General features: G+C 42.5%; 2 protein-coding genes across 2 annotated transcripts; both read right to left on the bottom strand.

Annotated features, from left to right (window-relative positions):
* Window positions 1-35414: 35414 nt before the first annotated feature.
* LOC118358738 (relaxin-3 receptor 1-like) lies at window positions 35415-40707 on the bottom strand. The gene has a single exon (XM_035736669.2). It carries the CDS (start codon window positions 40496-40498, stop codon window positions 39293-39295), a length of 1206 nt encoding a protein of 401 aa, XP_035592562.1. The 5' UTR covers window positions 40499-40707; the 3' UTR covers window positions 35415-39292.
* Window positions 40708-47983: 7276 nt separating this feature from the next.
* LOC118359240 (cyclic AMP-responsive element-binding protein 3-like protein 3-B) lies at window positions 47984-67735 on the bottom strand. The gene is made up of 10 exons (XM_035737647.1): window positions 67585-67735; window positions 66933-67046; window positions 66525-66765; window positions 66082-66215; window positions 65669-65779; window positions 65451-65557; window positions 50972-51040; window positions 50791-50875; window positions 50199-50289; window positions 47984-49610 (listed from the first exon to the last, which is right to left on the bottom strand). The coding sequence occupies exons 1-10, from the start codon at window positions 67603-67605 to the stop codon at window positions 49291-49293; spliced, it is 1293 nt and encodes a 430-aa protein (XP_035593540.1). The 5' UTR covers window positions 67606-67735; the 3' UTR covers window positions 47984-49290.
* Between the last annotated feature and the right edge of the window lie 4354 nt (window positions 67736-72089).

Below are 72089 nucleotides of genomic sequence, written 5' to 3'. Positions count from 1 at the left end.
ATTTCTGCCTAAATAGACATACCAAAAAAGTTATCATTTTTCATGAGATGGCCATAAACAATAACTGGTAATGCTGCATAGTTTGAGAAAGGTCTGGAATATTTTTTATAAATTGCTGACTTGTTCTCACTATTGAGGACACAAGCTCAAGTACATAGTACAAATATTATGAAAATATGTTCTATTCAACAAAAGTGGGGCAATAGGTCTTGAAATTTCAGACATGGTTTCTAAATATACGTAGTAACAATCTAATTATAAATGACTTATTATAAGATTTCACCTTTCTTATGAATGTAAAATAAATATAGTATGATCATACTTAGCGAGAGTACAATATAAGTACCATATAACTGACTGCAGAGACATTTCTGCCAACCTTCCTCTGACTTAGAGACACTATTCAAATGTGTGCAGACTTGTTACAACAAGCTTTAAGCACAATATGATTTTGTCCGTCTGTTACCAAGAGAACGTGGTCTCTGTTTTCAACTCTACTAAATGATTTAGTATTTTTTCTTGTTGAGAGCTATCAGTCCATCACAGCAAGATAAAACTTATATTGTTACATCCGCTCGGCTCTCCTGTTTCGTATGTGCTATTGCAAGCACAGCTACAAGGTCACAGGCACAATAAATTGTTTTGTCTGGATAGGCCAAAACATGTCACTCCCTGTACAAATGGACAATTTCCTGTCTCTGTGAATCTGCGCTTGCAATAGCGTATATGAATTGGTACAACCATCGCTTTTAGGGAGTGTAAAGGACCTTTCACAGAGTGCGCTGTACACAGAAAAAAGATCTGGAACCGGTCCAGAACAGGTCAAAGTCCCCTAAATAGGGGACTTGACGGTTAAGATGATTTATGGCAATAGTAACCCTGCCTCCATAATAAGGCAATTAATTCAATCTTCTATCAATTGGATCAAATGAATAGTTCATCTTCATTCCCTGTAGGAGCCACCATAATTTAAGTTTTAAATGTCGGATCTCCATGGTAAAATGCATCATTCACCTGAGTTTAGTCACAATGGGGCAAGTGGTGTCTGTCTAACGCAGAAACGAACGCACAAGAGCACGGCCTCTTTGTCTTCATCAGATCCATAGTACGGAGACAGATTTCATTGTGGGGGACATTACATGTGATTATTCCTAAAAAATATATAAAAATAAAAACATTGCCAAAAAGATTAATTGTCAACTGAATCTGTATAGAATTACATTGTGTATAGATAGTCTACACACCCTTTCAACATTTTTGTAAATGGGCGGATCTTATAGATCCTTATAGGAAACTTGTTTCTCATGAGGAGATGCATGTATAAAATGTCATGACTGTAGCGCAAATTGTGCAAGATATATGCTTGCTCAAAGTTAGGCATTTCAGTTACTATAGTGCCCCTCTTGGGCCAATCAATGTGAATGCCCTATTCTTCAACCAAGTTTCGTAAACATCGGTCTAGTGGTGTCTGATATATCATGTGTTACAAACATACATACTAACCTACGTACGAACAGAGGGAGACAGATCCATAGTCCACCCCCATAATGATAATTCCCAGTACTTATAGTGAGTGTTTCTTGCTTTCACAGATGTAACACTCTGACTCATCCTCCCACTGTTGTGGGAGGAAATAACAAGCATGTCTGCCACTGTGACTCTGCTTTAGGGAGACGTGTGGACATATTTTACAAAACAAGACACAGTGTAGGCGACTTGAATACAGAATCAGTCTGGTTGCCAGGCTAGAGAATATGTACTTAAGGTGAATGTATTAGTCATTCACAGAAAACAAGAACCGATGGAAAGGAAGGAAATCTGAGGCTAGAGCAAGTGGCTTGTTTAAAAATAGATTCATGTTGCATAAACAGTTGAATTACTGTGTTGTCCTGACACAACATGTCTTCATGCAATCATGTAAAAGAGACCCATATAACGCTAACACTAGACACAGTTGTCAAGTGTGTGTTGTCCTTGAAGTAAGTATAACTGTAGATTGACTGCATATAGCAAGCATGAACACAGACTCCCTGTGTCTGTCTGCATTGATCCCTGCACAACACATTTCTCTTGTCATCCTTTCATTTACCCTCAACCTGCTTTCTCTCATCATCCTTTCATTTACCCTCAACCTGCTTTCTCTCATCATCCTTTCGTTTACCCTCAACCTTCTTTCTCTCATCATCCTTTCATTTACCCTCAACCTGCTTTCTCTCATCATCCTTTCATTTACCCTCAAGCTGCTTTCTCTCATCATCCTTTCATTTACCCTCAACCAGCTTTCTCTCATCACCCTTTCATTTACCCTCAACCTGCTTTCTCTCATCATCCTTTCATTTACCCTCAACCTGCTTTCTCTCATCATCCTTTCATTTACCCTCAACCTGCTTTCTCTCATCATCCTTTCATTTACCCTCAACCTGCTTTCTCTCATCATCCTTTCATTTACCCTCAACCTTCTTTCTCTCATCATCCTTTCATTTACCCTCAACCTGCTTTTTCTCATCATCCTTTCGTTTACCCTCAACCTTCTTTCTCTCATCATCCTTTCATTTACCCTCAACCTGCTTTCTCTCATCATCCTTTCATTTACCCTCAACCTGCTTTCTCTCATCATCCTTTCATTTATCCTCAACCTGCTTTCTCTCTTCCATCTCCTTTCTATTCTAAATCTGATGTGTTCTATTTAGCCTCTGTTGCTTTCTTCTTTTTTTTCTTCACCTCTTTCTTCACCTCTTTCCTCTCTGACCACTCTCCCTTATTGCTTGGAATAATCAGTGCCAAAGCTCTCCAAATTGAAACCTGTGCAAACTGAAAAAAACTTTTTTTCCCTGCTCAATCAATTTCCCTTGGTTTAAAATCAGGTTATTTGGCAAGAAAGACACGCTCCCTCTAGTATTATTGATCAAACTTTCAGTGTGGAGGTAAATATATACTGAACAAAAATATGAACTCCACATGCAACAATTTCAAAGATTTTACTGAGTTACAGTTCGTATAAGGAAATCAGTCAATTTAAATAAATTCATTAGGCCTTAACCTATGGATTTCACATGACTGGGTAATGGCGCAGCCTGAGAGGGCATAGGCTCACCCACTTGGGAGCCAGGCCCAGCTATATTACAGACAGAAATACTCCTCAGCGCCCCCTCAGATGATCCCGTAGGTGAAGAAGCCGGATGTGGAGGTCCTGGACTGGCTTGGTTACACTTGGTCTGCATTTGTGAGGCCGGTTGGACATACTGCCAAATTTTGTAAAACGATATTGAAGTCGGCTTATGGTAGAGAAATTAACATTAAATTATCTGGCCACAGCTCTGGTGGACATTCCTGCAGTCAGCATGCCAATTGCACGGCCCCTCAAAAATGTTTTAAAGCTGTCGTAGTTGTGTGAGAAGCTGCAGGTGTTGTGCGACAAAACTGCACATTTTATAGTGTTCTTATCATCCCCAGGACAAGGTGCTCCTGTGTAATGATCATGCTGTTTAGTCAGCTTCGTGATATGCCAAAACTGTCTTGTGGATGGAATATCTTGGCAAAGAAGATATGCTCACTAACAGAGATGTAAACACATTTATGCACAACATTTTAGAGAAATAAGCTTTTTGTGGGATCTTTGATTTCAGCTCACTTTACATTTATTAAAAAATATATTTTTAATTTTATTTAATTATTTAAAAGGCTATGAACAAGTTCTCATTTTTATAGAGCAGAAAAGTAAATAAAATAAAAAGTGTGCAAGCAGAAAAGTAAATAAAATAAAAACAGTATGGGGATGAGGTAGGTAGATTGGGTGGGCTATTTACAGATGGACTATGTACAGCTGCAGCGATCGGTTAGCTGCTCAGATAGTTGATGTTTAAAGTTGGTGAGAGAAATATAAGTCTCCAACTTCAGCGATTTTTGCAATTCGTTCCAGTCACTGGCAGCAGAGAACTGGAAGGAAAGGCTGCCAAATGAGGTGTTGGCTTTGGGGATGATCAGTGAGATATACCTGCTGGAACGTGTACGTGTTGTTATCGTGACCAGTGAACTGAGATAAGTCGGAGCATTACCTAGCATAGACTTATAGATGACCTGGAGCCAATGGGTCTGGCGACGAATATGTAGCCAGGGCCAGCCGACTAGAGCATGCAGGTCGCAGTGGTGGGTGGTATAAGGTGATTTGGTAACAAAACGGATGGCACTGTGATAGACTGCATCCAGTTTGCTGTGTAGAGTATCGGAAGCTATTTTGTAGATAACATCGCCGAAGTTGAGGATCGGTAGGATAGTCAGTTTTACGAGGGTAAGTTTGACGGCTGGTGTGAAGGGGAACTTTGTTGCGAAATGAAAGCCGATTCTAGATTTGACTTTGGATTGGAGATGTTTAATATGAGTCTGGAAGGAGCGTTTGCAGTCTAGCCAGACACCTAGGTATTTATAGTTGTCCACATATTCTAGGTCGGAACCGTCCAGGGTGGTGATGCTAGTCAGGCGGGCGTGTGCGGGCAGCGAACGGTTGAAAAGCATGCATTTGGTTTTACTAGCATTTAAGAGTAGTTGGAGGCCACGGAAGGAGTGTTGTATGGAATTGACGCTCATTTGGAGGTTTGTTAGCACAGTGTCCAAGGAAGGGCCAGAAGTATACAGAACGGTGTCATCTGCATAGAGGTGGATCAGGGAATCGCCCGCAGCAAGAGCGACATCATTGATGTATACAGAGAAAAGAGTTGGCCCGAGATTTGAACCCTGTGGTACCCCCATAGAGACTGCCAGAGGTCTGGACAACATGCCTTTCGATTTGACACACTGAACTCTGTCTGCAAAGTAGTTGGTGAACCAGGCGAGGCGGTCATTAGAAAAACCAAGGCTATTGAGTCTGCCGATAAGAATACGGTGATTGACAGAGTCGAAAGCCTTGGCCAGGTCGATGATGACGGCTGCACAGTACTGTCTTTTATCGATGGCGGTTATGATACCGTTTAGTACCTTGAGCAGGGCTGAGGTGCACCCGTGACCTGCTCGGAAACCGGATTGCACAGTGGAGAAGGTACCGCGGGATTCAAAATGGTCAGTGATCTGTTTATTAACTTGGCTTTCAAAGGCTTTAGATAGGTAGGGCAGGTAACAGTTTGGGTCTAGAGGGGGATGACCGCGGCAGCTTTCCACTCTTTATGGATCTCAAACGATATGAAAGAGAGGTTGAAAAGGATGGTAATAGGGGTTGCAACAATGGCGGTGGATAGATTGTCTAGATTGTCTAGCCCAGCTGATTTCTATGGGTCCAGGTATTGCAGCTCTTTGAGAACATCTGCTGTCAGGATTTGGGTGAAGGAGAAGCTGGGGAGGCTTGGGTGAGTAGGTGTTGGCCGGGGTTGGAGTAGCCAGGAGGAAGGCATGGCCAGCCGTTGAGAAATGCTTATTGAAATGTCCGACTATCATGGATTTATCAGTGGTGACCGTGTTACCTAGCCTCAATGCAGTGGGCAGCGGGGAGGAGGTGTTCTTGTTCTCCATGGACTTTACAGTGTCCCAAAACATTTTGGAGTTAGAGCTACAGGATGCAAATTTCTGCTTGAAAAAGCTAGCCTTTGCTTTCCTGACTGAGTGCTTGTATTGGTTCCTGACTTCCCTGAGCAGTTGCATATCATGCATAAACATGTTGTGTTTAAGTTTATTTTCAGTATATAGTTGGCAGAAATGATGCCATTATTTGCTGTCAAATACAGAAAGTATTCAGACTCCTTGACTTTTTCCACATTTTGTTGTGTTACAACTTGAATTTAAAATCTATTAAATTAGATTTTGTGTCACATGCTTACACACAATATCCCATTATGTCAAAGTGGAATTACCTGAAATGTCTAAGTCAATAAGTATTCAACCTCTTTATTATGGCAAGCCTAAATAAGTTAATGAGTTAAAATGTGCTTAAAATAATAAGTCACATAATACAGTTAAAGTCAGAAGTTTACATACACGTTAGCCAAATACATTTAAACTCAGTTTCACAATTCCTGACATTTAATCCTAGTAAAAATTCCCTGTCTTAGGTCAGTTAGGATCACCACTATATTTTAAGAATGTTATATGTCAGAATAATAGTAGAGAGAATTACTTTTTTCAGCTTTTATTTCTTTATATGCCATTTCTTTCATCACATTCCCAGTGGGTCAGAAGTTTACATACACTCAGTTAGTATTTGGTAGCATTGCCTTTAAATTGTTTAACTTAGGTCAAACATTTCAGGTAGTCTTCCACAAGCTTCCCACAATAAGTTGGGTGAATTTTGTCCGATTCCTCCTGACAGAGCTGGTGTAACTGATCACAATGTGATTTTCTGGATTTTTAAAAATGTTTGTCTGACATAGTTGAAGTGTACCTATGATGAAAATTACAGGCCTCTCATCTTTTTAAGTGGGAGAACATGCACAATTGGTGGCTGACTAAATACTTTTTTGCCCCACTGTATATAGGCTAACCAAATGCCAAAATAATTTGAGCGATAGCAGGATCTAAATTGATTTAATTAGATGGTGCCTTTCTGTCCATTTGGCATTGAGGTATGTCACTCGATCTACACAACAGGTGGCATGGGACATAGGCAAGTCTCTATCAGACCAATCAAGAGGTCTGATCTCCCGGCGGAGGTGATTTTGGAGTGGTCTTTAGTTGTAACTTGAAGTGAACTATGTCTTTACGATAAATCATTCATACAGTATATCTTTGAACAGACTGTATCTGGTACTTTTCTGCAGTCCCGAAGGAATGTTTCAGTTCAGATCCACTGTTCTTAAGACCAAATGGCTTATTATTCACGTGGCTTTGCAAAGACTTTAAAGAGGCTTTGTAGTATAATCCACAGGTAGTACAACCAGATGATCAGAGGGATCGCCCACTCCAAGAAATATAAAATAAATGCACCGGGGAAAGAAACGTATTAGGAGATTAAAGTGAGACTGGGTGTTTTGGTGGACACAAGAACCAATCGCTTTGCTCTCTCAAAGATGTGACTGTGTTTGGTGTGTGTCTTTGTAGATGAGAGTTCAGAGAGTGTGCAGACAGGCCTTGAGACTCCTCCGCTTTATCTTCAGGTATGGAAAATGACGCTTCAACCATGCATGAACTGCCTCACAATACTATGTGATCACTCTGGAGAACCTATGTTCCCCCCCAAAGCACTGAGAAGGGAAAGGTAAAACAAGGTTACAACACAAGTTACTCCAGGCTGAGAAGTAGATGCAGCGATATGGGAATGGTCTGTGATAGATTTTATGTTAATGCAGCAAGCTGTAATGTAGTCTTAAGTTATTGAAGTGTTTTATGAAATACGCTGTATATACAAAAGTATATGGACACCCCTTCAAATTAGAGGATTTGGCTATTTCAGCAACACCCATTGCTGACAGGTGTATAAAATCAAGTACACAGCCAGGCAATCTCCATAGGTATACATTGGTAGTAGAATAGCCTTCTATAAGAGCTCAGTGACTTTAAATGTGGCATTGTCATAGGATGCCATCTTTCCAACAGGTCAGTTAGTGAAATTTCTGCCCTGCTTGAGCTGCCCCGGTCAACTGTATGTGCTGTTATTGTGAAGTGGAAACTTCTAGGAGCAACAACAGCTCAGCCTCAAAGTGTTAGGCCACACAAGCTCACACAACGGGACCGCTGAGTGCTGAAGCGCGTAGTGAGTATAAATCGCTTGTCCTCGGTTGCAACATTCACTACCGAGTTCCAAACAGCTTCTAGAAGCAAGGTTAACACAACAACTGTTTGTCGGGAGCTTCATGAAATGGGTTTCCATGGCCGAACAGCCTAATCACCATGCACAATGTAAAGCTCGCCACCATTGTACTTTGGAGTAGTGGAAACACGTTCTCCGGAGTGATGAATCACGCTTTACCATCTGGCTGTCCGACGGACGAATCTGGGTTTGACCGATGCCAGGATAACACTACCTGCCCCATTGCATAGTGCCAACTGTAAAGTTTGGTGGAGCAGTAATAATGGTCTGGGCTGTTTTTCATGGTTCGGGCTAGGCCCCTTAGTTCAAGTGAAGGGAAATCTTAACGCATAAAATTACATTCTATTTTGTGCTTCAACTTTGTAGAAACAGTTTGGGGAAGGCCCTTTCCTGTTTCAGCATGACAATGCTCCCGTGCACAAAGCGAGGTCAATACAGAAATGGTTTGTCAAGATCAGTGTGGAAGAACTTTACTGGCCTGCACAGAGCCCTGACCTCAACCCCATTGAACAGCTTTGGGATGAATTAGAGTCGAACATCAGTGCCCAACCTTGGCTGAAGCAAGTCCCCACAGCAATCTAGTGGAAAGCATTCCCAGAAGAGTGGAGGCTGTTATAGCAGCAAAGCGGGGTCCAACTCCATATCAATGCCCATTATTTTGGAATAAGATGTTTGACGAGCAGGTGCACAGTACACATATTTTTTGTCATGTGGTGTATCTGGTGTATCTCCTGTTTTCCTACACCCATTTCTGTTGAAAAGAGAATAATTATCAAGGGCTTACTTCACACGACACAGATTGAGTTGTGGCTATTATCTTGAAAGTGGGTCATCGTGAAGGCTGCAGTGATCATCTGCATCAGCTCCTCAGGAATAACAAACAAATGATTCATAATTGTTTCTGCCTTCTGTGGGTGTCAGTTTCAAGAAGAAATAATACATTTCAAACTATTTGAAATTATACTGCATTCACAATTTAATTAACAATAGCACATTTAACCTTTTACTGCAGTGGGTTAAATCAGGGTTGCACAGAGTGTTTCTTGCTAGTCTTAAACCAATCTATTTATAAACAAAAGTATACACCTCACACATAGTTGTGGGCTTTAAAAAAAGAAGGCACCTGTATGTACCATTTCAGATATAGAGTTGAAATGTATTCGACTTTGAGTTTGAATATTACACTTTATATACAACACAGAAGACTGAAATTTAGCAAAACTATTTGACAAAGAAACAACACATTTTAAGATTTTTAAAATGTATATTAATCCTGAAATTATGAAACATATTATTAACATTCCACTCATGAGGCCACTAGAGGGCTCTTTGTTCATTGGACTCCAGGAAAGGGCTACAAGATTTTAAACAAAAAAAGAAGAGGCAAATCCTGTGCTGACCTAGGAAAACGTACATATAAAGGTTTGGTATCAGGTGTAGACAGGTCTGTCAGTCAGATTCCAACAGATCCATGTACCCAATACCTCAAATGTTATACTGCCTACCCACGTTGAAGCTTAATATACCAAAAGCTGGTTTCACAAAGGTAGATTTGCACCATATTCCTGTGAGACATTTACAAATAACACTTTGTACTCAGGACATGAAGTTCATTTTTCTGCCACATTTTTACAAAACAGGATGCAAGTTTTTTCAATATTTTTATTCTGTACAGGCTTCCTTCTTTCACTTGGTCATTTAAGTTAGTATTGTGGATTAATTACAATGCTGTTGATCCATCCTCAGTTCTCCATCATAGCTGTTACACTCTGTAACTGTTTTAAAGTCTCTATTGGTCTCATGGTGAAATCTCTGAATGGTTTCCTTCCTCTCTGGCATCTGAGTTAGGAAGCACACCTAATGTATCTTTGTAGTGACTGGGTGTATAGAGTACTACAGTATGAGTCATAATAGCCATAAAACCTAGAAGTCAAACAGGAAAATGGTTCCAATAGTTTTTCCACTGCTTAAATCGAGGCAACGGTAAGAATCTCTGGATAAACTATGTTAGCTAAATGTATAAATGTATAAGTCATAATAGCCATAAAACCTAGAAGTCAAACAGGAAAATGGTTCCAATAGTTTTTCCACTGCTTAAATCGAGGCAACGGTAAGAATCTCTGGATAAACTATGTTAGCTAAATGTATAAATTAATCAATTGGATACATTTCTTTAAATGGACAGTTCTGTGAACAGTATTGCGCAAGTTTTAAATTGACACAATACCTGTCAGCAAAGTTTGTCAGCTGGAGATGACGTGCAGGAGCTTGGAAGGATTTGTAGTTTTGCACAATGCCTACTTTGATGCTAATTAGCATTTTCAAATCAGAGTAAATAGAGCTGAATGTTTTGATAAAAGTCAGAGAGAGATTTACATGGTCATCAAAATGTCACACCAGGGAAAGCAACACGAAACTCTATTGACACACCATCCAAAGTGTAATTAATATGCTCAAAGGGATACTCATGCTCAAAGGGATACTCAATGTTTGCTTTTTAAATGTTACTCATCTACCAATAGGTGCAAGGCATTGGAAAACCTCTTTGTGGTTGAATCTGTGTTTGAAATGCACTGCTCGACTGAGGGACCTTACATATAATTGTATGTGTGAGGTACAGAAATTAGGTAGTCATTCAAAAATCATGTTAAACACTATTATTGTACACAGAGTGAGTCTATGCAACTTACAGTATATACAGTAGGAGTCAAAAGTTTGGACACAACTACTCATTGTCACGTTCTGACCTTAGTTCCTTTGTTTTTGTCTCTGTTTTCGCATGGTCAGGGCGTGAGTTGGGGTGGGGAGTCTGTTTGTTTTTCTATGTTTGTTTTTGAGTTCGGCCTAGTATGGTTCTCAGAGGCAGCTGTCAATTGTTGTCCCTGATTGAGAATCATGCTTAGATAGCCTGGGTTTCACTTTTGGTTTGTGGGTGTTTGTTTACATGTGAGTGTTTGGGTCACACGGTACTGTTTCGGTTTTGTAAATTCACGTTGTCATTTATTGTTAAGTGTTCTGAGTTTTAATTAAAAATCATCATAAACACTTACCACGCTGCGCTTTGGTCCTCCTCTCTTTCTCCCGACAACAACCCTTACACTCATTCAAGGGTTTTTCTTTATTTTTACTATTTTCTACATGGTGGAATAATGTGAGGACATCAAAACTATGAAATAACACAGATGGAATCATGTTGTAAACCAAAAAAGTGTTAAACAAATCAAAATATATTTTAGATTTTAGATTCTTCAAAGTAGCCTCCCTTTGCCTTGATGACAGCTTTGCACACTCCTGGCATTCTCTCAACCAGCTTTATGAGGAATGCTTTCTGTAACGAGTGAGCTGAGAGTCAGGAAGCAAGTTCAGGGAGTGAGTGTTTTAACAACTAAACACAACATAATACAAAATAAGAAACACGAACAACGCACAGACATGACACAGGAATAGAAACAATAACACCTGGTGAAGAAACGAAGATAGTGACATATATAGGGAAGGTAATCACAGAAGTGAAGGAGTGCAAATGAGTCTGATGACGTGCAGGTGCGCATAATGATGGTGACAGGTGTGCGCCATAACTAGCAGTCTGGTGAGGCCGGAGAGGGACCACACGTGACACTTCCCCAACAGTCTTGAAGGAGTTCCTGTCAAGACCCGGTTACGAACTCAGGTCTCTGGTGTGAGAAACAGTCACTTAGCAAACTGAGCCACTAATAGTCGGCAGAACCCAGAAGATGAGGCAGACACAGCAGTACTTCAGACAGTGTTTAAATAAAGTAAAAAGGAAAGTTCTTCAGGCAAAAATATAAATCCACAACGTCAAAAGTAATTCCAAGAGAGAAAGGTAATCCTCCAAGTCAAAAGGTAAAGGTACAGCAGGAAAAAACCTCAAAAGATAATCCAAAATAAATAAACGAGAACAAAAACAGAGTACCACAAGAGAGTCCAACTGGGGCAACAAATGTTCACAGCTGGGGCTGTGTGCTAACATTCAAACACAGAGCAAAGAACTGAGGAAAACTACGGGTTTAAATACATTCAAGGGAACGGAGGCACAGGTGGAAATAATAACTGGAAACAAGGGAAAACAAAAGGGTCAAAAAGTACAATGGGGGCATCTAGTGGCCAAAGTCTTCCTCCAAGTAAGACAACAGCGTCTGATGAACTTCAAGGCTGAAGGCACTCCGACTTCTGCCTCCTGGTCCAGGAACAATGGAGGGGCATAGCCAAACTGACTCTCGTGCGGGGACATAACAGTGGAGGAGGAGCGCAAAATGTTGTGCGCGTACTCGGCCCAAACAATGAAGGACGACCATGTGGATGGGTTTTTGGAGGCCAGACATCTGAGGGCGGCTTCCAGCTCTTGATTCATCCTCTCGGTTTGGCCGTTGGACTCCGGGTGGTACCCTGAAGATAGACTGGCAGTGGCCCCTATGAGTTGGCAGAAGGCCTTCCAAAACCTTGAGGCGAACTGGGGACCTCTGTCGGAAACCATATCTTGAGGAATGCCGAAGACTCGGAACACATGGTTAATTACCAACTCAGCCGTTTCCTTGGCAGAAGGTAACTTAATCAAGGGGACGAACCTGGCCTACTTAGAAAACCTGTCGATGATATGGGACCAGGGTCGGTGGGGAATAGATAAAGGGTGAAGGAGTCCTTGAAGGCGGAGGTGAGAAGATTTGCCCTGGCAGCACACGGGACAGGCCTTGACGAAAGTGGCAACGTCTTCTTTTATGGTGGGCCACCAGAATTTTCGCTGGATAAACTCCAAGGTGCGACCTACGCCCGGGTGAGGAGTGCCCCCACAGAAGGACCTGGGTCCTCGCTGCCTTGGGGACAAACAACCGATTGGCAGGACCTCCTTTCTGACACGGTTCGATAGCTTGAGCTCGTCTCACGGTATCCACAACTTGCCACGAGATCGGGGCCACGATCTTAGCGTCAGGAAGGACAGGCATGTCAGTATCTTTTCGAATGGCAGGAGCGTAGACTCGGGACAAGGCGCCCGGTTTGAGATTCTTCGACCCGGGGCGATAGGTGAGGATAAACTGGAATCAATTGAAGAAAAGAGACCATCGAGCTTGTCTGGAGTTCAACCGCTTCAACTGCTGTATATACTCCAGATTTTTGTGGTCCGTAAGCACTTGAAACGGTTGAGAAGCCCCCTCGAGCCAGTGTCTCCATTCCTTCAATGCCATCTTAAAACCTGTTGGGGAGTAATTGCGTGCCCATAGTAAACAGAATTCTTTTTTGTCAAAAGTTGCTAATATATGCAAATAAAAAATATTATTGAATAGAAAACACTCTAAAGCTTCTAAAACCGTTTAAATTATGTCTGTATGTAAAGCAGAACTCGCAGGGCAGTCATTCTCCCAAACTCTCTCTTGTCATCAGAAAAGTTGGCCCAACTTTGACGTCATCGCCCCCACCCTTCCCAAGCACTTACAGGTCTGGGAACAATCTCTTTGTCTTCAGCGCGATGTCTGCTTCCAATGGGGCTTCTCATTGTGAGAATCCCACGCTCACGAGAGTTTTGGCGGGCCGAAACCTTTCGGTCACGCGAAAAAACAGGTTACTCTCATGCGCGCTCTGCTCCGGTCCTGTCTTTTTTCCAAGATCGATTAAACAATGCGTGTGTTTCTGTTCGTCCTCACGATTGCTGTACACCTTTATAATATGTTAAAGCTTGATTATGAACATAGTTTGACAAGTTTAGTCGACATATAATATGTAATATCGACGTTTTGGCGCGCATCCACTTGACTTTTGGCTGCATTTCAACCGAAATGTGTCGTGTTTGAGAACCGAAAGACACAGACTGCAAAACTAAACGCTGTTTTTGGTAAGTATAATTCCTTCCAGGTCTTCTGATGGAAGAACAGCAAAGGTAAGGGAATATTTATGTGGTAAATTTGGGTTTCTGTGGACTCCAAGATAGAGGAGCCATAATGCTACTTTTTGAGCGCCGACTCATAGTATAGCCTAGTGAACGAAACCTGTAACGTTAAAAATAAATGTAACACAGCGATGGCATTCAGAAGAAGTGTATCGTCCTATATATATGTAGAACATGCATATTTAGTCAAAGTTTATGATGTGTATTCCTTGTTAGCTGACGTTATCTGCCGGAGCTATCGTCATTTCTCAGGACATTTGAGTAGCATTTTTTGAATGATGCATCATTGTAAACAGAGATTTATGGATATATATAGCATATTATTGAAAAAAACATAAATGTACTGTGTAACATGTTATATTACTGTCATCTGATGAAGATTTCAAAAGGTTAGTGAAATTATTTTTCTTTTAATCCTGCGTTTGTTGATTGCATATTTTTTTCAACTTGGCTATGCAAATTAGCTGTGTCTTCGGTGGTGGTTTGACATAAATATGTGCTATGTTTTCGCCGTAAAACATTTTAGAAATCTGACTTGCTGGGTAGATAAACAAGGTGTTTATCTTTCATTTGAGCCATTGGACTTGTTAATGTGTGGAGGTTAAATATTTTTAGGAATATTTTTGCGTTCCATGCGCCACCTTCCAGCTGAACGTGAGGGGGGGGAGTTCCCAAATGGGAACCATAACCCCCTTCTGGTTAACCTCTAGGAGTTCACAAACCCCCACATCGTAGTTCCTTTCGGCCGGGGTAAGCCGGTGTGAGAAGAAGGCGCAAGGGTGGAGCTTCTTGTCTTCACCCCTCTGAGACAGGACAGCTCCAACACCAACCTCTGATGCGTCTACCTCCACCACAAAAGGTTAATCCGCAGTCGGTAGTGTCAGGATGGGAGCAGAGAGGATGCGCTGCTTGAGTCCTTGGAAGGCCGTCTCAGCTTCTTTTCCCCACAGAAACCTTGCATTGCCACCCTTGGTTAAAGCTGAGAGAGGGGCTGCCACCGAGCTGAAGTTCTTGATGAACTTGCGGTAAAAGTTTGTGAAGCCCAGGAAACGCTGAACTTCCTTAACGGACTTGGGGGTGGGCCAATCCGCTACCGCCCCTACCTTCCTTGAGTCCATTTGGACTCGACCAGGTTCCACTACAAATCCCAGGAATTGTACTCGGGAGGAATGGAATTCACATTTTTCCGGCTTATTAACGTACAAATGGCTGTCTAGGAGGCGTTTGAGTACTTGTCTGACATGCTTTGTGTGTTCTTGAAGGGAGCTCGAAAAGATGAGGATGTCATCCAAGTAAATGAACAAAGATGTTAAGCATATCCCTAAGCACATAGTTTATGAGTGCTTGGAAAACAGTATTCGTAGTGACCAGTAGGCGTGTTGAAAATGGTCTTCCACTCGTCACTGTGTCTGACCCGCACAAGATGGTATGCCTTCCGCAGGTCAAGGTTAGTGAAGCTAAGATCCCACATATGCTGAGCACTTGTTGGCTGCTTCTCCTTCACTCTGCGGACCAACTCATCCCAAACCATCTCAATTGGGTTGAGGTTGGGTGGTTTTGGAGGCCAGGTCATCTGATGCAGTACTCCATCACTCTCCTTCTTGGTCAAATAGCCCTTACACAGCCTGCTGTGCTACTGCTCGAGTTTATTATTATTTGACCCTGCTGGTCATCTATGAACATTTGAAAATCTTGGCCATGTTCTGTTATAATGGGGCGGCAGGGTAGCCTAGTGGTTAGAGCTTTGGACTAGTACCCGGAAGGTTGCAAGTTCAATCCCCCGAGCTGACAAGGTACAAATCTGTCGTTCTGCCCCTGAACAGGAAGTTAACCCACTGTTCCTAGGCTGTCATTGAAAATAAGTTCTTAACTGAGTTGCCTAGTTAAATAAAGATAACATTTTAAAATAATCTCCACCCGGCATAGCCGGAAGAGGACTGGCCACCCATCATAGCCTGGTTCCTCTCTAGGTTTTGGCCTTTCTAGGGAGTTTTTCCTAGCCACTGTGCTTCTACACCTGCATTGCTTGCAATTTGGGGTTTTAGGCTGGGTTTCTGTACAGCACTTTGAGATATCAGCTGATGTAAGAAGGGCTTTATAAATACATTTGATTTGATTTGGAGGTGTGTTTTGGGTCATTGTCCTGTTGAACAACAAATGATAGTCCTACTAATTGCAAACCAGATGGGATGGCGTATCGCTCGAGAATGCTTTGGTAGCCAGGGTGGTTAAATGTGCCTTGAATTCCACATAAATCATTGACAGTGTCACCAGCAAAGCACCCCAACACCATCACACCTCCTCAATGCTTCACGGTGGGAACCACACATGCAGAGGTCATCCATTCACCAACTCTGCGTCTCACAAAGACATGGTGGTTGGAACCAAAAATCTCAATTTTGGACTCATCAGACCAAAGGACAGATTTCCAGGTGTGTTATTCATTAGGATTTCCTAGTTAAAAGAGATGTGTTTTCTGTTGTTCAAGTGTACTGTGATCCTGCGGCTACCGTTTCCTAGTAAAGTATTATATTTGTCATTAACTTCTTGTGTCGAGCCATCCCGGATCCGGTATCGTGACTACAGCCTCAAGCTCATTACCATAACGCAACGTTAACTATTAATGAAAATCGCAAATTAAATGAAATTAATCTATTTGCTCTCAAGCTTAGCCTTTTGTTAACACTGTCATCTCAGATTTCCAAATATGCTTCTCAACCATTGCAAAACAAGCATTTGTGTAACAGTATTGATAGCTAACATAGCATTTGGCGTAGCATTTAGCATTAGCATTCAGCAGGCAACATTTTCACAAAAACCAGAAAAGCATTCAAATAAAATAATTTACCTTTGAAGAACTTCAGATGTTTTCAATGAGGAGACTCTCAGATAGCAAATGTTCAGTTTTTCCTGAAAGATTATTTGTTTAGGACAAATCGCTCCGTTTTCTGCGTCACGTTTAGCTACGAAAAAAAACCTGTATCCAGGATTGTGTAAATCTATCCGCAAGCTCATTAGCATAACACAACGTTAACTATTCATGAAAATCGCAAATGAAATTAAATGAATCTATTTGCTCTCAAGCTTAGCCTGTTAGGCCGCCCCATCCCGGATCCGGGATTGTGACTACAGCCTCAAGCTCATTACCATAACGCAACATTAGCGATTTCTGAAAATTGCAAAATAAATGAAATAAATATGCCTGTCCTCAAGCTTATCCTTTTCTTAACAATCCTGTCGTCTCAGATTTTCAAAATATGCTTTAGAACCAGAGAAAATCAATAATTTGTGTAAGAGTGGTGATAGCTAGCTTAGCATTTAGCGTTAGCATTTAGCACGCAACATTCACAAAAACCAGCAAAGGGATCAAATAAAATAATTTACCTTTGAAGAACTTCAGATGTTTCAATGAGGAGACTCTCAGTTACATAGCAGATGTCCAGTTTTTCCTGAAAGATGCTTGTGTAGGACACAACGTTCCGTTTTGTTACTATGCATTTGGCTACGAAACTAACCGAAAATTCAGTCACCTAAACGTCGAACTTTTTCCGAATTAACTCCATAATATCGACTGAAACATGGAAAACGTTGTTTGAATCAATCCTCAAGGTGTTTTGTCATATATCTCTTCATTGAAATGCCAGTCCTAGAAGCGTGCATTCTTCTCTGATTCGGATGGAAAAATACTGGGACCTGACTTTTGCGCACCAATTTCCACGCAGACACCATGCGGGACACTTGGTAATTGTAGGCTCTTATGGCCAATCTTCCAATGATATGCCTACAAATACGTCACAATGCTGCAGACACCTGGGGGAAACGATAGGAAGTGTCCGTTCATTCCTGTGGCATTCACAGCCATATAAGGAGATCATGGAAAACGTGCCTTCAGAAATCCTGTTTATTTCCTGGTCACTCAAACATCTTGGTTTTGCCTGTAGATATTGTTCTATGGCACTCACAGTGAAAATCTTTGCAGTTCTGGAAACGTCAGAGTGTCTTCTTTCCAAAACTATCAATTCCAAGCATAGTCGAGCATCTTTTCGTGACAAAATATCGCGCTAAAAACGGGCACGTCTTTTTATCCAAAAATGAAATACTGCCCCTATAGGTCTAACAGGTTAACAACACTGTCATCTCAGATTTTCAAAATATGCTTCTCAACCATTGCAAAACAAGCATTTGTGTAACAGTATTGATGGCTAACGTACCATTTAGCGTTAGCATTCAGCATGCAACATTTTCCACAAAAAACATAAAAGCATTCAAATAAAATAATTTACCTTTGAAGAACTTCAGATGTTTTCAATGAGGAGACTGTTAGATAGCAAATGTTCCGTTTTTACAAAAAATATTATTTGTGTCGACTAATCGCTCCGTTTTGTTCATCGCGTTTGGGTAAGGAAAAAATAATAATAAGTCATTAAAACGCAAACTTTTTTCCAAATTAACTCCATAATATCGACAGAAACATGGCAAACCAATGTTTAGAATCAATCCTCAAGGTGTTTTTCACATATCTATCGACGATAAAATCCATCGTGGCATTTTACTTTCTGTTCTGAAGAAATGGAATGCGCATGGACCTACAGATTACGCACACAGGACACCGGGCGGGACACCAGGTAAATGTAGTCTCTTATGGTCAATCTTCCAATGATATGCCTACAAACACGTCACAATGCTGCAGACACCTCGGGGAATAGACAGAAAGCACGGGCTCATTCCTGGCACATTCACAGCCATATAAGGAGACATTGGAACACAGCGCCTTCAGAATCTGGGGCATTTCCTGTATGAAACTTCATCTTGGTTTCGCCTGTTGCATTAGTTCTGGGGCACTCACAGATAATATCTTTGCAGTTTTGGAGACGTCAGAGTTGCGTCTTTCCAAGGCTGTCAATTCAATGCATAGTCGAGCATCTTTTCGTGACAAAATATTGCGCTTAAGACGGGCACGTCTTTTTATCCAATAATGACACAGCGCCCCCATAGGTTCAACAGGTTAACCACTGATTCCTCATCTGGTCTCTTCTCTGCACCTAGGTCCAACCTCATCATGTCACAGTTTCTTGGCCCAAGCAAGTTTCTTCTTATTTGTGACCTTCAGTAGTGGTTTCTTTGCACCAATTCGACCATGAAGGCCTGATTCACGCAGTCTCCTCTGAACAGTTGATGTTGAGATGTTACTTGAACTCTGTGAATCATTTATTTGGGCTGCAATCTGAGGTGCAGTTAACTTTAATGAACCTTTCCTCTGCAGCATAGGTAATTATGTTTTCCTTTCCTCTGGCGGCTCATGAGAGCCAGTTTCATCATATCGCCTGATTTTTTTTGTGACTGCCCTTTTGAAGTTCTTGTGTCTTAAAGTAATGATGGCCTGTTGTTTCTCTTTGCTTATTTGAGCTGTTCTTGCCATACTATGGACTTCTTCTTCTGTATACCTCCCTACCTTGTCACAACACAACTGATAGGCTCAAACACATTAAGAAGGAAAGCAATTCGACAAATTAACTTTTAACAAGGCACACCTGTTCATTGAAATGCATTCCAGGTGACTACCTCTTGAAGCTGTTTGAGAGAATGCCAAGAGTGTGCAAAGCTGTCATCAAGGCAAAGGGTGGCTACTTTGAAGAATCTCAAATATAAGATATATTTGTATTTAAGACTTTTTGGGGTTACTACATGATTCAATGTGTTATTTCATAGTGTTGATGTCCTCACTATTATTCTACAATGTTTAAATTAGTGAAAATAAAGATGAACCCATGAATGAGTAGGTGTGTCCAAACTTTTGACTGGTACAGTATGTTTTACCATTTAAAAATTAAAACACTATATATCTAGTCCTATCCTTTGAAGAAGTCGTAAGTATTTGCACAAATTCACCTTTTAGCAATAAAGTAGTCAAGTTTAGTATTTGGTCACATATTCCTTGCACTCAATGATTACATCAGGATTGTGACTTAAACTCATTGGATGCATTTGCAGTTTTTTTGGTTGTGTTTTGGATTATATTTTGCCCAATATGAACTGAATGGTGAATAACGTACTATTACATTTTGGAGTCATTTTTATTTAAAAAAAAATATTGGTAATGGTTAGCATGGTATGCTGTAGTCTCTAGGACCTTTTTACTCATCATTATTCATGATTTTTCTTAATCATTGTATTATCAGAATTAATTGAATAGTGTTCAAAAACATCTTATCTACTCACATAATTCAGCATTTTAGCTTCACTGTCCAAATGCATATGGAGGGGAGTGTAGCTGGATCTACATATCAGATGGTGTGACATGAACTCATCTAAACAGTACACCCTTTGAGGTCTGCTTACAAACCTTGATTTTGAGGAAAGATGTCTCCTCTTGAATATATTAAAGATGCAGTAAGTCGTGTCAGAAGCAGAATCAATTCAGCTGCCAATTCCAATAAAACAACGTTTTGAAGTTCACTTGCTGAGTCTAATAACACTATCATGAATCTAGCAAATACATTTTGTGGGTCAGAGTGCAGTATTTATTTAGTTTCTTCGCACAAACATTTGTTAGCACATTTCTCACACTGAGGGAGCAGGCCTGCACAAGCAAGTGCAGGAAGATTGCCTAGCAACTCCTGCCTCGGAGGTAGTCAAGGTCTGTATTACACAACAAATTCCCATGATTTGTGACTGTTCAGACAGATAGCTAGCACAACAGCTCAAATTGCTTTGAAAAAATGTGATTTCAGCTAATAGGGAGATGTAGAGTATGTAGCAAAATAACTACATTATGGCATTCACTAATCCTAAACTACTTACATGTCATAAAAATGTCGGTAAATTTGTAGACAAAATTCTTACTTACTCAACCTTAAAATAATTGTGTCTATAAATAAATAACTGAATATAATAAATATAGTTATTCAATACAAGGTTTGAATGCAATGATTTGTGGAGGCTCTGTGGTTACAGTAGTAAATATCTGACCTAAATGATAACAAAGCTCTCAGCCCCATGTTATACCTGGAAAATACACTATATATATATACAAAGGTATGTGGACACCACTTCAAATCAGTAGATTTGGCTATTTCAGCCCCACCCGTTGCTGACAGGTGTATAAAATAGAGCACACAGCCATGCAATCTCCATGGTAATACATTGGCAGAGAATGGGCTTACTGAAGAGCTCAGTAACTTTTAACATGGCACCGTCATAGGATGACACCTTTCCAACAAGTCAGTTTGTCAAATTTCTGCCCTTCTAGAGCTGCCTTGTTCAACTGTAATTGCTGTTGTTGTGAAGTGGAAACATCTAGGAACAACTACGGCTCAGCCACCACATGGTAGGCCACACAAGCTCACAGAACAGGACCACCATGTGCACAAGCCTAAGATCACCAAGCGCAATGCTAAGTGTCGGCTGGAGTGGTGTAAAGCTTGCTGCTATTGGACTCTGGAGAAGTGGAAACACATTCTTTGGCATGATGAATGACGCTTCACCATCTAGCAGTCCGACGGACTAATCTGGGTTTGGCCGATGCCAGGAGAACACTACTTGCCCAAATGCATAATGTCAACGGTAAAGTTTGGTGGAGGAGGAATAATGGTCTGGGGCTGTTTTTCTTAGTTCTGGCTAGGCCCCTTAGTTCCAGTGAAGGGAAATCTTAATGCTACAGCATGCAATGACATTCTAGACGATTCTGTGCTTCCAACTTTGTGGCAACAGTTTGGGGAAGGCCCTTTCCTGTTTCAGCATGACAATGCCCCCGTGTACAAAGCAAGGTCCATACAGAAATGGTTTATCAAGATAGGTGTGGACGAACTTGCATGGCCTGCACATAGCCCTGACTTCAACCCCGTCGAACACCTATGGGATGAACTGGAACAATGACTGCAAGCCAGGCCTAATCGCCCAACATCAGTGCTCAACCTCACTAATGCTCTTGTGGCTGAATGGAAGCAAGTCACAACAGCAATGTTCCAACATCTAGTGGAAAGCCTTCCCAGAGGAGTGGAGGCTGTTATAGCAGCACAGTGGGGACCAACTCCATATTAATGCCCATGATTTTGGAATAAGATGTATTTTCTTGGTAATGGTCAATCAGCAATCTAGTACACACAAAATAATTGAATGAAAGTAGTACACTGCACTGAAAGCTAAGTACTGAAACATTGTCCACTGATAGATGCTAATGTTAAAGGTCCAATGCAGCCGTTTTTATATCAATATCAAATAGTTTCTGGGTTACAATGAAGTACCTTACTGTGATTGTTTAATTAAAATGGTCAAAAATAAACAAAAATAGCTTCTTAACAAAGGGCATTTTCTTAAGCCAGAATTTTGCTGTCTGAGTGGGGAGGGGAAAATTGAAAATGAGCTGTTATTGGCAGAGAGATTTGCAACTCTTTCTTTATTGGTCTATTAACAAATGTATTGCATGGAAGGCCAAAACTCCATCCCACAAAAACAGGCTGAAATGTAATAAAACACCTGAGGATAGGTTGAAAACAGTCATGTTTTTGACTGTACTGGGCCTTTAACTCTAGTGTTCATCTCTTGGACCAATTGAGAGCAGATTCGAACAGTGGCTCGACCACATAATTGGATTGAGAATTGAGTTGACACTGGAACTGCTGCTGGCAAATGTCAATCTACATCAGTTGTACATTCAGTTATTTTTCAATCCACCATAATGAACCATCATTTCCAAACCCTTTTTTATATCATATTGAAATGTTAGGACATTGTCAAGCAGCTAGTTACTGACAAAAAAAACAGCATCATTTACCATGATTTTTTAAAAGTTGGATTTTTTAGCTGTGAAACTGCCATGTTCGTTTGCGATATTACAACAACAAAAGACATTACTTCAAACAACAAACACAGTTTGCTTTTTGTCTGACATTTGGATGCTTTTCAGCGAAAAATAGGATGGTGCTTTTAGGGTTAATGAATTATGCATCTGAAAACGTTGAATGATTTGCATGTCCTAAATTCATAAGAATCTGATCCCACATTAGGAATCTAGGCCACAGCCTGTCACAACATGGTGTGCAAACAGCAAAGGGTTACATGTTTATCTTAACATCAAAAACGGACATCTTTCCAGGAGGCAAACGCTACTTCATATGTATGCCATTCCAGTTTTCTACTTTCCTCAAAAGGCAAAAATGATCTTGAGGTTTCTTTTTGACTTGCACACAATGTCAGTTGTGTGCAAGTCAGTTTGTTTCCACGGTAAAGCAACCTTGAGAGGTGCACATTTAGTTTCCTATTATTTCGCATCAGAGTGAAAAGTATATCGTACCATTCTTGTCACAGACCTCCTGTGTGTGCATGCGTTTGACCGTGCCAGTCATTTCTTTTCTGAATTGAATGGTAAAAAATGTTTTACTACCTTTTAATTTGGCATGAACACATCCAGTCGTGATGTTTTCATCTTATTGTCAAACAAAATACTTCAAAAAGTAGGCTTACCTGCGAATGTTCATCCACTCCAAAATAATGTCAGCATCCAAACAGTGCACTGTGCACTCAAGCCATTTGATGAATGGAAAGAGACATTGGTTACAAAACACACCCAAGTGGAAAAAATACTATAGTATACTATGGTATAAATACTGTAGTATTTACTGTAGTGTTTTTGCGGATATTACTATAGTATTTACTACAGTGTCTTTCTGTGGATAATACTGTAGCATTTACTATAGTATTCTACAGTATACTACAACATTCTATAGTAAGTACTACTCCTGATTGAGGGATACTATAATTAAGCAATAAGGCAAGAGGAGGTGTGGTATATGGCCAATATACCACGGCTAAGAACTGTTCTTATGCACAACGCAACACGGAGTGCCTGGATACAGCCCTTAGCCGTGGTATATTGGCCATATACCACAAACCCCTGAGGTGCCTTTATACTATTATAAACTGGTTAACAATGTAGTTAGAGCAGTAAAAATAAATGCTTTGTCATACCCGTGGTATACGGTCTGATATACCACGACCGTCAGCCAATCAGCATTCAGGGCTCGAACTACCGAGTTTATAAAGTGTTGTATAGTATTCTACATTAAACTCCAGTTAACTATATAATGATATAGGAAGTACTATAGTACTCTATATTAAATTGTGGTATGTAAGTTGTTGACAAAATGACATTTTTTGTAGAAAGAAAAGTTGGGAAACCTGAAAAGGGGCTGAGAGACGGGGCTGTCCCAGAATGACAAGTGCAGCCACATGGGGATACATTTTTTGGACACAGGGGTGGGTGTGTTAGTTTAATTTGGAATACGTTTTCATTTTCATATTGACCGCTGTAGCAGTGCAAATTGCATTTTAAACAAATAGGATAATGGCTCAATTAGCATTATTTAGAGACAGGGGGACTCATGCCCCTGGGCCCCTGTAATTCACACATAGCTTTGCATTACTTTACATTCTTCAGCGATTACCAATGAACTTTACTTGCTTTATTTTTTCTTAGATGTCTTCACAACTATTCAAACTGGCAAGTGTGTCACGACTCCGACCGAAGGACACTCCCCTTCCCTTTCGGGTGGCGCTCGTCGTCTCCGCCTACCAGCTGCCACTGATTATTTCCTCCCCCTCCTTATGTGTTGATTGAATGCACCTGTTTTGAGTTAGATAGTTAGTAGTAGGCTTTATTAGTCAGCCGGCCCGCCTGGTTCCTTGTGCGGGATTAATTATTGTGACCGTCTGTTTGGTGTACACGTCTATGGGTTTTGTGTTTTCCCATTTTGTGGGTTTTCCCTGGACAGTTTAAGTCCCCCTGTTTGGGGCATTTGTTTGTTCTTTACGCCCTGTGTTTTCGTGAGGGTTGGCTTATGTTCGCCGTTTCTCTGTACATTAAAATAGCACTCCCCTGAACTCTCTGCTTCCTGCGCCTGACTCCTCACCCACTACACTCAGATCGTTACATAGTGAATGAGTTTTAATTCAGTTCTGAATTATAATGAATGAAGGTCATTTTTCCACTTGAGAACTTTAACAAAAATACTCTGCAAGAAAAAAGTTAATTCCTGCTCATGGGGACCCATTCACAGATACAGGCTACAGCAATTTTTGAGAAACAGAAAACGCTCTTTTGAAAATAGGACAAATGTTGTCTGTACTGAGCCACAGTGAGAAGCTGGATGACATGCTCATTTTGCTCAGAAGTCAAATCATTTCACAGAGAAGTTATTGCTATAATTTAAACTGAACATCCTGTGAAGCTCCCTGCCCTGGTTTTGAAGGAGGTGTTGTCACAGACGTCGCTCAATCACTGATTCCTAGAAATATCCATGGGTGAACTCACGTCAAAAATAGGTGGATTAATGTGATTCAAATAGAAGTGACTTAAACAGCAGAGAAACCCTGCTGATAATCTTTGTGTGGTTGATTTAATAACAGAGTTGGTCAATGTGACAAATTTAGTTATAGTACTAATGGAATTACATTGGTCAAGTAACAAACAAGCCACCACATGACTCACAAGGCACAGCTAAACCATTGAATCATCCATAATTCAGCATACTAAATGTCATCATCCGGAAATATGACTTGGATGGAATGATACGTATTACTGGTGCTACCTGCCTGCGTACACTCAACAATGATATTCTCAAAGCTTTAAGTAAAGTGTGTTTTTGATTACTCCCCATCCCCTGAGCATCAGGAAAAGCTCAATTTAAACCCCATCAATTAATGAATCAATTATTTTTACTAGATGAGAGGTTTTCTATTAATTTCTAATTACTTTCAACTTTTGGGTAGCCTAGGTGTATACAGTATAAATACCAAACTGTGTACTTTAATGGGATCACTTTCTAACACTTGTCATGTGTAGTTTATAGGTTCAAATATCATAATATATAATAATAAATGCCATTTAGCAGACGCTTTTATCCAAAGCGACTTACAGTCATGTGTGCATACATTCTACGTATGGGTGATCCCGGGGATCGAACCCACTACCCTGGCGTTACAAGCGCCATGCTCTACCAACTGAGCTACAGAAGGACCACATCATCAAGCTATAAAACATGATAAAGGTCAAGTTGACACAATGTCACAAATCAACCTTTATGGGCCTTGACAGCACACCTGGATTGAGCTTGTAAAGTTGTTTTGTCTCCGTTGCTTGTCCTGACGCAGGTGATAATGATGGCAAGGAACAGGCTGAAAGCATCTGCTAAGCCTCCCCTGATGCTGGCTGGTGCAGAGGGAGAAAGAGGTTTATTACGATGTGACAGAGGGATAAGGCTTGAAACACTGACTGGGCTGGTATTTCAGCTGCTCTATTGTCCCCAAGCTGGACACGATCATTATCAGAGCCGGAGCAGCTGGCAAAGGTCACCATCAAACTGCAGCAACAAGGCCATACCCCAAGATCCCAATTATTATCACGCAGTTACGGGATGACTAGCTCTGTCATATTCATTACATACAGTGCCTTCAAAAAGTATTAGAACCCCTTAACTTTTCCATATTTTGCTGTGTTGCAGCCTGAATTTAAAATGGATTACATTTTGATTTTGTCACTGGCTTACACACAAATGTCAAAATGCAATTGTGTTTTCAGAAATGTTTACAAATTAATTAGAAATTAAAAGATGAAAAGTATTGAGTTAAGTATTATTCAACACCTTTGTTATGGCAAGCCTAAATAAGTTCAGGAGTAAAAATGTTCTTAACAAGTCACAAGTTGCATGGACTTACTGTGTTCGATAATAGTATTTAACATGACTTCTGAATGACTACCTCATCTCTGTATCCCACACATTAAATTATCTGTAGGGTCCCTCAGTCGAACATTGAATTTCAAACACAAATTCAACCACAAAGACCAGGGAGATTTTCCAATGCCTCACATTTAAGGGCACCTATTGGTAAAAAAAAGGGCACCTAAAATGTTTAAAAAGCAGACCTTGAATATCCCTTTGAGCAAAGTTGTAGTTACTAATTAAACTTTGTATCAATACACCCAGTCACTACAAAGATACAGGCGTCCTTCCTAACTCAGTTGCTGGAGAGGAAGAAAACCACGAAGGGATTTCACAACTAGGCCAATGGTGTCTTAAAAAACAGTTACGGTGTTTAATTGCTGTGATAGGATGGATAAACAACATCGTCGTTCCTACATAATACTGATCTAATTGACAGAGTGAAAGGAAGGAAGCCTGTACAGAATAAAAATATTCCAAGACATACATCCTGTTTGAAATAACAAGCTAAAGTAAAACTGCAAAAAAAATGGCAAAGAAATTAACTTTAATGTCTTGAATACAAAGCGTTATGTTTGAGGCAAATCCAACACTACACATCACTGAGTACCACTTCATATTTTCAAGCATGGTGGTCGCTGCATCATGTTATGGGTCGCTGCATCATGTTATGGGTATGCTTGTCATCGGCAAAGACTAGTTACATTTTTGGGATAAAAGGAAACGGAATAGAGCTAAGAAGTAAAATTCTAGAGGAAAACCTGGTTCAGTCTGCTTTCCAGACACTGGAAGACAAATGTACCTTTCTGCAGGACAACAACCTTACAGACTTACCCTGAAAGAAGTACAGCTGTAATCGCTGCCAAAAGGTAATTCTAACATTTGACTCAAAGGGTGTAAAGACTTTTGTAAATGAAATATTTCTGTATTTAATTTACTTAAAGTTCTGTTATTGTGTGGACACTATATAAATAATTACATGGAATATGTATTGTACTTACCTGCAGTATAGTATGTTTGCTATTCATGTGTATATGGTTATTGGCATTGGCCATGACCTTTCTCCTTTGAGGATCTGCACAATGCGACTCTACCACCTGCTGTATCGTTTTGCTGTATTTGTACATGGCTGTACACCTTTTATTTCTTAGGTTGAAAGTAAAGGAAAGTCATATTGAAATGTCTGTGGGCATTCCTTGTCAAGTTACTACAAGTTTTCACTTTGTCATTATGGGGTATTGTGTATAGATGGGTGAGAGAAAAACATCTATTTAATAAATGTTTTATTCAGGCTGTAACAACAAAATATGGAATAAGTCAAGGGGGTAGAATACTTTCTGAAATCACTGTAGGTTACATACGAGCCGAACATTTAGCATTTGTGCGATGATTCATGCAATTACAAACGAGTCATCGCATCTCTTAAGCTTTTTCTCATGGGTCCTTGCACTCTGTATGGCTTTAAAGTGGAACTGACAGCATTTTAACTACTTTGCAGAAATGAAACAAACAGACAATCATAACATCTGTGAAAAATATAAAATTCCCAGTTCATGATGACTGGTCTCAGACTACTAGACATAACATAGTAAATGTAAATCCAGGACACTCAAATTAGTATGATATGTTAAGTTTGGTATGGATACATAAGCTAGAAGGTTGCTTAATGCAAAAAAGAAAGGAGGTTGTTTGGTCGGGGTGGATGGGTTGGTGTACAATATGTAACATATTGTAACGATCGTCGTATGAAGGAGTGGACCAACACACAGCGTGGTAAGTGTTCATGATAAATGTAATACTCAAAACACTCAAAATAACAAAGATGGAAAACCGAAACAGTGCTGTCAGGTGTAGACACTAAACAGAAAACTACCCATAAAACCCAAACGAAAAAAGGACAACTATATATGATCCCCAATCAGAGACAACGATAGACAGCTGCCTCTGATTGGGAACCACACCAACATAGAAATAAAGAAACTATAATGCCCACCCTAGTCACACCCTGGCCTAACCAAAAGAGAGAATAAAAACCTCTATGGCCAAAGGTGCGAACTCCAGCCGCAAAACCTGACTAAGGGGAGGGTGCGGGTGAGCATCCCTTCACGGTGTCTCTGGTGCGGGACGTAGACCCCCCCCCCTCCGCCCGCAGATCCCTCCGCTTTGGTGGCGGCCCTGGCGCATGGACCTTCACTGGAGGAACCAGACCACCGATCATCACCGGAGGCCCCGGACTGGGTACCGTCGCTGCAGGCCCCGGATTGGGGACCGGCTCCGGCCTGTGGCACGTCGCCGGAAGCGCTGGACTGGGAACTGTCGTCGGAAGCTCTGGACTGTGGAGGCACACTGGAGACTTGATGCGTGGGCTGATGACACGCACCTCAAGGCTAGTGCCTTGAGAGGTCCAGCGCAGACCACTGGGACAGGACAGCCCCCACTCCGACATCAGAAGCATCTCTCCACCACAAACTGACAGGAAGGGGCCGGATTAACCAAGATGGGAGCTGTGGTGAAGCAATGTTTGAGGTGCCGGAATGCCTGGTCAGCAGTTGGAGACCACGTGAATGGAACCGTGGGCGAGGTGAGTGCAGACAGGGGGAAGCCTGGGTGCTGTGGATAAAGCAGTGATAGAAGTTGGTGAACCCCAGGAAGCGTTGTAGCTGCACCCTGGAAGTAGGCTGGGGCCAACCCACAACCACTCACCTTCCCGGGATCCATTTGCACACTCCATGCACCAATGATAAAACCCAGAAAAGGGATGGTGGAACGATGGAACTCACACTTCTCTGCATTTACAAACAGTTGGTTCTCCAGGAGGCATTGGAGAACCTGTCGGATATGGAGCACACATTCTTGGGTGGAACGGGAGAAGATGAGGATGTCATCTAGGTGTACAAAGACGAACCAGTTCAACATGTCACGGAGAACATCATTGACCAGAGCCTGGAACACAGCAGGGTCATTGCTAAGGCCAAATGGCATGACCAGATACTTGTAGTGCCCACTGGCCGTGATGAAGGCGGTCATTAGAACTTTTTTCTTAATTGAACCCATTAAATTATAGTTTGTTGTCATTAGGTCAAGTACAATACAACATTAATTACATTTCCATTGATCTGAAACAGCAGACCTATATTAATTTCTATATTCACCTATAAGAAAGCCTGTCCCTTTGAGAGTGACTGATGAACTTACAGCTAGCAGAAGCTTGCCGTGTTAATTAACCTAACTCTAGGTCAGCTCACCACCTGTGGCTGTGCAGGGAATCTCTGGTTGTCTAACATTATTCTAAATGTTTTGTCCTTCAATGTGCGTGAATGCAGGAACTGAGTACCGTGTTGTTTCCTGATGAAGTTGTTAATGTTTTAGTAATATTTGTCATTGTACAGTATTTTATGCTAGCTAAGAAACTAACGTTACTGTTAGTCACATTTGCCTGTCAGCTGACTAGCTAGCACCAATTTGTATGTTGTTTTTAAGTCACTGTATTTTTATAGCCGATGATAAATGTTTGTTATTGCTAAATATATGTGCCTTATTATAGGCGAGTCTACCCCCTGTTTTCATGATTTCTGGTAGATCAAAATAAATAAATTACATAATGTTTTTGGAATCATTCAGCAGTTTACCTAATTGAGTACTATTAGAAATGAATGTTGAAACTTCCATTTATATTCCTAAAACATAAGTTGAAAATGATGCTGTCACTGCTTCCCATTCACAATAACTTGATAAATCAAACAGTTTGTGATATAATAATAATAATAAATGCCATTTAGCAGACGCTTTTATCCAAAGCGACTTACATATTGAAAACCTAAACATAAAATGTACTACTTACACATACATGTGCCACAATAGTAATCATATTACTTTATTATTTTTTTAAACAAGCCCCTTGTAAACTGCATATGCACCAAAAACAGTTGTTTTGAAGTTGTAATTAATCACTCATTGATTAGTGGGGAAATCCAGTTGTATGTGCTGTTGAAACTAACACAACTCAAAAACCACATGGAAACTTACATCACTTGTTAGAGGACAACCAGCTGAAGACAACCGGCTACATTTTGGAGTGATGCATTTTGATTTGGTGGTTGCCAAAACAGAAAGAGACATAACACTTATTTGTCAGTCACTCATATTGATATCACATTGAAATAAATAGAATGAAAGAGGGGCCGGGATGCAGGTCCTGTTCAAACTAGCCTTACTAAAAAAAACATACGGAATAATATGTATCTCACTGGTTAGAGGACAACTTGTAGAAGACAACCAGCAACATTTTGGATTGTTGCATTTTGCTTTCAACTGGTCACCAACGCACAAAGGCAAACAACGCATATCAATTTGAAATCAATAGAGCAGGGGCCAACATTTGGGGTGCATGCACTGTTTAAACTAACACTATTCAAAGGACACACTGAATGAGAACAATTTTCAAAACACTGGTTAGAAGAGAATTTGCTGAACGCAGTCGTCTAAATTCTAGAATGTCGGATGGAAGTTTTGGCAGGCTGTCAAAACAGGAAAGGAAACAAATCAGTTGCTTTATTATTTAACTTTAACGAATCACGTCCCGACATAGCATATCAACAGTGACAAGTGTTGGCTGTTACGAATCCCTTTTGGCCCGACAGTCTAGGGGGGGATGGTAATGAGACCTGTAACAACTCATGCAAATTATAATTGTGACAAAGTAAAAGTGAGAACGAAATAACCAGGACAACTGAAATCTACCATCAAACTCAAGGTTTATTTGAAAACACACGGTAATGGGGGGGCAGGAAAAAGGGGCTGAGCTGGACCCAAGGAAAGAAACAATAAGTATTCAAAAACACCCCTAAACTAGACTAGCCTACTTTAACAACAGCTAACTAACCAAAAATACAGTGGGTGGTCCACCCAGTTCTAACTAGTGTATTTAACAAAGTCTACCTACGGGTAGTGTATGCCCATGGGTGACTTGTCTTGTTTCCCCCTTTTCCCACCAGTAAACAAACACATTATCCAAAAACAATACTCACAGGTGATGACAAAGTGCTATGGAGGTACTCAAACAAAAGAGAGGTCAATACACAAAGCGAGAGTGAAACAGCGAGACCTACAGACATGGCATTTACAGAGAGATTTAGCTCTAGAGCAAACTACTGACAGGGTTTTTAAACCAAGGGAAAGGAACTGTGATAGGGTAGGAAACAGGAGGAGGTGTGTCTTATGATTGATGATTGGATTGGTGACTGATTGGGGAGTGATGATTTTCACCTGTGAGGGGAGAAGGAGAGAAAACAACACAGGATACACACACACACAGGATACACACACAGGATACTGGTATCCGTAACAGCTGTTATTTGAATGATAGTTTGACGCTCAAATCCATGTATAGGTGCGTGGCCGGGAACTATTATACAGAGCGCATCACACATTTTCCTTACCATTTGAGTTTGATGATAGTAGAAGTCCTAAGACAGCCAGCGCATATAACTAAATCAACTGTACAAAACCAATGATATTGATCTGTTTCAAGCAATTTTGTGTCATGGTGATTAGCATAAACTTTTATTCTTACATCACTAATCTAAGGTAAAAAAGGATGTGCAATTACACTCAACCGATGTGGTCAAAATGTGATTAACACATATAGTACCAGTCAAAGGTTTGGTCATACCTACTAATAATAATAATATATATAATAATAACTCATTCAAGGGTTTTTCTTAAATTTTTCTACTTTATACATTGTAGAATAATAGTGAAGACATTAAAACTATGAAATAACCAAATATTTTAGATTCTTAAAAGTAGCCACCCTTTGCCTTGATGATAGCTTTGCACACTCTTGGCATTCTCTCAACCAGCTTCATGAGGAATGCTTTTCCAACAGTCTTGAAGGAGTTCCCACATATGCTGAGCACTTGTTGGCTGGTTTTCCTTCACTCTGCGGTCCAACTCCTCCCAAACCATCTCAATTGGGTTGAGGTCGGGTGATTGTGGAGGCCTGGTCATCTGATATTTTATTTATTTAACTAGGCAAGTCAGTTAAGAACAAATTCTTATTTACAATGACAGCCTAGGAGCATTGGGTTAACTGCCTTGTTTGGGGGCAGAACAACAGATTTTTACCTTGTCAGCTCGGGGATTCAATCCAGCAACCTTTTGGTTACTGGCCCAACGCTCTGACCACTAGGCTTCCTGGTGCCACTGATACAGCATTCCATCACTCTCCTTGGTCAAATAGCCCTTACACAGCTTGGATGTGTGTTTTGGGTCATTGTCCTGTCGAAAAACAAATGATAGTCCCACTAAGCGCAAACCAGATGGGATGGCGTATCGCTGAAGAATGCTGTGGTAGCCATGCTGGTTAAGTGTGAATTTAATTCTAAATAAATCACAGACAGTGTCATCAGCAAAGCACCCCCACACTATCACACCTCCTCCTCCATGCTTCACTGTGGGAACCACACATGTGGAGATCACCCATTCACCTACTCTGCGTCTCACAAAGCCACGGCGGTTGGAATAAAAAACAATCTAATGTCCATTGCTAGTGTTTCTTGGCCTAAGCAAGTCTCTTCTTATTATTGGTGTCCTTTGGAAGTGCTTTCTTTGCAGCAATTCAACCATGAAGGCCTGATTCACATAGTCTCCTCTGAACAGTTGATGTTGAGATGTGTATGTTACTTGAACTTGTGAAGCATTTATTTGGGCTGCAATCTGAGGTGCAGTTAACTCTAATGAACTTGTCCTCTGCAGCATAGGTAACTCTGGGTCTTCCTTTCCTGTGGTGGTCCTCATGAGAGCCAGTGTCATCATAGCCCTTGACGGTTTTTGCGACTGCACTTGAAGATACCTTTAAAGTTATTGAAATGTTCTGTATTGACTGACCTTCAAAGTAATAATGGACTGTTGTTTCCTTAGCTTTTTTGAGCTGTTCTAGCCATAATATGGACTTGGTCTTTTACCAAATAGGGCTATCTTCTGTATACCACCCCTACCTTGTCACAACACAACTGATTGTCTCAAACACATTAAGAAGGAAAGAAATTCCACAAATGAACTTTTAACATGGCACACCTGTTAATTGAAATGCATTCCAGGTGACTACCTCATGAAGCTGGTTGAGAGATGCCAAGAGTGTGCAAAGCTGTCATCAAGGTAAAGGGTGGCTACTTTGAAGAATCTCAAATATAAAATATATTTTGATTTGTTTAACACTTTTTTGGTTAATACATTATTCCTTTTGTGTTATTTCATAGTTTTGATGTCTTCACTATTATTCCACAATGTAGAACATAGTACAAATAAAGAAAAACCCTTGAATTAGTAAGTAGGTGCAAACATTTGACTGTTACTGTACTTGTCCACATACAGGAAATTAGCACAATATGAAATAATATAATATGTACAAATAAATTAACATTTCAATGTATGATGATAGTGTACACATATAGTATTTCTCACTAGTTTACCCATTTACATTTACTAAATGCTCTTATGCACAATTTAACCAGGCGCTCTAGAAAGATCTCCCACACTGACAATCACCCTGCCTACATACTGTATTATAACCTGTCAAGCCATAGTACTGATATTATTCTATTCATTGTTATTTCAGACCACATTGTATGAACACTACATTTGAATAAATACAGCTTTATTGGACAATTTCAATGCCAAACTTTAAAAAAATTGTTAAACTGCAATCAAGATTAAAGACTGAGGAACAGCCTCTCTCACACATCTCCTGAGCACATACTTTATCTTTGCCCAGTCACACCAGTGATAATTCCCTGAGCTTCTCAACCTCTTCAACGCACCATTACAATATTAAGAGTGATTCCAGACAAGTTAATTTGCAACATGACCAATAGAAAATTTAAATTAGGTTTTGGAACCAGGATTTTCTTATATGATCCTATAGGATTCCAATACAAGAATCCAATAGAAAGATCCTATCAGATTTTGGAACCAGTCCTATTGTACTTAGCTAAATTCATATAGCCTATTCATATAGCCTAAAATCACCATGGCCTGTTTATTGCCTTACCTCCCTTATCCTACCTCATCTGCACACATTGTATATAGACTTTTTCTACTGTACTATTGACTGTATGTTTTTTTATTCCATTTGTAACTCTGTGTTGTTGTATGTGTCGAACTGCTTTGCTTTATCTTGGACAGGTCACAGTTGTAAATGAGAACTTGTTCTCAACTAGCCTACCTGGTTAAATAAAGGTGAAATTAATAAATAAATAAATAAATAAATAAATATAGGCTAGGTCCCAAAATCTGATAGGATTTTCTAGGTAGGATTTCTGATAGGATTTTTTTGAGTAGGGCTTCCTGTGTTATTCATCAGCCTAAATATGTAATATCATTATTGGAGAGATTCCACACGTCTAGACTATCGTCAGCTAATTTACTTGTCATCTGAGGATTTTGCACTTTCAATCACAACGTGACCAATTCTAGATTTCTTAGATGGTTTGCAAATTCTTTGCTCATCATGAATCTGAAAGTTTAGCTAAGCATTGCTATAAGGCAATGTCAGGCTAAGTAGAAAAAGTGCTAAAAGTCAAGTGGAAGGTGATACCAAATACATGTTCTATGGATATGCAGTGGACCCTGGTTCATCAACGACTAATTAATAAATCACAGTGCCTAGGAAAGGAGCTCCTTAAGCCGATACAGCAGCCCTTGATGGCCAGCTGGTGTCAAAGCATTTTATTTGTTACAGGTTGACAAAAGAAAAAATCCTCATCATTTCTCAGGCTGAAAGTTTGGTATGGTTTGACCGATTTGAACAGCAGAATTTGTATTTCAGTGCAGGAGAAGAATAGCCTGGTGAACCCAGAATGAATGCTACGTGAGAAGGAAGAGGAGAGCCACATTCCTTTCTACATGCTGAGAATGTCACGTATTTAACAGCATAATTAGAGCCACTTCATCACTGTGACCCTCAGCGGCCAGCCAGTCAGATAAACAATAGATAACACATCCCCATCAGCATGCTCTGAATTCTAACACGGCCCAATTAATCAAAAGAGAATGTTCAAGTTGAGTGGTTTATTTATTAGTCTTACATAATGCAGATCATGTATTCACTTGTAATTTTCATAATTACTTAGAAAAACTGTTTATATGACGATATACCTAGGCAACAAAATGACAGAGAATGATGAATCACAGTAGTAATACTGTAGAGCTTTTGCAGTATAATCTTTACAGTATATGATTTCACAGTCTTGTGTTTTTTTTATTCACATCCCATTGAAAGTTTAGACTATTTCAATATTTGAATATATTTCCTTCAAACTGATTTCTGAATACAGACGTATGAATGGGTAGGAGGATGATATCCAATAAGACATGCACTTTGTATCTCTTAAAGCAAGCAGTGACTCAGTCTGGGTGCGTGCCTGTGTGTGTGTGTGCCTGTGTGTGCCTGTGTGTGCCTGTGTGTGTGTGTGTGTGCCTGTGTGTGTGTGTGTGCCTGTGTGCGTGAGAGAGAGAGAGAGAGAGAGAGAGAGAGAGAGAGAGAGAGAGAGAGAGAGAGAGAGAGAGGAGAGAGAGAGAGAGCAGCTCTCTGTCCGTAACAATGAAAGCAAGGTTGCATTTTTGTTGCAATGCAATTTCGCCATTCCTTCAAATATAATTGTTTTCTTACATTCTAGTACACAAACAAAGAGACCCTGACCTTGCATACAACTGTAGTTAACACTTTGGAGAAATGTTTTCCTTTTATGATCAGCTTATGTGGTGCAAGGCAATGAACTACCACTTGCTTTCTGGTATGTTCCTCTGGTACATTCCTTACGTCAATCACATATACTGTATGTTCCCACCACACTAAATGTTTCTATGTCCATTGGAGTAAAACAATACTCCAACTACTAATCTGTTGCTTGCACACACAACAAAGCTTCCTGAAGTGAGACATTTGTCCAGAAAGCTTGAAGAAATGGCTTTATGGGCTTCTATTCAACACCTGACCTGACCCCAAAGCAAAGAGGTAATTTCATGAAGACCTCCTCTTTTTCCCTTCATCAGTGGTTATCTTATGAGTAATAAACAGTGCCATATATATACATACATGTGTATAAGGCTCTGGTAATAACAGTTCACCACATAAATTGAATCAAAACAATATACAATGAGGCCATAATTGAGTTTGTTTTATTTGATGAATTAAAGGATCTACCCACTAAGGACAGTTATAGCACAGGAGGACATGACCAATTTTAATAATAACAAGGTATTGAATTGCATGACAATAACACCCTACACAGACATCATGTTAGTGTGCTATCTGAATGAACTCCTGCATCCTACGAACAGTCTCTCGTCAATTCAACATCTCATGAATAGAATAACCTGCTAAAAGTATTTTCTATAGAGAGTAAGTTCACTGATTCAAATGAGTGAAAACAAATTGATAATTTATTTCCTCCATAATGGAGATCATGGGGGGATTGACGATCTGTATTTATCTCGCAGGTACAAAGTGGAGAGTGAAGCAGTACAGCTCCCTCACATGAGTGCTACGTGTTACATATTTATGATAAATTATGAGAAGGCAGCACAAGTTATTAAAGACGGCCTCCAGTCTCCTTTTCACCTCATTTATCATGTGATTTACTTGAACTTTCGCAGGCGTAAGATCGAAGGGCAGGCATTATGTTGCATAAGTGGACATGTACTATGCTGGCTTATACTAGCTCGGTCAAAAACACACACACATCACCGTTTGAACAATGGGCTACACAGACGTCTCTGACAGCGAGAGCAGCTTTGTGTCTAACTACATCGCAAGGAAGATTTGCTTCCCTATAGGAAGATCTGGAGAGAGAATTCCAACAAATCCAACCATATACACTACATGACCAAAAGTATGTGGACCTGCTCGACGAACAACTCATTCCAAAATCATGGGCATTAATATGGAGTTGGTCCCCCCTTTGCTGCTATAACAGCCTCCACTCATCTGGAAGGCTCTCCGCTAGATGTTGGAACAATGCTGTGGGGACTTGCTTCCATTCAGCCACGAGCAATAATGAGGTCAGCACTGATGTTGGGCGATTAGGTCTGGCTCGCAGTCTGCATTCCAATTAATCCCAAAGGTGTTTGATGGGGTTGAGGTTAGGGCTCTGTGCAGGCCTGTCAAGTTCTTCCACAACGATCTCAACAAACCATTTCTGTACGGACCTCACTTTGTGAACAGGGGAATTGTCATGCTGAAACAGTAAAGTGCCTTCCTCAAAATGTTTGAAGCACACAAATGTCTAGAATGTCATTGTATACTGTAGCGTTAAGATTTCCCTTCACTGAAATTAAGGGGCCTAGCCCAAACCATGAAAAACAGCCCCAGACCATTATTCCTCCTCCACCAAACTTTACAGTTGGCAATATGCATTGGGCAGGTAGCATTCTCCTGGCATCCGCCAAACCCAGATTGGTCCATCGGACTGCCAGATGGTGAAGCATGATTCATCAATCCAGAGAATGTGTTTCTACTTCCCCAGAGTCCAATGGTGGCGAGCTTTACACCCCTCCAGTCGACACTTGGCGTTCAGCATGCTGCTCGGCCATGGAAACCCATTTCATGAAGCTCCCGACAAACAGTTCTTGTGCTGACGTTGCTTCCAGAAATAGTTTGGAAATCGGTAGTGAGTGTTGCAACCGAGGACAGATGATTTTTATGCGCTACGCGCTTCAGCACTAAACGGTTCTGTTCTGTGAGCTTGTGTGGTCTACCACTTTCCGGCTGAGCTGTTGTTGCTCTTAGACTTTTACCCTTCACAATAACAGCACTTACAGTTGTCCGGGGCAGCTTTAGCAGGGCATACATTTGACGAGCTGACTTGTTGGAAAGGTGGCATCCTATGATGGTGCCACATTGAAAATCACTGAGCTCTTCAGTAAGGCCATTCTACTGCCAATGTTTGTCTATGGAGATTGCATGGCTGTGTGCTCGATTTTATACACCTGTCAGCAACGGTTGTGGCTGAAATAGCCAAATCCATTAATTTGACGGGGTGTCCACATACTTTTGTTTAGATAGTGTATGTTCGAGGAGTTGGCTTCTAGTGACAAAGAAGATGTGATTTCGGGAAATAAAGTTCAATGACTACCCTGCGACATATCTGAATGCTATGTAACCTTATGCAGCCGAGCTACCATCATGATAGCTATCTAACGTTAGCTTGCTAAATGTATCTCTAGCTAGCAGAGAAGCAGCAGAAGAGAGAGGAGAAGCACATCTGGCAAAGAGAATCTGAGTAGGGGGAGAAAACTGGGGCACATGTCGTGGTATTTATAACCAAAGGGAGAGACTGTATTCTTCAAAACAACTATTTATAAGATTTGCCAAAATGAAGCAATCAGTAACAACCACTCAACAGTGCATCGTTAGGAAAGCTCAATTAAAAGAGTTGTCTCTCTCCTCTTATAGAAAAAGAACAACCTATTTTGTCGACGTGGCAGTTTGGCAGATCGGTGGAAACAGGGACGGAACATGGTGTGTAAATGCTGATTTAGCTTGTCTGTGCAGATTAAGATAGCTTACGTTGCCACCATTGACCCTTCCTTCCTGCATGTTTCCACACATCTAAGTTCCTGTAGATTGCCACATACTACAGTCACACCCAAATGGCTCTTATCTGTAGGCCCTGACCCATGACTATGTCACACAAGACGAACCTGTATCAGCAAAATACTAACAGAAACAACAGACAATTCTCCAAGTAAAACAGCATAGTATGACTAATTAAACAGTATAGTATGTCATTATTATTTTATTTCCCCCGCACACATCCCAATGGGCTTGCCTTGTGATGCTGCTCCATCAACTACAACAAACAAATTCCATGAAACTGGTATTTTGGAGAGCTGAGTGCATTCCTTGTTGTTGCCCATTGTCTACTAGAGACGCTGAGACGCCCACCTTTAGACATCCATCTGGACCAGCGTCATGACAGGGGGAGCCTCTGCCACCTTGGCCTTGCGGTGTAGCAGGTTGGCCAGGCTCCTGAAGGAGGGTTTGGCGTGCAGCAGCTCTTTGAGGCCTGCACGGTACTCACGGCGGATTATGCAGTAGAGCACAGGGTTGAGGCAGCTGTTGGTGTGAGCCAGACACACAGTCAGCGGGAAGGTGTAGTTCTGGACGTTGTAATATGCGTTGCTGAAGTGCACCAGGTCAAACTTAATCAGCGCGCCCCACAGCGTCAGCGCCTGGTTGGGCAGCCAGCACAAGAAAAAGGACAGAACCACGATGGCCACCGACTTGGTTACTTTGGACCGGCGCTTGTGGCGGCCTTCCGAGCCCTCTGAGCTGGCCGCTCCACTAATGCGTTGGCTCAGCACAAAGCGCAGCAGCAGCAGATAGCACACAGTGATGACCACCAAGGGAATAACAAAGCCCAGCAGTACTTTCTGTAGCTGGTACAGCCCCAGGAGCAGCTGAGGGTCCCAGCTGCCTGACTCAGGGAATCGCACCAAACACAGTTCCTCATCGTATAGCTGGGCACTGGTGGAGTAGATGGCATGAGGCAGGGTGGCTAGCAGCGACACTACCCAGATGCCCAGGCTGATCCACTTGGCGCTGGCTGCCGCCGTCCGCCTGCTGTGCATCTTGAGGGCTGAGGTCACTGCGTAGTATCGAGCCACACTCATGGCAGTCAGGAAGAAGACGCTGGCGTACATGTTCATGATGGTCACAGAGCTGATGATCTTACACATTACCTTGCCAAAGGGCCAGCGGAAGTCCAGAGCCGTGTCAATAGCCCAAAAGGGGAGCGTGAGAACAAACTGCAGGTCGGTGAGAGCCAAGCCCATTACAAAGCAGTTGATTGAGGACTGCGTCTGACTGTGGCGTGAGTGAAGCAGGTAGAGTGCCAGAGAGTTCCCCACTAGCCCCAGTGCACACACGACAGAGTACACCAGAGCTATCATTACACGCACTGTGATGCTGGAACCATCTCCCTGTAGCTCCAGTATAGATTCCTTGCTTAAGAAGTGTAGCCAGCAGCGCAGCGACAGGTTGCCGGTAGAGCCACCATAACCCAGTCCTGCATTATCCTCCAGTACTTGCTCACACACCTCTGGAACCAGGGTCTGTGCACTGTCATTTGGTTGCATGGCTAACTTATTCATTCACAAATCACTCAGCATGGCATGTTGGAGACCTCTTATGCTCAGGAGTAGAACTTGGTAGGAGATGCCACATTCATGATGAGGGGGAAAAAAGCAACCTACACGTTACTTAGAACGTACCTGTCCTATTAATTCTCTCTGTGGAGCTGTCGTTTTGCTGAATCCAAGTTGTTCTCCACTGTATAGGTCTGTCCTCTGTAACATGTATCGTCTCTCATTCACTTCACTGAGCTCGGTGGAAGCACTTCTCATTCTTTTATAGATTCCGCAGGCGCGCGCAAGGTTCAGGCTCGTAATCCCCACCACAGCTTCTCGCCTGTCTTCATTAGAAACAACCCAGATAATGCCATGGTCGTCCTGCAATTCATCATAAATACATCTTAATACGTTCTGACATTTGAATTTAAATTTTGTTTGCTGTGTGTCTTCAATTTGGTTGGTGTGAGTAAATGTGTCATGGGGTGAGCTCCGTGGCGTTATTGAATTAATTTGGGATTAAACAAAACAAACAACACATTAATTCCCTGAACTGGCCTCTCATCCTCAGAATAAACAGAGATATTATCAGCCTTGACTCAAGGTATTTTAACTTCTACTTCTCTTTTTCTCAGCGCTTGAAATGTGTTGGAACAGAGAGTATGGGGAGAGAAAATAGGCGGCACACTGTTAGCCTACTGCTCAAGTTATTACCGCTGGGATCAAATTGGACAAATTGGGAAAATTAACAGATATAACCAATTAAAAAATAATCATTTACCAGCTCTTTATAGTTGTTTTACAAAGGGCAACAACAGCAAAAATACCAATATTGTTTCCAACTGACTCAATTCTTTAACTCTCAGGCAAGGTTAATCATCAAAAGAGCATGCTTTTACAGAATGACCTGTTCTTTAACCCCCTATCCACAACAACCCTTGCAGCTGATAGGCATCAATTGACCGAGTCTAGGCACGAATGTGATTGACTGGGTTTTAACCCAGGTCGTCTGTGTGCCACAAGACTGTATTAGCCTGCTGACCTAAAGCCTAGGCATTACATTAGCTTGGGGAGCTAACACAAGTTTTCAGGTCTCATGGCACATGAGCATGGTTTGCTTAACCACTTTCGTTACACTTAGAAATCAGACAGTCATGGGACTAGGGATTAATAGCAGGTGTTTAGAAGGATAAAGCTGTCATATTATTTCATCTGAAATGTTTTCCTGGGGCACCTTGGCAGATTCTCTCCAGTGGTTTCAGACAGCTCATAGACTAGACGTAAGAGAATACATGTAAATCCAGTTTCTCAAATGAGTATGATATGTTACTTTTGACATGGTTACATAAAGACAGAAGGTTACTTAAGGCAAAAACGAAAGGAGGGTGGTTGGTCAGGGTGGGTGGGCGTATAATGCGAACATCTGGCAACCCAAAGGTTGCATGTTTGAATTTCATTTACATTTACATTTACATTTAAGTCATTTAGCAGACGCTCTTATCCAGAGCGACTTACAAATTGGTGCATACACCTTATGGCATCCAGTGGAACAGCCACTTGCATCTAAATCTTTTTTTTTTTTGGGGGAGGGAAGGGGGGAGAAGGATTACTTACCCTTACTTACCCTATCCTAGGTATTCCTTGAAGAGGTGGGGTTTCAGGTGTCTCCGGAAGGTGGTGATTGACTCCGCTGTCCTGGCGTCGTGAGGGAGTTTGTTCCACCATTGGGGGCCAGAGCAGCGAACAGTTTTGACTGGGCTGAGCGGGAACTGTACTTCCTCAGTGGTAGGGAGGCGAGCAGGCCAGAGGTGGATGAACGCAGTGCCCTTGTTTGGGTGTAGGGCCTGATCAGAGCCTGGAGGTACTGAGGTGCCGTTCCCCTCACAGCTCCGTAGGCAAGCACCATGGTCTTGTAGCGGATGCGAGCTTCAACTGGAAGCCAGTGGAGAGAGCGGAGGAGCGGGGTGACGTGCGAGAACTTGGGAAGGTTGAACACCAGACGGGCTGCGGCGTTCTGGATGAGTTGTAGGGGTTTAATGGCACAGGCAGGGAGCCCAGCCAACAGCGAGTTGCAGTAATCAAGACGGGAGATGACAAGTGCCTGGATTAGGACCTGCGCCGCTTCCTGTGTGAGGCAGGGTCGTACTCTGCGGATGTTGTAGAGCATGAACCTACAGGAACGGGACACCGCCTTGATGTTAGTTGAGAACGTCAGGGTGTTGTCCAGGATCACGCCAAGGTTCTTAGCGCTCTGGGAGGAGGACACAATGGAGTTGTCAACCGTGATGGCGAGATCATGGAACGGGCAGTCCTTCCCCGGGAGGAAGAGGAGCTCCGTCTTGCTGAGGTTCAGCTTGAGGTGGTGATCCGTCATCCACACTGATATGTCTGCCAGACATGCAGAGATGCGATTCGCCACCTGGTCATCAGAAGGGGGAAAGGAGAAGATTAATTGTGTGTCGTCTGCATAGCAATGATAGGAGAGACCATGTGAGGTTATGACAGAGCCAAGTGACTTGGTGTATAGCGAGAATAAGAGAGGGCCTAGAACAGAGCCCTGGGGACACCAGTGGTGAGAGCGCGTGGTGAGGAGACAGATTCTCGCCACGCCACCTGGTAGGAGCGACCTGTCAGGTAGGACGCAATCCAAGCGTGGGCCGCGCCGGAGATGCCCAACTCGGAGAGGGTGGAGAGGAGGATCTGATGGTTCACAGTATCGAAGGCAGCCGATAGGTCTAGAAGGATGAGAGCAGAGGAGAGAGAGTTAGCTTTAGCAGTGCGGAGCGCCTCCGTGATACAGAGAAGAGCAGTCTCAGTTGAATGACTAGTCTTGAAACCTGACTGATTTGGATCAAGAAGGTCATTCTGAGAGAGATAGCGGTAGAGCTGGCCAAGGACGGCACGCTCAAGAGTTTTGGAGAGAAAAGAGAGAAGGGATACTGGTCTGTAGTTGTTGACATCGGAGGGATCGAGTGTAGGTTTTTTCAGAAGGGGTGCAACTCTCGCTCTCTTGAAGACGGGAGGGACGTAGCCAGCGGTCAGGGATGAGTTGATGAGCGAGGTGAGGTAAGGGAGAAGGTCTCCGGAAATGGTCTGGAGAAGAGAGGAGGGGATAGGGTCAAGCGGGCAGGTTGTTGGGCGGCCGGCCGTCACAAGACGCGAGATTTCATCTGGAGAGAGAGGGGAGAAAGAGGTCAGAGCATGGGGCAGTGTGAGCAGAATCAGCGGTGTCGTTTGACTTAGCAAACGAGGATCGGATGTCGTCGACCTTCTTTTCAAAATGGTTGACGAAGTCATCTGCAGAGAGGGAGGAGGGGGGAGGATTCAGGAGGGAGGAGAAGGTGGCAAAGAGCTTCCTAGGGTTAGAGGCAGATGCTTGGAATTTAGAATGGTAGAAAGTGGCTTTAGCAGCAGAGACAGAGGAGGAAAATGTAGAGAGGAGGGAGTGAAAGGATGCCAGGTCCGCAGGGAGGCGAGTTTTCCTCCATTTCCGCTCGGCCGCTCGGCTGCCCGGAGCCCTGTTCATCACGGCCAACTATAGCATTTGAGCTAATTATCAACTTTTCAACTACTTACTACTTTTTAGCTACTTTGCAACTACTTAACAAGTTATCTAACCCTTCCCCTAATGCTAACCTTAACCCTTGTATCTAACCCTAACCCTTTAAACTAACTCCTAAACTTAACCCTAACCCCTAGCCTAGCTAATGTTAGCCACTTAGCTAATGTTATCCACAACAAATTGCAATTCATAACAAATCATTCATTTAGCATATTCTTAACATATTGTATGTTTTGCTCATTTGTAGCATATTGTACGTTTAGCAAATTCGTAACATATCGTACGAAATGGATGATGGACATCCACAAATTAATACATACCATAAGAAACGTAACATATTGTATTATACTAAATGGAGTGTCTCAGATTTACGTACAGAATAATACGCAATGCTCTGAGACCAGGATGTTTCAGAAGGTAGAGATGAAAGTGGTCATCATGAGTGAAACTATGGATTCATTCTGAGAATAAATAAGGGATTTCATTTACATTTTTTCAACTAAAAGCTGATAGATATACAACCGATGACAACCAATAGACCAGGGGTGTCAAACTCAAATACCCAGTGGGCCAAAATGTAAAACCTGAACAAAGTCACGGGCCAACATTGAACAAATGAACCTTTTAATATGGACCCAAACAAGTTTTGCTTTAACATTGAATATGGAACAAGCATCGCTTATTACCATACAATATATAATTTAATAGTGGAGACATGCAAAATCGAATTTCAAATGAAAAAACACATCAATGGCATTCATTTATTAAATAAATAAAATTTAAATAAAAATTGTATGCCTCTTTTCTATTTGCAGCCTTCTAATTTAAATACCAAAATCAACTTTTTCCACTGGCTAATAATTTTACAAATAAAATTATAATAAATCAATCAACCATTCAAGCCCATGCCTTGTAGCAAGAAAAAGTGCATAAAGAAAATGTTAATTATTGCACACTGGTCTAATCTGATGTGCCCAAGCCAGATACCTGGCATCTCTTCTTGGATGCTAGTTCATCAATGTCTGGGCTCAAGCTCTGAGCTGAAGAAATCCTCAGTATCGAGCGAAGATGTTCATCAGTCAGACGTCTCCTGTGAGTTGTTTTGGTCATCTTCATCGAGGAGAAAAGTTGCTCGCATAGATAAGTGCTGCCGAACATGGAGAGCATCTGAGCAGCTTGGGTGCGGAGCTGAGGCATTGTGTCAGGGATGAACCGTGGAAACTGTGCGGTGCCCACAGCATCATACTTTGACTTCAGCGTGTCGTTGCACTGGAGTTCAATCAGCTCCATTTGGATGTTGGTTGGTGCATTTTCCACATCAACTGCGAAGGGATTACTAAGCAGTTCAAACTTGCATTTCTGGGCATCGAAGTCGGCAAATCGCCGGCTAAACTCAGCGGCGAGAACACTGAGTTTTTCAGCAAACTGTGCGCATGGGAACACAGCGGTAGAGATCTGCGCTTTTATGGATTGGCAGCAGGGAAAATGGCAAGGGTTTCCTTGCAGCATCTGATTCTCCCACAGGCACAGTTTAGTTTTGAAGGCCCTCACTGCAGCGTACATGTCTGTGATGATGCGCCCCGCCCCTGAAGCTGCAGGTTCAGCGCATCGAGATGGCTTGAGATGTCACAGAGAAAGGCCAGCTCACACAGGAACTTTTGCTCCCGGAGCTCTGCTGTATCCTTCCCTTTGGTTTCCAGGAATTGACATATTTCCTCACGCAGCTCGAAACATCTGTTCAGTACTTTTCCTCTGCTTAGCCATCTCACCTCTGTGTTACGGCACGTCTGCATATTCCGAACCACACTCCTCCAGAAAAGATTTAAACTGGCGGTGATTTAGACCTTTGGCTCTTATAAAGTTAACTACCTGTGTTACTGTGGTCATAACATGTTCCATCTTTAGGGCTTTGGCACACAGTGCTTCCTGATGTATGATGCAGTGGTAAACAGTTAGCTCACCTGCACAGTTCTCTTCCCGCATCTTCTCCCGAACCATGCCCACCAGTCCACTCTTTTTACCGCACATCGCTGGCGCACCATCTGTCGTTAATCCAACGAGTTTATCCCACGGCAGCTTTATTTCAGTTACACATTTGGAAACCTCCTCAAAGATTTCCTTTCCTGTGGTTGTGCCATGCATTGATTTGAATCCTAATAGCTCCTCCGTAACACACAGATTTGAGTCCACTCCACAGATGAAGACTGACAGCTGAGCAGTATCAGATGCATCGCAGCTCTCATCCACAGCGAGGGAGAACGCAACAAAATCTTTTCCCTTTTCCATCAGCTGGTCATACAGATTGGTGGCAAGATCACATGTGGGATCAGCTACTGTGTTCCTGCTCAGGCTCACGTTTGAAAATGCTTGTTTTTTCTCTGGGCATACGAGGTCACAAACCTTCATCATGCACTTTTTCATGAACTCTCCCTCATTAAAGGGCCGGGCTGATTTTGCGATCTCTGCTGCCACTATATAACTAGCCTTTACAGCAGCCTCGCTTTGTGATGTGGCTTTTTTAAACATATTCTGTTGTGAAACTAAACTTCTTTTCATCTCCTCTACTTTCTGGCTCCTTTGAGTCATGTCCAGGTCCTTGTATTTGTCATGGTGTTTCGTTTCATAGTGTCGTCTAATGTTGTACTCCTTACTTACAGCCACGTTGACTCCACAAACAAGACAAACAGGTTTGTCTTTTACATATGTAAACAGATATTCTGCCTCCCACTTGTCCAGAAAGCTCCTGTTTTCTGCCTTTCTTTTCGCCATTTTTGGGAAGGGTTAGCTCGCTGACAGTTGTAGCGTCTATGTTGCTATGACTACTGTCACAGAGGAGAGAGCGTTTCTGGGTCCTGTCCTGATTGGCGCGCGAAAACAGCAGAGCATTATGGGATTCGTAGTATTAGTGGTGAATGCGCTGTATAATACCGGCGGGCCAGCTCTAGTAGTAATTTGGTATTGTCTCACGGGCCAGAGTTTGACACCCATGCAGTAGACTGTTAAATATCCAATATTTTATCAATAATCTATTCAGTGAAGTAACCATTGTGTTTGTAACAGTTTAAACAAACTCCTGGCTATAGGAAGAAACCTTAAGAGGATCTAGACTGTTAAAGGCAGCCAAAGTAAAATTAGGACCATCTTTCCGGCACAGCATGGTTGAAGCCGAAGCAACAGGGTCAGAAGAGAGCTTGTCTATGAGAAACTAATAAATTAATTGTAAATAATGAGTATTCCAATGGGGGGATACAGAGCAATCAAACATATTCAAATCTTCCATGATAAAAGTCGTCTGGAACGGGGTTTCCCAAACACATTATGATTAACAATGGCGCTGATCGCTTCCTTCCTAGAATGTTTCTTTTTACAGTACTGGAGAAATGCCAGTTGTGTGGTGTGATCTACACTGGTGTGTGACCTAGAGTGGTGTGTGACCTAGAGTGGCGTGTGGCCTAGAGACGGTCAGTAAAGCATGGTGTCTATCTTGTGTGCTGCTGCCTGGGTTAGACACAGGTCGTAGTGATTCACAGTGGGGTTGGCATTGCTTTAATGTGCTGTTCTTGGATCTGAATATTATGGCACAGTAATAGTCACTTTTTTTCTGAGTCCGCCTTCTAGTGAGCCTTGCAGAGTCAGTATGCTATTGTCAAATGTATCAATTCAAATGAATGAAACTAAAATGGATGTTATTATCCTGTCGAAAGCTAATTAGGACATGTGTCATGTCAGATCCCAAGGTAGGAACTTCCGGGAAGAGAGAGCCAGTAACTAGTGTTTAGCATTTGCACAGCCTATAGTATAGCACAGATGGCCAGATATTGACATTTTGTAAAGCATTATGTCAGTAGACAGAGGATAGTCAAGCTGTAACATCACATAGACACTAAGGCCACGGCACAGGTTAATCCTATCAAACACCAAGATGAGCGCACCTGTGAAGTTCGATAAACCTGTAGACTTTAATCTCTTTATTGCATATCTCGGACCGTCCATTCAGTGATTAACTAGCTATCTTATATACATTTTTGCATCTATAATATTTGTTGAATCATACCATACACCTCAAACAGAAGTGAACAGAACCACAACTTGGCATGAAATCACAAATGGAACTTTTCTTTCTGTTGTCCCTTTCCTGATGGAGGAAATTAAATTTTACTCCACTCCACCAAAGTGAAAGGAGTTATTAATCATGTTTGGTTTGGTTTCATTTACCCATGTGACTCTCATTCAAAAATAAATAAGCAAAAATAAAGTTTTAACCACTCAATAGCTGTTCATGGAGTTTAATACAAGCACTGTGTTTATCTGGTTCAGCAATGCACTTTAAAACAGAAAAGCAATTTGCAGGATTAAAGGGGCAATCTGGGATTTGCCACTTGTTTTGGTAAACAGCTGAGGGATAGGGCTGGAGTAATGTAACCACTCACCAATTCATAGACAGAACTATTGATGCAAGGAGCTATTGATGCATGGACTGACCATCCATGAGAATCTACACAGTGTTTGAATGATGTAAAACAAGCTTATATTTTGGGTCCTGATGCGTTAAGAGAGTTGAAATAATCTCGTGAAGCATTTATCAATTCAATTCTGAAATAATCAATGGTAATGTTAATGTTAAAAGTCCAAAAATGTATGCTTCAATCCTGGATTGGCCCTTTAAACAAGTGAAAACAAGGACATCTCTTTGACTGTGTCCTTTTTTTGTCCCTCTCTCAGGGTCTGACTTAGAGTTCTCCTACCACGGGTCATATCCCACTATGCTGGTGGAAGATGAACAATCAAAGTGGGTCACAGAGAAGCTGATTAAAAATGCTGGTCGCTGAGCTACTCTCCCCATGATTAAAGGCTGAGAGATGAGAGGCACCACGGCAGATAACGATTGACACAAACAATTGTTGGGGTGTGCATCTGCAGACATGCACACACACACACACACACAAGTCATTCAAGTCAACTTGGTCAAATAAGGGAAAGGGGGATACCTAGTCAGTTGTGCAACTGAAATGTGTCTTCCGCATTTAAAACAATACAAAACAGAATAACAAACAAGAAAAAAAAGGATATACACACACACACACACACACACACACACACAGTATATAATATAACAGGCAAAATAATGTATTTATTCTTCCCCAACTCATAGTGTAAACCAGAGCCTTAGGCGTGTGCTACTCTGTTTCATGAAATGAAGTGTCTGGAGATGGGAGCAGAACAGAGAAATCCTGCTGGGAATACTCTCTCCAAATCACATGTCATCAGCATGTGGGCGTAGTGTGGCTCTGCGGTGTGGATTCCAAGTCACTGTAGCTATATGGCCAGTAATGGGGTCTCCCTGGAAATGGACTTGCTCATCCATGCTATTATTCTGAGACATAGGGTCAGGCAGTCCTTGGCTGCCGTGACCAGTGCCCAGTTTTCCCAGCAGAGACATAATCGCATCCACACCCTGGTCTCCCAGGACATGGTTGTCTGGAGGCTTGGCCTTGTCGTCTGCAGTTTGGTACAGCTGGTCAATCACATGTAGCACTCTGGACGACTGGAGGTTGTGCAGGGACCGTGACTGGACTGCAGGGGCGAGAGGGACACAGATTACAGGTGAGTATGTATTCCAGTCATTAAATGTTGATGTATGTGTGACAGTACATACATCCCCAGTTCAACTTTAAGTCGTTAACTGTAAGCCACCCTCAACAATCTTGTACCTTGGTCTTCAGTTGTACAATTACCTAAAGACAACTAGGAATTTATTATATTCATAGAGCTAACAAACAGTCGGTAAAGATGACAAATTACATTTAAGTAATTCACAATCTTAAACCATTGATGAGACCATTAGATATCTTTGAAGTCCATTTCATATTTTATCCAACAGTTCCTCCAACTGTTGAGAGGAATTTTACAGTCAGACAGGCTGATGAGAAGAGTGCTCAATAATACATGGTTTCTGTGCTGAGGGTTGCCAGCTCAGCTCTTTGATGTGAATTGGTGGGCTGCCTTGCTCTGCAGAGTTGTTTTAACAGTGGCGTCGTAGCAGCATCTGGCAGTAGGAGTGAGAGGAGCTCTAGTCTATTCAGCTCTCCAGCTGTGATTTGAGGCAGGGGGTATGGGGTGGCAGGGCGAGGTTTGGCCAGACAGTGCAGGAGGCTGACTCACCCCTCACTGGGCTGAAGTCCCCTCCTTGGCTGACCTTGGCAAAAGGGTTCAGGCTGGGGAAGAGGATGATGGAGAAGGACAGGAGCAGTACCTGGGGAAAAAGAGAAGGGTAAAAATCACGATTTGCTCTTTGCCAAAGTTAATACGGTTTAGCCATTAGGGAGAGCTTCCACTCCCCGGTGGAGTTCCAGAGTGGAAGACTCACTTTTTCACTAACTGTTGTTGAGAACTCTTCAGCTCATCCCAGTACATGGGCATCAAAGTCACAAGGCTTGAACACACTATCCTTATAATTAAAATGTTTGCCTTTTCCGAAAGCCATTAGAAGAGATACAAACTCATTCATATTCATAGTGGATTTACAAGTCTAATTACTGCTTGCACTGATGTGGTGTGATTTTTGTTCTGTCCAATTATGTTGTAGACAAGGGAATCAATGGTTTGCCTCTCTGGAGTGTATCTGTGTCTGTATTTACATCTGTATATCTGGCATACATCTTTCTCTCACTCCACCTGTCGGTCTCTCTCTAATTTCACATGGTGTTTGGCCTGATCTAGTAAAACTGTTTCTTAAAGTGACACTTCTCCTTACCAGGACACAAGTCCCAGTCTGGGCGGTCTTTTTGGAACCGCCCATGACCAGAGTCTGCAGCCTGTGCAGCTGCCCCATCAGAGACCTGGGAGACACAAAGGTTCAATTAGCAAATGTTGCGACCGGGTGTACGGAGGCAGAAACAGAGCAGGGAGAGCAGATTAGTGTGGAGGTCCCTCACGTATTGCATTTCTCCAGCTGGAACACTTTCCTCTGTAGCTCCTGGTTGTGTGTGTTGCAGGCAGCCATCCTGGAAGACAAACAACAAGGGAATTTCCCAGATGTGACTGACGAGCTGCTGCTGCTTGATCAGTCCAACAAACATACTAGTTAGCTGTCACTCTAACTACCACACTGAAAAACCCTTTTTTAGAATTAGATCATAATGTGACAGTCAAGTATACTGAATTACACATTTCTGACAGCAGTGGGCCCTGTGAAGTTTCTCTGTGCCACGCAACTTAAGCAGAAACACATCAGAAACAGACTCGTTTACGAGTTGCTGTGCGTTTTGTTGCCAAACTATTTTGCTACCTGACAACTTTACGGTTTTTACTTTTTAATTACTGTTTATATTTTTGTTTTTTCCCTCAACTTTTTCACTCCGGACGCTTTATCTGGACACGGTACGTCAGGACCTCCAACAGCCGAAGCTAAGTAGTAACATTAACATGATGCCTTCTAATTGCAGTCGCTGTACTCATAATATACAGGAGAACGATCGCCTTACGGCGAGGATAGCTGTGCTACAAGCCCAGCTTCAGACGCAATCGTTAGGCAAGGGTAATTTCAGTGTAGGAAAGGATGAAACAGCGTCTGTGCCACCAGTAAGTACAGATAGTAGTATAAATCCCCTGGCACAGTCCGCACAGCCGGACAACTTTCTCACGGTTTCTGGAAGGAAATGCTGTAGGAATGCTCAACCGGTGTCGCTCATTCAGCCGACAGAAACTTTCAACCGGTTTTCCCCATTAAGCAGCGAGTCGGAGTCAGAGGCCAAGTCTTCTCTGGTCTCTACTCCTCCCGTTACGGGGTCTGAGACGCCGAAGCTTCCCACCATTAGCTCTGACAAATTGAAAACTCTAGTCATTGGCGACTCCATTACCAGCAGTATTAGACTTAAAACTAATCATCCAGCGATCATACACTGTTTACCAGGGGGCAGGGCTACCGACGTTAAGGCTAATCTGAAGATGGTGCTGGCTAAAGCTAAAACTGGCGAGTGTAGAGAGTATAGAGATATTTTTATCCACGTCGGCACCAACGATGTTAGGATGAAGCAGTCAGAGATCACCAAGCGCAACATAGCTTCTGCGTGTAAATCAGCTAGAAAGATGTGTCGGCATCAAGTAATTGTCTCTGGCCCCCTCCCAGTTAGGGGGAGTGATGAGCTCTACAGCAGAGTCTCACAACTCAATCGCTGGTTGAAAACTGTTTTCTGCCCTCCCCAAAAGATAGAATTTGTAGATAATTGGTCCTCTTTCTGGGACTCACCCACAAACAGGACCAAGCCTGACCTGCTGAGGAGTGTGCTCTCATCTTATCTACCAACATAGACAGGGCTCTAACTCCTCTAGCTCCACAATGAAATAGGGTGCAGGCCAGGCAGCAGGCTGTTAGCCAGCCTGCCAGCATAGTGGAGTCTACCACTAGCACAGTCAGTGTAGTCAGCTCAGCTATCACCATTGAGACCGTGTCTGTGCCTCGACCTAGGTTGGGCAAACCTAAACATGGCGGTGTTCGCCTTAGCAATCTCACTAGGATAAAGACCACCTCCATTCCTGTCATTATTGAAAGAGATCATGATACCTCACATCTCAAAATAGGGCTACTTAATGTTAGATCCCTTACTTCAAAGGCAATTATAGTCAATGAACTAATCACTGATCATAATCTTGATGTGATTGACCTCACTGAAACATGGCTTAAGCCTGATGAATTTACTGTGTTAAATGAGACCTCACCTCCTGGCTACACTAGTGACCATATCCCCCGTGCATCCCGCAAAGGCGGAGGTGTTGCTAACATTTACGATAGCAAATTTCAATTTACAAAAAAAATATATGTTTTCGTCTTTTGAGCTTCTAATCATGAAATGTATGCAGCCTACTCAATCACTTTTTATAGCTACTGTTTACAGGCCTCCTGGGCCATACACAGCGTTCCTCATTGAGTTCCCTGAATTCCTATCGGACCTTGTAGTCATAGCAGATAATATTCTAATCTTTGGTGACTTTAATATTCACATGGAAAAGTCCACAGACCCACTCCAAAAGGCTTTCGGAGCCATCATCGACTCAGTGGGTTTTGTCCAACATGTCTATGGACCCACTCACTGTCACAGTCATACTCTGGACCTAGTTTTGTCCCATGGAATAAATGTTGTGGATCTTAATGTTTTTTCTCATAATCCTGGACTATCGGACCACCATTTTATTACGTTTGCAATTGCAACAAATAATCTGCTCAGACCCCAACCAAGGAACATCAAAAGTCGTGCTATAAATTCACAGACAACACAAAGATTCCTTGATGTCCTTCCAGATTCCCTCTGTCTACCCAAGGACGCCAGAGGACAAAAATCAGTTAACCACCTAACTGAGGAACTCAATTTAACCTTGCGCAATACCCTAGATGCAGTTGCACCCCTAAAAACTAAAAACATTTCTCATAAGAAACTAGCTCCCTGGTACACAGAAAATACCCGAGCTCTGAAGCAAGCTTCCAGAAAATTGGAACGGAAATGGCGCCACACCAAACTGGAAGTCTTCCGACGAGCTTGGAAAGACAGTACCATGCAGTACTGAAAAGCCCTTACTGCTGCTCGATCATCCTATTTTTCTAACTTAATTGAATTCATGAACTTCTTTGAGGAAAAGATAATGATTATTAGAAAGCAAATTACGGACTCCTCTTTAAATATGCGTATTCCTTCAATGCTCAGTTGTCCTGAGACTGCACAACTCTGCCAGGACCTAGGATCAAGAGAGACACTCTAGTGTTTTAGTACTATATCTCTCGACACAATGATGAAAATAATCATGGCCTCTAAACCTTCAAGCTGCATACTGGACCCTATTCCAACTAAACTACTGAAAGAGCTGCTTCCTGTGCTTGGCCCTCCTATGTTGAACATAATAAACGGCTCTCTATCCACCGGATGTGTACCAAACTCACTAAAAGTGGCAGTAATAAAGCCTCTCTTGAAAAAGCCAAACCTTGACCCAGAATATATAAAAAAACTATCGGCCTATATCGAATCTTCCATTCCTCTCAAAAATTTTAGAAAAGGCTGTTGCGCAGCAACTCACTGCCTTCCTGAAGACAAACAATGTATACGAAATGCTTCAGTCTGGTTTTAGACCCCATCATAGCACTGAGACGGCACTTGTGAAGGTGGTAAATGACATTTTAATGGCATCGGACCGAGGCTCTGCATCTGTCCTCGTGCTCCTAGACCTTAGTGCTGCTTTTGATACCATCGATCACCACATTCTTTTGGAGAGATTGGAAACCCAAATTGGTCTACACGGACAAGTTCTGGCCTGGTTTAGATCTTATCTGTCGGAAAGATATCAGTTTGTCTCTGTGAATGGTTTGTCCTCTGACAAATCAACTGTAAATTTCGATGTTCCTCAAGGTTCCGTTTTAGGACCACTATTGTTTTCACTATATATTTAACCTCTTGGGGATGTCATTCGAAAACATAATGTTAACTTTCACTGCTATGCGGATGACACGCAGCTGTACATTTCAATGAAACATGGTGAAGCCCCAAAATTGCCCTTGCTAGAAGCATGTGTTTCAGACATAAGGAAGTGGATGGCTGCAAACGTTCTACTTTTAAATTCGGACAAAACAGAGATGCTTGTTCTAGGTCGCAAGAAACAAAGAGATCTTCTGTTGAATCTGACAATTCATCTTAATGGTTGTACAGTCATCTCAAATAAAACTGTGAAGGACCTCGGCGTTACTCTGGACCCTGATCTCTCTTTTGAAGAACATATCAAGACCATTTCAAGGACAGCTTTTTTCCATTTACGTAACATTGCAAAAATCAGAAACTTTCTGCCCAAAAATGATGCAGAAAAATTAATCCATGCTTTTGTCACTTCTAGGTAAGACTACTGCAATGCTCTACTTTCCGGCTATGCCGACAAATGTTTGACAATCCTACCAGTGTGTCTGAGCTTTCACACACTGTTTCTTTTTCCATTTTTAAATTAAAAATACCTTCCGGCAACACGTCTTACCCAATGTGATACGGATCCGCTATTTGACCTTATAGCTAGAAACTCCATCAGAAGCTAGCCATCAGATGCTAACCAGCTAATTAGCTAATAGCTATTTAGTCATTGTTAGCCACTGCTAGCGGCTTTTACCTCAGACACCAGTCGCTTTTACCCTGGAAAATCAAATCAAATTTATTTGTCACATACACATGGTTAGCAGATGTTAATGCGAGTGTAGCGAAATGCTTGTGCTTCTAGTTCCGACAATGCAGTAATAACCAACAAGTAATCTAACCTAACAATTCCAAAACTACTACCTTATACACACAAGTGTAAAGGGATAAAGAATATGTACATAAAGATATATGAATGAGTGATGGTACAGAACAGCATAGGCAAGATGCAGTAGATGGTATCGAGTACAGTATATACTGTACATATAAGATGAGTAATGTAGGGTATGTAAATAAAGTGGCATAGTTTAAAGTGGCTAGTGATACATGTATTACATAAAGATGCAGTAGATGATAGAGTACAGTATATACATATACATATGAGATGAATAATGTAGGGTATGTAAACATTATATTCAGTAGCATTGTTTAAAGTGGCTAGTGATATATTTTACATAAATTTCCATTATTAAAGTGGCTGGAGTTGAGTCAGTGTGTTGGCAGCAGCCACTCAATGTTAGTGGTGGCTGTTTAACAGTCTGATGGCCTTGAGATAGAAGCTGTTTTTCAGTCTCTCGGTCCCAGCTTTGATGCACCTGTACTGACCTCGCCTTCTGGATGATAGCGGGGTTAACAGGCAGTGGCTCGGGTAGTTGTTGTCCTTGATGATCTTTATGGCCTTCCTGTGACATCGGGTGGTGTAGGTGTCCTGGAGGGCAGGTAGTTTGCCCCCGGTGATGCATTGTGCAGACCTCACTACCCTCTGGAGAACCTTACAGTTGTCGTACCAGACGGTGATACAGCCCGACAGGATGCTCTCGATTGTGCATCTGTAGAAGTTTGTGAGTGTTCATGGTGACAAGCCAAATTTCTTCAGCCTCCTGAGGTTGAAGAGGCGCTGCTGCGCCTTCTTCACGATGCTGTCTGTGTGGGTGGACCAATTCAGTTTGTCTGTGATGTGTAAGCTGAGGAACTTAAAACGTACTACCCTCTCCACTACTGTCCCATCGATGTGGATAGGGGGGTGCTCCCTATCCCTGTTATTTTCCTGACACCACACTCCGAGGGCCCTCACCTCCTCCCTGTTGGCCATCTCGTTGTTGTTGGTAATCAAGCCTACCACTGTCGTGTCGTCCGCAAACTTGATGATTGAGTTGGAGGCGTGCGTGGCCACACAGTCGTGGGTGAACAGGGAGTACAGGAGAGGGCTCAGAATGCACCCCTGTGGGGCCCCAGTGTTGAGGATCAGCAGGGTGGAGATGTTGTTACCTACCCTCACCACCTGGGGGCGGCCCGTCGGCCCGTCAGTCTGCACAACGCCAGTCTACACAGCAAGATATCAACCCAGAGCATATCAAGACTGCTTTTCTACACCATTGCTCCAGATTACTGGATCATTATTACAGATCCTCGCAGCTAGCTAGCTGCTACCGAGTGGCCCAGCCCCGAAGCTAGCCTTTGAACCAGGCCCATCTCCCGGCCAGCTCAGTGGGCCCTACGATCCCTCGGCTACACAGCTGACTCTTCACTAACACGACTAGATTCATCGCCGGATTCCTGCCATAAGCTCTGGACCTTTGCATCGAATCATTGCAACGAGCTAGCTGCTACCAAGTGTCTATAGTGGCTAATGCCCTTGACCCGAAGCTAGCACCAGTTAGCCTTGAGACAGGCGCATCTCCCGGCTAGCAAACAATATTACTCCAGCTACATTACCTCTTTTGTCAATTGGCCAGGACCCCTTGTCGACACGGAGCCCCTCAGATCCATCGTGATTGGTCTGCCGACGTAATTCCATCCGATGTGCCCTCAACCGGCCTTTGTCGGACGTCGATGAAGACGCTTCTGCTCGCCCCGACCTGCTAACTTTATGAACGCATTGTCTCCTGCTTGCCAGCATAGAAATGACTTCCCTGTTTCATCTATTGCTGTTCACTGGACCCTATGATCACCTGGCTACATAGCGGATGCCTGCTGGACTGCTCATTAATCACGGGACTCCATTTTGTTTGTTTTGTTTATCTGTCTGCCCCAGCCTCGAACTCAGGCCCTGTGTGTAGTTAACTGACCTTCTCTGCCCATTCATCACCATTTTACCTGTTGTTGTCTTAGCTGATTAGCTGTTGCTGTCTTACCCGTTGTCTTAGCTAGCTTTCCCAATCAACAACTGCGATTGCTTTATGCCTTGCTTTATGTATCTCTCTAATGTCAATATGCCTTGTATACTGTTGTTTAGGGTAGTCATCATTGTTTTATTTTACTGCAGAGCCCCTAGCCCCACTCAACATGCCTCAGATACCTCTTTTGTCCTATCTCCCACACATGGGGTGACCTCACCTAGCATAACTAGTGCCTCCAGAGATGCAACCTCTCTTATCGTCACTCAATGCCGAGGTTTAACTCCACTGTACATTATGCCCTGAATCTATTCTACCACGCCCAGAAATCTGCTCCTTTTATTCTCTGTCCCCAACGCAGTAGACGACCAGTTTTGATAGCCTTTAGCCGTACACTCATCCTACTCCTCCTCTGTTCCTCGGGTGATGTAGAGGTTAACCCAGGCCCTGTGTGTCCCCAGGCGCTCTCATTTGTTGACTTCTGTAACCGTAAAAGCCTTGGTTTCATGCATGTTAACATCAGAAGCCTCCTCCCTAAGATTGTTTTACTCACTGTTTTAGCACACTCCGCCAAACCTGATGTCCTTGCCTTGTCAGAATCCTGGCTTAGGAAGGCCACCAAAAATTCTGAGATTTCCTTCCCAGCTACAACATTTTCCATCAAGATAGAACTGCCAAAGGGGGAGGAGTTGCAATCTACTGCAGTTCTGTTATACTTTTCAGGTCTATGCCCAAACGGTTTGAGCTTCTAATTTTTAAAATGAATCTCTCCATAAATATGTCTCTCACTGTTGCCACCTGTTATAGACCCCCTCAGCTCCCAGCTGTGCCCTAGACACCCTATGTGAATTGATTGCCCCCAATCTATCTTCAGAGTTCGTTCTGTTAGGTGACCTAAACTGGGATATGCTTAACACCCCGTCCTCCATACAATCTAAGCAAGATGCCCTCAATCTCACACAAATTATCAAGGAACCCACCAGGTACAACCATAAATCCGTAAACATGGGCACCCTCAAGGATATTATCCTGACCAACTTGCCCTCCAAATACACCACTGCTGTTTTCAATTAGGATCTCAGCAATCACTGCCTCATTCCCTGCATTCATTATGGGTCTAGTCCCCTCATCACTGGCAAACGCTCCCTAAAACACTTCTGCAAGCAGGCCTTTCTAATCGACCTGGCCCGGGTATCCTGGAAGGATATTGACCTCATCCCGTAAGTTGAGGATGCCTGGTTGTTCTTTAAAAGTAATTTCCTCTCCATCTTATTAAATAAGCATGCCCCTTTCAAAAAATGTAGAACTAAGAATAGATATAGCCCTTGGTGCACTCCAGACCTGACTTCCCTCGACCAGCACAAAAACATCCTGTGGCGTACTGCACTAGCATCGAATCGTCCCCGCGATATGCAACTTTTCAGGGAAGTCAGGAACCAATACACACAGTCAGTTAGGAAAGCAAAGGCTAGATTTTTCCAAAAAGTTATGGGACACTGTAAAGTCCATGGAGAACAAGAGCACCTCCTCCCAGCTGCCCTCTGCACTGAGGCTAGGAAACACTGTCACCACTGATAAATCCACGATAATCAAGAATTTCAACAAGCATCTCTCTACGGCTGGCCATGCTTTCCTCCTGGCTACCCCAACCCTGGCCAACAGCTCTGCACCCCCCCCACAGCTACTTGCCCAAGCCTCCCCAGCTTCTCCTTCACCCAAATCCAGATAGCAGATGTTCTGAAAGAGCTGCAAAACCTGGACCCGTACAAATCAGCTGGGCTAGACAATCTGGACCCTCTCTTTCTAAACTTATCTGCCGCCATTGTTGCAACCCCTATTACTGTCTGTTGAACCTCCCTTTCGTATCATCAGAGATTCCTGAAGATTGGAAAGCTGCCGCGGTCATCCCCCTCTTCAAAGGGGGAGACACTAGACCCAAACTGTTACAGACCTATATCCATCAGATGTCTGACCATTTAGAATCCCACTGTACCTTCTCCTCTGTCCAATCCGGTTTCTCAGCTGGTCACAGGTGCACCTCAGCCAAGCTCAAGGTACTAAACGATATCATAACCGCCACCGATAAAAGACAATACTGTGCAGCCATCTTCATCAACCTGGCCAAGGCTTTCAACTATGTCAATCACCGTATTCTTATTGGCAGACTCAACAGCCTTGGGTTCTCAAATGACTGCCTCGCCTGGTACACCAACTATTTCTCAGATAAAGTTCTGTGTGTCAAAGTGGAGGGCCTGTTGTCCAGAACTCTGGCAGTCTCTATGGGGGCACCACAGGGTTCAATTTTCAGGCCGACTCTTTTCTCTGTATATATCAATGATGTTGCTCTTGCTGCGGGTGATTCCTTGATCACCTCTACGCAGACGGCACCATTCTGTATACATCTGGCCCTTCTTTGGACACTGTGTTAACAAACCTCCAAACAAGCTTCAATGTCATACAGCACTCCTTCCGTGGCCTCCAACTGCTCTAAAACTCTAGTAAAACTAAGTGCATGCTCTTCAACCGATTGCTGCACGCACCCGCCCGCCTGACTAGCATCACTGCTCTGGACGGTTCTGACTTAGAATATGTGGACAACTACAAATACCTAGGTGTCTGGCTAGACTGTAAACTCTCCTTCCAGACTCATATTAAGCATCTCCAATCCAAAATTAAATCTAGAATCGGCTTCCTATTTCGTAACAGAAGCCTCCTTCACTCACGCTGCCAAACATACCCTTGTAAAACTGACTATTCTACTGATCCTCGACTTCGGCGATGTCATTTACAAAATAGCCTCAGGCCTCCCGGGTGGCGCAGTGGTTAAGGGCACTGTACTGCAGCGCCAGCTGTGCCATCAGAGTCCCTGAGTTTGCGCCCAGGCTCTGTCGTAACCGGCCGCAACCGGGAGGTCCGTGGGGCGACGCACAATTGGCCTAGCGTCGCCCGGGTTAAGGAGGGCTTGGTCGGTAGGGGTGTCCTTGTCTCATCGCGCACCAGCGACTCCTGTGGCGGTCTGGGCGCAGTGTGCGCTAGCCAAGGTAGCCAGGCGCACGGTGTTTCCTCCGGCGCATTGGTGCGGCTGGCTTCCGGGTTGGATGCGCACTGTGTTAAGAAGCAGTGCGGCTTGGTTGGGTTGTGTATCGGAGGACGCATGACTTTCAACCTTCGTCTCTCCCGAGCCCGTACGGGAGTTGTAGCGATGAGACAAGATAGTAGCTACTACAACAATTGGATACCACGAAATTGGGGAGAAAAAGGGGTAAAAAAAATAAAAATAAAATAAAAAATATAAAAAATAGCCTCCAACACTTTACTCAGCAAACTGGATGCAGTCTATCACAGTGCCATCTGTTTTGTCACCAAAGCCCCATATACCACCCACCACTGCAACCTTTATTCTCTCGTCAGTTGGCCCTCACTACATATTCGTCGCCAGACCCACTGGCTCCATCTATAAGTCTTTGCTAGGTAAAGCTCTGACTTATCTCAGCTCACTGGTCACCATAACAACACCCACCCGTAGCACACACTCCATCAGATATATCTCACTGGTCATCCCCAAAGCCAACACACACTTTGGCCGCCTTCCCTTCCAGTTCTCTGCTGCCAATGACTGGAACGATTTGCAAAAATCGCTGAAGTTGGAGACGTATATCTCCCTCACTAACTTTAAGCATCAGCTATCTGAGCAGCTTACCGATCGCTGCAGCTGTACATAGACCATCTGTAAATAGCCCACCCAACTACCTACCTCATCCCACATTTGTTTTTTTTGCACACTAGTATTTCTCCTTGCACATCTTCATCTGCACATCCATCACTTCAGTGTTAATTAGCTAAATTGTAATTACTTCGCTACTATGGCCTATTTACTGCCTTACCTCCTTACTCCATTTGCACACACTGTATATAGACATTTCTTTTGTGTTATTGACTGTACTTTTGTTTATCCTATGTGTAACTCTGTGTTGTTTTTTGCCAAGTCAATTACACTTCTGTGAAATCAAACTGTCCACTGAGGAAGCAACACTGATTGACAATAAATTTCACATGCTGTTGTGCAAATGGAATAGACAACAGGTGGAAATTATAGGCAATAAGCAAGACACCCCCAATAAAGGAGTGGTTCTGCAGGTGGGGACCACAGACCACTTCTCAGTTCCTATGCTTCCTGGCTGATGTTTTAGTCACTTTTGAATGCTGGCGGTGCTTTCACTCTAGTGGTAGCATGAGACGGAGTCGACAACGCACACAAGTGGTTCAGGTAGTGCAGCTCATCCAGGATGGCACATCAATGCGAGCTGTGGCAAGAAGGTTTGCTGTGTCTGTCAGCGTAGTGTCCAGAGCATGGAGGCGCTACCAGGAGACAGGTCAGTACATCAGGAGACGTGGAGGAGGCCGTAGGTGGGCAACAACCCAGAAGCAGGACCGCTACCTCCACCTTTGTGCAAGGAGGAGCAGGAGGAGCACTGCCAGAGCCCTGCAACATGACCTCCAGCAGGCCACAAATGTGCATGTGTCTCCTCAAATGGTCAGAAACAGACTCCATGAGGGTGGTATGAGGGCCCGACATCCACAGGTGGGGGTTGTGCTTACAGCCCAACACCGTGCAGGACGTTTGGCATTTGCCAGAGAACACCAAGATTGGCAAATTCGCCACTGGCGCCCTGTGCTCTTCACAGATGAAAGCAGGTTCACACTGGGCACATGTGACAGATGTGACAGTCTGGAGACGCCGTGGAGAACGTTCTGCTGCCTGCAACATCCTCCAGCATGACCGGTTTGGCGGTGGGTCAGTCATGGTGTGAGGTGGCATTTCTTTGGGGGGCCGCACAGCCCTCCATGTGCACGCCAGAGGTAGCCTGACTGCCATTAGGTACCGAGATGAGATCCTCAGACCACTTGTGAGACCATATGCTGGTGCGGTTGGCCCTAGGTTCCACCTAATGCAAGACAATGCTAGACCTCATGTGGCTGGAGTGTGTCAGCAGTTCCTGCAAGAGGAAGGCATTGATGCTATGGACTGGCCCGCCCGTTCACCAGACCTGAATCCAATTGAGCACATCTGGGACATCATGTCTCGCTCTATCCACCAACGCCACGTTGCACCACAGACTGTCCAAGAGTTGGCGGATGGTTTAGTCCAGGTCTGGGAGGAGATCCCTCAGGAGACCATCCGCCACCTCATCAGGAGCATGCCCAGGCGTTGTAGGGAGGTCATACAGGCACGTGGAGGCCACACACACTACTGAGCCTCATTTTGACTTGTTTTAAGGACATTACATCAAAGTTGGTTCAGCCTGTAGTTTGGTTTTCCACTTTAATTTTGAGTGTGTCTCCAAATCCAGACCTCCATGGGTTGATAAATATGATTTCATTGATCATTTTTGTGTGATTTTGTTGTCAGCACATTCGACTATGTAAAGAAAAAAGTATTTAATAAGAATATTTAATTCATTCAGATCTAGGATGTGTTATTTTAGTGTTCCCTTTATTTTTTTGAGCAGTGTATAAAAAGGCCAATTGCAGTCAAAAATGTAATTTGTCTGTGTTTTATATATATTTCCACACTATGAGGTTGTAATAATACTGTGAAATTGTGAAAATTATGATAATACTGTTTTAGTGTAAGAACTGTTTGAAAAGATCGGCTTAAATTTCTGACTGTTTTGGTGGGATGCAGTTTTCACCTGCAAGGTGGTAAATTAGTTAGAACTTCTTAGGGCTAGGTGTCCCGCTAACTTCCGGTAAAATTGGAGGGCACGCAATTCAAATAAATAATCATAAAAATGATGGATATTAAACATGTAGGTACATACAACTGTCTTATATCGGTAAAAAGCTTAAATTCTTGTTAATCTAACTCCACTGTCCGATTTACAATAGGCTTTACAGCGAAAGCATGCCATGCGATTGTTTGAGGACGGCGCCCCACATCAAAATATTTATCCACCAGCACAGGTTTCATAAATTCACAAATAGCGATTAAATATTCACTTACTTTTTGACAATCTTCCTCTGATTTGTCATCCAAAGGGTCCCAGCTAAAACATGTGGTGTCATTTTGTTTGATAAAATCCTTCTTTATATCCCAAAAAGTCTGTTTGGTTGGCTCCATCGATTTGAGTAATCCACTCGTTCAACATGCAGAGAAATGAATCTAAAAAGCTACTGCTAAACTTTGTTAAAGCAAGTCAAAACACTTTTCTAAATAATCCTCAGATACCCTAAAATGTAATTAAACTATAATATTTCATACAGAAAGAAGTATGTTCAATAGGAAACCGATATTAGCAGGTGGGCATCCTCTTTGTCGCACGCGCATACACAAATTAAAACTCATTATTCTTTGTCATTTTGGTAGAATCAAGCCTGAAACCTTGAACAAAGACTGTTGACATCTAGTGGAAGCCATAGGAATTGCAATCTGGGAGTTGGATTTGGATATGCCCATATACTTTCCATTGTAAATGCATGGGCTCTCTCAACAACAAAAAATCAGGTTGGTTTTTCTTTGGATTTTCTCCTACCATATGTATCGTGTTATAGTCTCCTACATTATTTTAACATTCCCACAAACTTCAGAGTGTGTTCTTTCCAATGATACCAATTATATGCATATCCTGGCTTCAGGGCCTGAGCAACAGGTAGTTTACTTGGGCATGTCAGTCAGACAGGAAGTGGAGAAAAATAGACCCTAGCCTGAAGAATCTTTCTGCCAAAACAGCTTGTTTTTAGTTTTCCCCTCCACACTCAGAAATTGCTCTTTGCTAAGAAGTTATGTTTGTATTTTTTACCATTGTAATTGAAAACAATCACAGAAAGGTACTTAATTGTTATCTATAATGTGGAAGGACCACCAGAGGGCAGGCTGGGCTCATGGATAGTAGCCCAACAAGGCATGGGAGACAAGGTAACCAGAGGCAATTAAGCACAGCTGACGGTACTAATGACATACTCTCCTTCCCTATAAGAGAGAGAATTGAACCTGGACTACTGCAACTCGCTGTTGGCTGGGCTCCCTGCCTGTGCCATTAAACCCCTACAACTCATCCAGAACGCCGCAGCCCGTCTGGTGTTCAACCTTCCCAAGTTCTCTCACGTCACCCCGCTCCTCCGCTCTCTCCACTGGCTTCCAGTTGAAGCTCGCATCCGCTACAAGACCATGGTGCTTGCCTACGGAGCTGTGAGGGGAACGGCACCTCAGTACCTCCAGGCTCTGATCAGGCCCTACACCCAAACAAGGGCACTGCGTTCATCCACCTCTGGCCTGCTCGCCTCCCTACCACTGAGGAAGTACAGTTCCCGCTCAGCCCAGTCAAAACTGTTCGCTGCTCTGGCCCCCTAATGGTGGAACAAACTCCCTCACGACGCCAGGACAGCGGAGTCAATCACCACCTTCCGGAGACACCTGAAACCCCACCTCTTTAAGGAATACCTAGGATAGGATAAGTAATCCTTCTCACCCCCCTTTAAGATTTAGATGCACTATTGTAAAGTGACTATTCTACTGGATGTCATAAGGTGAATGCACCAATTTGTAAGTCGCTCTGGATAAGAGCGTCTGCTAAATGACTTAAATGTAAATGTAAATGTAAATGTAACCAGCAGAGAGGGGGAAACTATCTCTGGAGGATGGCCACCGAGAGAGAGGAGCTATCCAGGAAGAACCACTAAGACGGTGACAATCCCGTGACTTTTTGTTGTAGCTTAAAGATAATCCTATTGTGTTCCTGTTTCATCTGGAGAAGAAGATGTATGTTTTTTTCCTTGGAAGATTTTCATTGATTATGTTGAAATGTTTTTGTTGACCAAATGCCCTCAATAGAGAACTGTGTTAAATCAAGAAAACCTACTCCTGACTCGTTTATTCCACCTTCCCGCTTTAGAGTGACGCCCAATTACTTGGTCCGCTCACAATAAATGATTTGATATTGAGATAAAAATGGCTGCATTGGACCTTTGATTTTAACTTATTGTGCTCAGCACCCTGTGATATGTTCCAAATATCTTGTTAGTTTGTAGAAGTGCTTTATCGATTTAAGGCAGTTCTAGTCAGAATTGATCATGTCTGCTTTGAATTGAGGTCTGTGAGTCCCTGCCTTATCCATTTATTTAGTGCGTATTGCCAGTACCTGCTCTCCAAACTATCAATATATTCCTTTTTCTTCTTCCTGCTCTCCTGAGCCGACTGCTTATTCCGGATCTTTCTGCGAATTTTCTTCAGAATCCTCTCCTCATACTAATAGAAACAGACAAAGGAAGTACATATTTAACGTGTTTACACACTTTGGTAATACTCAAGAGCCATAAGTTGTTCTGTGAAGTTGAAAAGTGTGCAAAAAAGTTTGACCTTTGTGAGAGGTAGTTGGCTAGGCAGAGTCACCCCCTCCTTGGCCAGCAGTTTTTTCTCATCTTCATTAAGAATCAACTCTTGGAAGGACTGTTGGGAATGCTGTGGGGGCTGGAAGTGAGATAAATGTTAATACAGTAAGTCATACGTACAGCATCACAACCAGTGGCCAGCTGCAATGGGTTTTTCAGAGTGAATGGAGGGAGTGCAGAGTTACACGGCAGACAGCATAGCCCTCGATCCCTCTCATTTCATGCATTGCTCATGCCAATTACATTGCCTGATTTTTATAGAATGACTTTACCCCTCTAACCCATTTCTCTCTACTCCAACACACTCACTCACCTATATACAAACAATTACAGACACACTCCCCCCAAGCGCACACAAACACACCCTTCATCATCACTCACCGGATCAGATGTGCCAGAGAGCAGTAGGTCCTTGACAGTGAGGGGGAAGCCAGAAGACAGCTGGGTTGTGTGTGCATCAGAGGAACACTCTGTCCCCCCAGTGCTGCCTGGGTAGAAGTCTGAGTCCCAGCCATCTGTAACCACACAGAGAGACGTGATGGGACCAGACAGAAGTGCCATCATTTGTCTGTGTATGTGTTGATACTGAGACAATGTATGCCTTTGCCTAATGAATACATAGAGCATAAGAACAGAGACTGTGTTGCTTTCAAAGGATGAACTTCTGTTCCAATGTTTGACATTAACAAATTGCAATACTTAATCACATATTCCGCATGACGTAATAATGTAACTGCCTCTGTTGCTTCTTTTTACCATGAAACTTTAAACCAAGTTTTTGTTATACTTTCTGTGCTTAGTAATTTGTGCCAGCTTTGTCTTACTGATATCAATGGAGAAGTTGGCATCCAGGACGACCTTGGTTTGTGGCTGAGGGGGGATGCAGTGGGGCTCCATGGGAGGGCTCTCAGGGCGCTGGGGGCTGTCCATCTGATCCGAGTGCGGGTCCTCACTGATGCCACTGTCACTAGGAGAGGGAGACCACAGGGGGGACCCCGACACTGAGCCACTGCCACTCAGGAGGGCATTCAGGAAGTCCTCGTTTTGTTGCTCTGCTGGACACACCTGCCAAATGACATACCAAATGTGATAATTATTGTACAGCCAAACTGGAGAGAGTGGTTGAGAATGGCAGGCTAGACATGAGAATCACGTAGTAGACACAGGTAAGGGGACATTTTAAAAACACTGCAGGATAAAAATCACAGAGTTAGATATTTCACTCCACTCACGTTTGGCTCGTGGATTGGCCAGGCATGGTTGTCATGGTGTCCCATCTCCTCGTGACGGAGGATGCCATTGTTTTGATCAAACAGCAAATCAAGCAGCTCAATCCCGTCGCAACCCTGGAACAGAACAGGACACTTAATGACATGTTGCTCTACATTTACAACTGAGAGACAACATACAAAGAGCCTTACAGGATGGCTGTAAAAGCAATAATACCCAGGATGCTTTTTATTACCATTATCTCATGGCACTCCTATCTAAAAAAATATATCAATTTGACTATGCCTTTCAATGCGTGAGTTAAATTAAGTTGATCTAGTTCTGATTCATTTGAAAGGAGAAAAGTGTAAGACTATTCCTTTGTAGGCTACACGGCGCACCCACATTCCTTTGTAGGCTACACGACGCACCCACATTCCTTTGTAGGCTACACGACGCACCCACATTCCTTTGTAGGCTACACGACGCACCCACATTCCTTTATAGGCTACACAAGCACCCACCCCCATTCACTGGCACGTAGATACAGTGTGTTACCTCCTCTGAACTTGTTTGATGATACATATAACCTTGGCTGCCCTAATAACATAAATTACTAAACAAATTAACCAGGAGACACTAAAAACACAGAAACTAAGACATGGGCCCTGTTACCTGGTCTGAATAGTGGTCCATAATTTCAGCACTAGGGTGGCACAGGACAGAACTCCCCAAAATAAGACAAATCCAGTTAAGTGTTCTGTTTCCTTTGTTGTGAAGGAGCTCTGTTCCAGATTACCATGTCTCTACTGTATCTCCCTGCTCTTGTTCTGAGGTCCAAAGTTTAAACTCCAACACAGCACACCCAGGGCTGTCATCCCATTGGCCAGTTTGTAAAGATTTGATTGCCAGGGAAAGACTGACAACTAAGGAAAGTCTGTCTGCCTAGAAAATAACCTTCATGGATGAATAGATCAGAGTTTATACTTTCCTATCCTCTTGTTGTGTTTGATAGCAGATTGACAGGGAATGAGGGTACCCTTTGACACAGTTTCTGTGTGATGTGTGGTCCTTCTGTAGCTCAGTTGGTAGAGCATGGCGCTTGTAACGCCAGGGTAGTGGGTTTGATCCCCGGGACCACCCATACGTAGAATGTATGCACACATGACTGTAAGTCGCTTTGGATAAAAGCGTCTGCTAAATGGCATATATTATGGTAGTTAATTCATACGGTATAGAGATGCTCTTTATGGCCTGTCAATGAGAGCTTGATTGAACATCCTTATAGTGGCTTCCTTTCCTCTTTACCATAGCCACTGCCCAAGCCTGAAGCGGGGTTGTTTGGTACGCATACAGTCCACACTCAAGGTTTCCAAACGGCCAAACATTCAATGACATCCAGGGATATGGTGCAACAATTTTTTTTATTCTTCTTATATCTAACAAAGAAATGATTATACAATCAACTTAAAGCATAGAATACTTAATATGGAAAATACATAACATGACCTGTCTGTATGTATGTTCAAAAAACTATACCGTTCCCGCATCTAGCAAGGACTCCCTCCCCCGAAGGCCCAATTTCCTGCCTTTATCCTAACACACTTACCACAATACAATGAATGGGCAAGAGGGGGCCAAAAACTGAATTACACTAACAAATTAATATATCTCAATCAGGTAAATATAAATCATAAAGGTACGTACCTAATATTTCAGTATGTTCAGTCTTTTATACAAATATGTCCAAATCGGCTCTAACATCCTTCATTAGCAAACAGTTCTGAGCATATAAAAGTAATCAATGCACTATATGATAAGATGTATCCATTTGAAACAATCCCCATGAAAATGAAATACTGCTTTAATAACCTAATCATTATTTGTTCATACAAATAACTGATTTAAATCGATCAATTCATTCAAGTCTGACCAGAAAAAAAAACTCTCAAAATGACCCCCCCCCCCAAAAAAAATATGTAGATCTCCAGGAAGTTGTGCATTTGGAAGGCTCCACCTGTTGTCATTACTGGGATTCAGTTGGGCTTATGACTAAGTCCTAGGACTGCAGCATAGGCATAAATGAATAACAAACAACCTATGGGGATATTTTGATGTGTCCTCTTTTCTAAAATACATTCAAACGTGTTTCCATTTTAGTTGCAGTAAAGACATATGCAAAGATCCCAGACTGGAATGGTGGCTCTGCATGGAAAATAGAAAAAGGAATTAACTGACACTCTCAGTGTTTTAATGTGCAAGACAATCTATTAAAATCTCGCTTTGTCAAATTCCAAAACTGATTTGTCTGTTTCTGTTCTCAAAATATATATCAGAAGGCCTTATGAATGTCATTAAAAAGTTGATGGTAGATTATTTTGGCAAGGCTATTCGTCTGAACATCTCGATAGTGACAGAGCTATTTCTCCAACGTCTATATGCTAATAAAGCACATACAGTAGAGAAGCTATGCACCATTTATTCATATTTCTCATAAAACAGATTACATTTAATTGTTCTCCTATCAGACACTATTTCTCTTCCGTCTCGTGTGAGCTGTCAACGTCTTCATTTTCTATTATGTCCAAAAAGCCTGACCCTTTATCTCTCCTTACTCACTGTATCACTTACAATATCTGTCACTCTTTCCTTTCGTCTGTCACTGTCCTGCGAGCTGTGTCTTCAATTTGCAATTAGATCACTGCCAATAACCATGATGGTCTTCATATTGTGGCAGCATTACATAATCATTATTGCTCCTCTATCTGATGGGGATTGGGTCCAAAGGTTAAAACCCTGTTCTTAGCCTGCAAGTTCCACTTGTACATTGTTACAACATCTGAAAAGCAATATAGCTATGACTACTCTCAGACTCTGGGGCTTTGGGATTACCCTCATGAATATAACCTGACGTAACCGGTCATTGCTCCTACAAGCTACAAGCAAACGTTCACCTGTTGTTTGTTTAAAGCATTCATCCAATTGCTACAATACAGTCTTTGCAAAAATGATTTTATTAAAAAAAATGAAGACAAGTAACTGAGTCAAAAGCAACTGTGAGTGTGAGTCAAAAGCAAGTGGATGTTAAATTGGCTGGATGTAAAGGACCGAACGACACTGTTAATGAGCATAAATGGAGATCAAGAAAATGAGCGTTGAGCATCTGTTTGGTCCGAATGATACTTGAAAAAAAAGAGAGCACTTTACAGACTGAGTCAGAGCAGATTACTGGTTATTCTCTTGGTCTCTCTGAATGGTTTTGAACAGTCTTGGTCTATGCACAATCATTTTACATTTTACATTTACATTTAAGTCATTTAGCAGACGCTCTTATCCAGAGCGACTTACAAATCAGTTACCATGGGGGTGTGAATACAACTGTTCTACTCAGTTACCATGGGGGTGTGGCTACAACTGTACAAATCAGTTACCATGGGGGTGTGGATACAACTGTTCTACTAAGTTAGCATGGCATAATCATATAATCATATATATATATAATCATAATCAGTCTGCGTTCAACTTCTCGCCCAATCAGCAGAAGTCAAATCAAATCAAATGTATTTATAAAGCCCTTCTTACATCAGCTGATATCTCAAAGTGCTGTACAGAAACCCAGCCTAAAACCCCAAACAGCAAGCAATGCAGGTGTAGAAGCACTGTGGCAAGGAAAAACTCCCTAGAAAGGCCAGAAGGAACCTAAAGAGGAACCAGGCTATGAGGGGTGGCCAGTCTTCTTCTGGCTGTCCCAGGTGGAGATTACAACAGAACATGGTCAAGATGTTAAAATGTTCATAGATGACCAGCAGGGTCAAATAATAATAATCACAGTGGTTGTCGAGGGTGCAACAGGTCAGCACCTCAGGAGTAAATGTCAAACAGGAAGATCACGTCAGTGACTCAACCCACCCAAGTGACGCACCCCTCCTAGGGACGGCATGGAAGAGCACCAGTAAGCCAGTGACTCAGCCCCTGAAACAGGGTTAGAGGCAGAGAATACCAGTGGAGAGGTGGGAACCGGCCAGGCAGAGACAGCAAGGGCAGTTCGTTACTCCAGTGCCTTTCCGTTCACCTTCACACTCCTGGGCCAGACTACACTCAATCATAGGACCTACTGAAGAGATTAGTCTTCAATAAAGACTTAAAAGTTGAGACCGAGTCTGCGTCTCTCACATGAGTTGGCAGACAATTCCATAAAAATGGAGCTCTATAGGAGAAAGCCCTGCCTCCAGCTGTTTGCTTAGAAATTCTAGGGAGAGTTAGGAGGCCTGCGTCTTGTCCAATACACAATGTGGAATTTCAATCACATACAATGTTTTGAATATCAGCGTGATGCACGCCTCATCATATTGACCAGATGTCTCCATCTCAGTGAAAGTAAATCTAAAAGTATTCAAAAGTTTGTCTGGATTTAGGCTGTTTTAAAATAAAATAAACATTTTTTTACATTATAGAATAAGAGTGAAACCGTGAAAAAACAGATATGGAATCATGTAATAACCAAAAAGGTGTTAAACAATTTCAAATATATATTTGCCTTGATGACAGCTTTGCACACTCTTGGCATTCTCTCAACCAGCTTAATGAGGTAGTCACCTGGAATACTTTTTCAACAATCTTGAAGGAGTTCCCACATATGCTGAGCACTTGTTGGCTGCTTTTCCTTCATTCTGCCTTGCAACTCATCCCAAACCAATTGGGTTGAGGTCGGGTGACTGTGGAGGCCAAGTCATTTGATGCAGCACTTTATCCCTCTCCTTCTTGGTCAAATAGCCCTTACACAGCCTGGAGGTTTGTTTTGGGTCATTGTCCTGTTGAAAAACAAATAATAGTCCAACTAAGCGCAAACCGGATGGGATAGCGAATCTCTGCAGAATGATGGGGTAGCCATGCTGGTTAAGTGTGCCTTGAATTCTACATAAATCACTGACAGTGTCACCAGCAAAGCACCCCCACACCATCACACCTCATCCTCCATGCTTCACGGTGGGAACCACACATGCGGAGATCATCCGTTTACCAACTCTGCGTCTCACAAAGACACGGCGGTTGGAACCAAAAATCTCAAATTTGGACTCATCAGACCATGGGACAGATTTCCACCGGTCTAATGTCCATTGCTCTTGTTTCTTGGACTAAGCAAGTCTCTTCTTATTATTAGTGTCCTTTAGTAGTGGTTT

The sequence above is a fragment of the Oncorhynchus keta genome, chromosome 26 (assembly GCF_023373465.1).
Source record: "Oncorhynchus keta strain PuntledgeMale-10-30-2019 chromosome 26, Oket_V2, whole genome shotgun sequence".
NCBI lineage: Eukaryota > Metazoa > Chordata > Actinopteri > Salmoniformes > Salmonidae > Oncorhynchus > Oncorhynchus keta.
Note: the sequence above shows the minus strand (reverse complement) of the source record. Positions and strands in the feature narration are given on the sequence as shown.

Bases quoted from the DNA above. Each gene is read 5' to 3' on its own strand.
- LOC118358738 (XM_035736669.2), bottom strand. From the start codon at position 40,498: ATGAATAAGTTAGCCATGCAACCAAATGACAGTGCACAGACCCTGGTT.
- LOC118359240 (XM_035737647.1), bottom strand. From the start codon at position 67,605: ATGGACCACTATTCAGACCAG. The intron at 66,216-66,524 runs GTAAGACAAAGC...GTGTGGTTACAG, and splicing joins CAACTTCTCCATTGATATCA to ATGGCTGGGACTCAGACTTC. The intron at 65,780-66,081 runs GTGAGTGATGAT...TCTCACTTCCAG, and splicing joins TCTCTGGCACATCTGATCCG to CCCCCACAGCATTCCCAACA.